General features: G+C 41.9%; 2 protein-coding genes across 2 annotated transcripts; both read right to left on the bottom strand.

Moving 5' to 3' along the window:
- Positions 1-18,436: 18,436 nt before the first annotated feature.
- Positions 18,437-26,316, bottom strand: NPS (neuropeptide S; the record flags this gene model as incomplete). The annotated part of the gene is made up of 3 exons (XM_082269217.1): positions 18,437-19,065; positions 26,114-26,189; positions 26,279-26,316. 3 exons carry the CDS (start codon positions 26,314-26,316, stop codon positions 18,886-18,888), a joined length of 294 nt encoding a protein of 97 aa, XP_082125343.1. The 3' UTR covers positions 18,437-18,885.
- Positions 26,317-39,916: 13,600 nt separating this feature from the next.
- On the bottom strand, positions 39,917-41,857 carry LOC309564220 (uncharacterized protein; the record flags this gene model as incomplete). Its single annotated transcript, XM_082268847.1, has 2 exons — positions 39,917-40,711; positions 41,528-41,857. 2 exons carry the CDS (start codon positions 41,855-41,857, stop codon positions 39,917-39,919), a joined length of 1,125 nt encoding a protein of 374 aa, XP_082124973.1.
- Positions 41,858-72,089: the final 30,232 nt, after the last annotated feature.

Below are 72,089 nucleotides of genomic sequence, written 5' to 3'. Positions count from 1 at the left end.
GTCCTTTGATGGCCATAGAACATAGTTTCTCGGGTATATGAGAGTGACATCAGGTCTGATTGAGACAAGTCGCACCGTACCCGCACAAACTGTGGCACAGAGCAGGACTGGGTGGGTGGAGCACAGACGTGTGCCTTGTTGTCTATGTACATCCTGACACCCGACAGGGTCTTCAGGGTCATTCAGTCATATCTTGACGAGTTCACACATTTTTATGTGAGTTTTAACTTTTTGCATCATCACTAATAACGTTTATTGTGCGCTGTTATCCCTGTGAGCCCCTTTTTTTCTTTTGTTGCAACCATTCTGAGACGGTTCCTTCCATCTCCCTTTGCATGTTCTCCATATTAACGTCCATACTAAAGCTTGTTAACACAAGTCTAACGCCCATTCTAATGCTATAGGAGCATTTGTTAAGCATTAGAAATTTAGTCAAGTGTGAACAAGTCCTTAATCCGGTCCCTTTGAGCATTCTGTTGTGATTTATTAACATTGATTGCTCAAGCCCTATAGAAACGGGGAGACTCCCCCCCTAAATGCAGTTGGGTGTATCTGATGCTTTTAACTATAAAATGTTTCAATAAGTCCTTTAAAATGAGATTAACTTTTTGTACTTGGCACTCCTCCATACAGATTCAAGAATCCACCATCTGGTGAGTACTTCCTTGTGTCGCTATCAGAAAAATAGCATCCTAGAACCCAAACAGTGTCTACTCCTGCTAGACTTCAATCACAGGTTTGCTTTACGGTAGATCCATCAGAACCAATGTTTACTACTATTAATCCAGTGCTGTCATACACACATCACACACTCTGTAGCTGCAGGCACCAAGTCCGCCATCAAGTTCCGCCGCAGTCCAGAAATTCCTGCACTGAAAACCACAGTTTGTTATTTCATGCATCAATGTACTGCACACAGTCAGGGCTGGATTAACATAGGGGCTATTGGAGCTGCAGCACCAGGCCCCTACCATAATATAGGCCCTGGCTGGCCAGATTCTGTCACCGCTATTTTCTGTCACTTGTAAGCAGCCCAGCTGCACAGCACTCAGGGTGGACACAGAGAGACAGCTGCCGGGGTACGGATGTGTTATGGACATCAGAGAAGTTTGCAGGGCTGATTGGGCGGGAGGTTTGGGAGCTCTGATCCCTCCCAGAGACGTTTTTGACTGCCTGTTATTGGTAGAGGAGAAACATGAGGCTTTACTCTTGTCTGAGTTTTGGTATAGCTGATCTATGATTGGCTGAGCTGAGGGCAGTCTGTCACTCTGCTGCTCTTTCCCCTCCCTCTGAGTCCTCCCCCCTCCTCCCGGCAGACAGCTTGAGTGGAACGTCGGTCTCTCCTCCACATGCAGTAAGTAAATCATGGCAGCTACTGTGTGGGGCTGGGGCTATGTCATGGCTTTGTGACAGGAAGAACAGGGGTGAGTTTCACAGTAACAGGCTGTTTTATATCAGAACGTGCATTCAGGCAGGGAAGAAGTTACCAAATGTAACTTTATGGGAGGGGAGAGAGAGAACTTTGTCTGTGGGAGTTTACAGTACCAAATCCATCATATAACTGTAGTGGATCCTCATGGACTCAGGTGCTGATAACCAATGAGTGCTGCTGCTGGATCCTGTCTAGTCTCCAATTATCTACTATAGCTCACACTACAGTCACAGGGGCACACAGGACAGATAGTCTGCTGCATTCAGAAGAAGCTAAACAACACCTCTGCACACAACACTGTACTATAGCTGTGTATGGACTGGCTGATTAGTGGGGGTCCATTTGTATCCAGTCCCAGAAGCCCTTAGTTCCGGCACAATGCTCCAAAGGTCCAGCAAGGTATGCCGTATCTTCAGAGCGCATGTGCCAGTGACACAACTGGCTGCATCCAGGGTAAATTCTTCCAAAACAGTGCACATTTTAAGAGATACTTATTTTCCCTACAAGTAAGCCTTATTATACTTATCTATTGGGCTGCCTCAGAGGGGAGAGGGGGGGGGGGGGCGAGTACCTCTGGATTACACAGAGCAAGAATCTCCCGCTTACCCTATGGCTGCTGTCATATGAAGTCCCGCATCCTGGACCTGCTCCTCCAATAGACAGCACACTGCTGAAGTCTATCATAGGAGCCGGTCCAGGAGGCAGAATTTCATATGACAGCAGCAACGCCGGGTAAGCAGGAGATCCCCGCTCTGTGTAATCCGGCAGCTCTCCTCTCTCTAATCTCCATGCACTGATCAGGCTGCATTGATGGGCACTGGTGAGCCTGCATTGATGGGCACTAATGAGGCTGCATTGATGGGCACTGATGAACCTGATCTGATTGGCACTGCTGAGGCTGCATTGGTGGGCACTGGTGAGGCTGCATTGATGAGCACTGGTGGACCTCTCTCAGCACTCCCCAGCTCCCCTATTAGTGTCCTCCAGTGCTGCTTGCAAAAAGACTGTGGAGGTGGAGCTTCTGGCTGCTAATGATCCTGCTGGGAGGATGCCTGCAGAAGTTCGTTCTGCGGGATATGTTGAGGGAGGTGAGTTGATGGGTTATGCAAGATGTTGAGACTTGTGTGCAGGGGCTTGAGGAAGGGGTTTGAGATAGGGGGAGGGTCAGTGACAGCAGCGTAGGAGCCCAGTACTAGTGCTGTACAGCTAACTTCAATTGTTCCATGCTTGGCACTGCCAAATGGCCTCTGCAGTGCTGGACCAATAAATTAGGACTCATTCACACCATATACTTTTATACCATCTGCACCCTTCTTCTGCACATACTACCCACCGCCATACACTCCTAGCCCCTCTCCAAAATGTACCACCCACAGTCATATACTCCACAACCCTCTTCCAAACATACCACCCACAGTCATACACTCCACACCCCTCTCCTACACATACCACCAACCGCCATACTATCCACACCCCTCTCCTACTTGTACCAACCACAGCCATACACTCGACACCCCTCTCATACATGTACCACCCACCACCATATACTCCACACCCCTCTGCTACACGTACCACCCACAGCCATTCACTCCACACCCCTCTCCTACACGTTCCACCCACCGCCATACATTCCACACCCCTCTCCTACATGTACCACCCACCGCTATACACTCCACACCCCTCTCCTACATGTACCACCCACCGCTATACACTCCACACCCCTCTCCTACATGTACCACCCACCGCTATACACTCCACACCCCTCTCCTACATGTACCACCCACCGCCATACATTCCACACCCCTCTCCTACATGTACCACCCACCGCTATACACTCCACACCCCTCTCCTACATGTACCACCCACAGCCATACACTCCACACCCCTCTCCTACATGTACCACCCACCACCATACACTCCACACCCCTCTCCTACACGTACCACCCACAGCCATACACTCCACACCCCTCTCCTACATGTACCACCCACCGCCATACACTCCACACCCCTCTCCTACATGTACCACCCACAGCCATACACTCCACACCCCTCTCCTGCATGTACCACCCACCACCATACACTCCACACCCCTCTCCTACATGTACCACCCACAGCCATACACTCCTCACCCCTCTCCTACATGTACCACCCACCACCATACACTCCACACCCCTCTCCTACACGTACCACCCACAGCCATACACTCCACACCTCTCTTCTACATGTACCACCCACCGCCATACACTCCACACCCCTCTCCTACATGTGCCACTCACCACGTACACCCTGCACCCCTCTCCTACATGTACCAGAAAGCAACGGGCCAACAGGAAGTGATCTCCCCTGGCATGACCAGTCCTGCATTCCAAATGCACCACCTGGGCCTGTAGTGGGATTAATAACGGGCACTGCGGGCCATCCTAAGGGAAGCCAGGTATTTAGCTTCTGTAATGTTGTGTTAGGTCTGCACAGCTGCGCCCTTCAACCTCACCTCAGGGCGTGCCACTCACGCCCATGTAGGGCTCTTATGGAAGCCTGGGACTTCCATAGCATTGGGCCTGTTCAGCTGCACCCTTTCACCTCAGAGCGCACGCTGATGCACAGCCCTTAAAGCCCACCAAAATCCTCAGCACCAGGCCCATAATTCTCTTAATCCAGCCCTGCACACAGTTACAGTGTCTGTATTCTTAATTATTGCTCCTATCAGTGATGGCAAAGAAACACGGAGCTGGAGCCTCTTTCCTTTCTCCATATTAAGTCTGCTTTTGTGTCAAAGCAAGGAGCTAGAGAGTTCACTGTAGGGGGAAAGACAAAATGTGCCAGTATCATACTGTCTCCATGGGAGCAATAACTGATACAGTATGTCATTCTATATCTCATGCTTGTTGGAGGAGTGAAACCTTCTTCATTCCAGAACTAATATTACCAGACGAGGACAACAAGTAACTCTCTTTTTTTCTGTACACAGTGAAATAACACTTCGCTGGTCACAAGGATGCTTTTAATGAGGAGAGTTAGAAAAGGTAATGGGGTTGATTTACTAAAGGCAAATAGACTGTGCACTCTGCCAGTGCAGTTGCTCCAAAGCTTAGTAAATGAGGTAAAGCTTCACTTTACAAAGAATACCCAATCACAGGAAAGGGAAAAAAAAAAAGAAATTTTTGCTTGCTCATGATTGGATGATGGAAGTCAGCTGAACTTCTGCTCATTTACTAAGCTCTGGAGTAAAAAGTGTGGCGTGCATTTATATTTTATATTTAGCCCCCCCCCCCCCCCCGCTCCTGAGTCAATACTTTGTAGAACCACCTTACGCTGCAATTAGAGCAGCAAGTCTTTGTGGGTTTGTCTCTATCAGCTTTGCGCATCTAGAGAGTGACATTTTGGCTCATTCTTCTTTGCAAGCTCTGTCAGATTGGATGGAGACCATCTGTGAACAGCAATTTTAAAGTCTTGCCACAGATTCTCAATTGGATTTAAGTCTAGACCATTCTAACACAGGAATATACTTTGATCTAAACCATTCTATTGTAGCTCTGGCTGTATGTTTAGGGTCGTGGTCCTGCTGGAAGGCGAACCTCCACCACAGTCTTTTTCAGACTCTAACAGGTTTTCTTTTAAGATTGCCCTGTATTTGGCTCCATCCATTTTCTCATCAACTCTGACCAGCTTCCCTGTCCCTGCTGAAGAAAAGCATCCCCACAACGTGTTGCTGCCACCACAATCTTTCACGGTGTGGATGGTGTGTTCAGGTTGACGTGCAGTGTTAGTTTTCCGCCACACATAGTATTTTGCTTTTACGCCAAAAAGTTCAATTTTGGTCTCATTTAACCAGAGCACCTTCTTCCACATGTTTGCTGTGCTCCCCACATGGCTTCTCGCAAACTGTAAACTAGACTTCTTTTGGCTTTCTTTCAACAATTGCTTTCTTCCTGCCACTCTTCCATAGAGGCCAGATTTGTGGTGTGCATGCCTAATAGTTGTCCTTTCGACAGATTCTCCCTCCTGAGCTGTGGATTTCTACAGCTCCTCCAGAGTTACCATGGTCCTCTTGGCTGCTTTCTGATTAATGCTTTTCTTGCCTAGCCTATCAGACTAGGTGGACAGCCATGTCTTGGTAGGTTTGCAGTTGTGCCACACTCTTTCCATTTTCAGGTGATGGATTGAACAGTGCTCCATGTGATGTTCACTTTTATTCAGATATTCACCATAGCGCGAGTATATATTTTTATTTTATTTTCTTCTGTACATATAGCCTGATCAAAATACTGACAGACTATGAGATTATAAAATTATTAGCTCAATAAAGATAAAATAGATATTTTTACACTGTAATGTGTGCACATCAAAGCAAAAAAAAAAAAAAAAAAAAAAGGCCAGCTTTAACATTCACCCAAAAATAGCCCTTCCTCCCTATTGATGGCCTCCACCTCAGTAATGTGTTCTGCAGGGACGTAGGGGCTGGAAAAAAATAGTGCTAGTGCTTAACAGGGGCTAGGAATCCAATGCTCCTTTGAGAGTGTATGATGAAGAGAGTTTTAAAGGCACAATAGCTTCTGAAAACCATGAAGATCAGCGTATCTTTTATTTACAGGATAGTAGTAGTTATTCACATTCAATTGGTCTTGTTCTGTAATGTTGAAGACATTTTGTAACTTATCCAAGCCACTTCTTAAATTCTAACCTTGGATAAGCTACAATATGTCCTCCCTATTACAGAACAAGTCCAGTTGAATGTGACTAACTACTACTAAATCTGCCATGACCTGGATAGTGAGAACACAGATATATTTACAGGGTACATTTTTTAATTTTAGCAAAATGGAAAGGGCAAGTTAAGGAAAGCTATATGCTATATTTTGTTGGATCAGTAACATTATCAGTATAAACGTTACCCTATTTATTATTGGGTAATTCAGAGAGAAAGTAGAAAGCCTTTACATACTCCCTCTGCTTGCTGGCGGAAGTCACCCTTCCTCAATTTATTGGTGCTAGTATCAGAACTTTGCATTAAACCTCTGAAATCCATTGGTTTTCACTGCAAGCTGTCTTGTGCAGAAGTCGTCCAGCATCGGAAGCCCACTGTACACAATAAATTTCAGAGGGTGGCCAAACAAAAGTGAAGTTAATCTGAGTGGTAATCGCCCTGGAGATGTGCAGCTTTTCTGCTTAAATGGCTAATCAGTGGGGGGTCCAAAGAGGGCACCCATGTGAAGAAACAGGGTAGTAGAGTTTTTTCCTCTTTGCTTCTCTTTAGAATACCTCTAAAATATTCTGTAACTGGTTTCACATAGAGTTAAGAAATGTGATATTAAATTAATTTGGGTCTCCTCACAACATACACTTGTAGTTTTGACAAGTGTGGAAGTGAGGACAGGATTTGAATTACATAGTACTGTTCACGCTGTCCTAACAATCTGATTGCCTTCACCAAGCTGTCTGACCAGTATCACTGTTGTGATATGTTTGGAATTATCAAAATGCCTTATTGTGGAATCCAATTGTGCTCTTGATGACGTTAAAAAACATTTTGAACAGTGGAATTTTTCAGATCTCCAGGCTAGGGTAGGAAACGCATGACTCCACATACTGTATGTGCATGCAGTGAGTAAAAATTCTATGGTTATGCAGCGTGTAATTGTTATACTTTATATTAATTTGTAATCTGTTGTAAGGGCACGTCAGAAAATTTTAGTCTGAAAACTTGGTATTGCATAAACAGCAATAGGTCAGGATCTTTGAGGCAGAGCCATCAGGTGAAAAAGCTATAGCCACACAGTGTGGTCAGGTAACATAATAATTGGCAGCTCAGAAGGTGATCAGGGGTTACAACCTGGGCATTGTTACAAAAAATCTGTCTAAACTCTAAATTGCTCAATGTTTTGGGCACAGTTCTTTGAGCTGATGAAAAACAATGTTTGCCCAAAACATTGTGTAACTTTGGTCCTGTGATGACAAAATTAATAAAATATTCCAAGAATGGCTGTGCCGTGCTTCCAGGGTTTTTGAAGTGATATTCTAAAACCAGTAGCTGCCCAATCATTGAAACCTTCAACATATATGTGCTTGCCTAATATGGTTGCAGTATTCCTGCATCGGGTGTTTAAGTTTATTCAACCAGACAGACTGGCTACCTCCAGCCTCCACCTTGGACACCAGCAGCATGTGGGGTGTCATGAAAAGATGTAACTAGCTAGTGCGGATATACATAGACTGGCTCTCCAAAAACAAGTTTTAGCAGCTAGACTGGTATTGATTTGGTTTTATGGATGATCCACACTCTGTTCACTTTTCCCTGTCTGTTTAAGCCCAGTAAATGGAGCACCAGCCCACCACAACCGCATGCTTGAATTGTGTGAACAAGCGCCGCCTTGCTGGATAACCAGGGGAAGATCTTGGAAAGAAAAAACAGATGCAGCCAGCATGTCTAAATTTTGACAAATTAGGTCTTAATCTAGTTATCTCTTCTCGGGACAAATTAATTTAAGTAAAATTCCTGTATAGAGTTTATTGTACTCCCAAAAGGCTCCATCTTATTTATCCGGATAGGGACCCCACATGCCTGAAGGTTACGTCCAGGATAATTTCTCTGCATGTTCTGGGATTACCCCAAAATTGAAATATATTGGTCAGCAATAAATCTTAGGTTGCAGCTGTCCCTGCCTTTATCGTCAGAGTATTAGGGATTCATGACGATGCCCAACATTTCCATCACTCCAAGTTGCTGATTCCCTATCTTCTGTATTATGCCAAAAAGGAGATTCTCATGCAATGGGCTTCACCAACCCCCCCCCCCCCCCCTTTGGCTTTATCCTCTTGGGAAGCAGTGATAGATGCTGCCTATGTCTAAGATTACGACAAGGTTTGGTCCCCATGGACTTCCACTTGAACGCTAATTGCTGGATCGGTATTATTGTATGCTGGGGCATGTTGATCAGGGTATTGGGATGGATGGCCTGGTCCTTATTCCTGCTTTTTTGTTTTCTTCTTCTTCCCTCCTCCCCTCCCCCTTTATCCTGGTCCCTGGTCTGCCCCACTTTGTGCCTTTCTTCCTACTATACCTTGCCTTCGCCTCCTGAGATATAATATTGACTGTTTCATCCTTCATGTTATCTATAACTTGGGTATGAGTATTGTTTCTCTCTCACAAATTCATTTTCTTTTCTTTGTCTTATCTGCCGTAAGATTTATCTGGCATTATCCCATGTCATTATATATGTCTTGATGTTGTCCTGTTTTCAATTTCAATGAAGCACTTCTGTTTTGTTAAAAAACAAAAAATGTTTGATAAATTTTAGTTCTTGGGTTTATATTGTTTTAATTATATGAAATCAGGTCACATGTGGAGGTGTCAGAATTTTGATCCAGCTAGTCTCATTTCCATTGCACAAGTCTTTTCTAACCACTGGAATCTGGATGAGCTGGATATAGTAATTCCTTAGGAGACTGCTCTCCTGCACCCCATCATTCCCCGTTTTTCAGAATTGTGCAGCAGCATTTACTTTATCACAGGAAGGTGGGTCCTGGCTCTGGAAATCTGGGTTGTACTCTCTAGTAACTTTGCATTACAGCAAGAACATTGCATCATACTACTAGCAAGACATCAAATTTGTAACATGACATCATTGAGGTAAAATGGCATAACTTTGGTAACATAATGCCAAAGCCAAGCTTGTCGGAGCAATTATAATACATTTGTTAATCCTTCATTGTAATGAAAGGAAGGGTAGATGAAATAAATATATGTGTGTGTAACAACGTCGTGCGTTAAGTAGAAACCACGGCTTGTCTGAGTTAATTGATTGTAGCTACAAGCCCAGCATCTCTAAAATGAATGTAATTTCCCCGGCTGCCTGTAAAAATTAATCAATATATCCCAAGAGATTACTTCCTGGCTAAATTGCTTCAAAGAAATTAGACCAACCATTGTGTACAAATAGAGCTGCTTTTACCCTTTGCAATTTCACTGCGATTTTTTTTTTTTTTTTTCATCTTTTATTTTAATTTTTCATTCCATTTCATGTAATTGGAGCCCGTGAGTACATATTTGGCCCTGCTGATTTTATTTAGATGCTAATTTAATTAGGACTCTATAAACATAGAGAATAACTTTGTGATGATAATGATGCATGAGCAGTCTGCGTGTCTTCAGCTTTTTTCTATACGTTGCCTAGGAATGTTTATGATGAAACCAGATCATGTTTGGTATTGATGGCTGTTGTCACTATGCATATTAACTAGGCTGAAGTTGCCATGATCTCACATTAAGCAGTCACCGACACACAACACCGTACTAAATGCTCATTATATAAAGTCAGAAGAGCGTTCACTTTATGTTCATATGAATTTTATGTAATTTAGTGCTACCAGAATCATCAGATTTTTTAGAGTGCTTCTGAGCAAGAATTCTACATAATTCTGTAATGTGCATTGTCCTTGTTGAGAACCACAGAGGATGTTGCTTATTTGCTTAAGAACACTCAGTCTTTTTTTTTCTGGGATATTCATAATGTAGGGATACAGGCATCATAGTACTCGTTTACACCAGCAGCATTCGACTGTCTTAATCAATGTAGTCAAAATACAAGTATAAGGCAAATAGCCATATTTCCTAAGGTTTCTATTCTGTGCTAGGTTGTTGTGCCTTCAAAATAAATAAAAATGGGCAGGTTGCATTTCTGCACGGCACATGGTATTACATATATACATAAATGTCATGCAGCGCTTGACAGAAGTCTGTAAAACAGAATACAGAAAAAAGTCCTTGAGAGAAAGTCAGAACAGAGAGAGCATCCCTGCACCAGCCTCGGTGTGACAGATGGAACCACACACCACCACAGTGGTCAAGCGATTCCCCTTACTGGAAGGAGTGGATCCTTATATTATAGAGAGGTCAAACTCGCTGGATAAACATCAGATGGGACACTCAATCTAGAGGAGCGGTACCACTTCATATAGGAGACTCCCAACAGGGATTAAAAAGCCAGTGCCCTAATGACCACCTTGTAGACCTCCACTTGCCAGCAGTCAAGCACACATCTAGTCCCGATACTAATGCGATTTACCTCGTAAGAGTATAAAAGGTACCATAGTGCAGTATGTACTAAAAATCAATGGTAGCTTTATTATAAAAGAAATACACACTGAAGTGTAATACAATCAATAAGCGCTTTGTGTATACAATCATAAAAACCGTGGCATCCGGCGTACTTGTGTCATGTGTAGGGTCCCGTCTTACGTGTTTCGTCATGAAGTGACATAGTCAGAGGCATGCCAAGCACGCATTAAATAACATAAAACTGCAAGCGACAATACCAGAGGTAAGTGCAGCAACAGATGCGTTCCAAGGACTGGAAGAGGCGCTCCATGCACCTCTCGGAATCACGATTGTTCATGATGTCATTAACTTAATAATAATTGGTGATCACGTGGTCAGAGGAAGAAGAGAAAATCAAAAAATGAAAAAAAGTAAAGATGACTAATAATAACCTTTTACTTATTCAAAGCCTCATAAAGAGAAAATCCTTATGGAGCCATCTTGTGGATGCAACATAAACTACTTCTACCTATACAATACAAGTTGAATAATGAAATCAAAATTAAAATTAAATAATGACATCAAAATAAAACAATAAAAATCTAAATTGAAATACCCTACTAAAAAATACTCTTGGTGGAAAAAAAGCAAAATGTTAAAGACTGTGAAAAAAAAAAAAATAGAAAAACCTCATAAATCTATAATTACATTAGCTGTTATTCAGGAAATGTATGTCCCATTCTTTATTTTATGGTTTATGGAATAACATTAATTTTATTCACTATCGGCATATGCCCTGGTTTTGGTATTTATGGAAAATTATGTATTTTACTTTTGTTGGTCTGGTTTGGAAATTATTTTAAGCTGAAGTAACGTGACAACCTGGGTACTACCCCTTCAAAAATGGCTTAATTTTAATATAAGTAGTCCAGATTCATTATTGTTAGTGGTCCAAATTTTCTATTGGAACCATTAAACCTGGAAGGACCACGTAGAGTATGCAGATATCAATACTGACACATCCAATATGGCTGCGGGTCATGTGCAGCAGGTTGACAGGTTACTGTACAGCAATATGGCACTGCTCCAGATGATGTCAGAGAGACGAAACGCGTAGGGCGGAGCCAAGCGTCATTCCGCAACTTCTGGTTTGTATCCGTGAAGCGCATAGCGTCCTGAGCTTCCTGGACTGTCTTTTATGCAAGTGATTTAACATTTTTATGTGAGTGCACTATTGACTTTTAAATTATATATTGTATACTATGGATTTACACTATGGGGACTGTCTCTTCTATGTTCCATTAACCATCTGTGGAAGCACACCGGCGTACCTTGGATATGAGGGGGAGCAATTGGGAAATCGTGAAGGCGTTTACAAGCCAGACACTTATACAAAGTGGGATACCCATGCACAAGGGGATAGATATCTGGTGAGTGTGATTCAAGGTGGGGGACACGAGTGAAGACACTGGGGCTCACTGCACGCCGTGGGTTTAACCCGAGTATAGCAGTACTGCTGCTCGTTTCACTGAAGGCACTACAAAGAGCAGCAAGATCACGGCAAGAGTGTAATTAAAGGACACTGCACACTTTTATGAAACAGTTTTTTATGCACAAGCTGTTTTTTTTTTATTTATATACAAGCACTTTTGCACTTTGTTAGTGAATTGCACTAGCATTGTTTTGCACAGGCTGTTTATACATATATGTTTATTGTTTACATGTTTTTTGAACATCAAGAGCAGTTTTTGCACATGGTTTATTTGCACATATAATACATGGTCTAATTTTCAATTTATTTAGTTTAGACAGAGTGTGGTGACACATGTATTCATTTACAGCAATTAGACTGGTAGTTGTTTATAGCAGCCATAGCCTGAAGACAATAAAGAGCAGTGCCAACACCCACTTTCATGTTGCATTTTTTTTTCCATTCTACATTGAGCCTGAATGGAACATAGGACTTGCGCTCATAAATCCAGCAGGTTTCCATCCTAGAAATCTCCCACCGGATAAAGCTCCCAATGAGGAGTAAACCTGTCTATGGTAAGAAAAAGGGTGCCCTCAGGATTTTTTGCATGATACTGGGCATAGTGCCTAGAGACACTATGCCCAGTAAAGCCCTTCTTGATGTTGGCTATGTGTTCCATCATTCTGAAAGTACGGCCTACATATTGTAGGCCGCAAGGGAGGGAGAATAAGATAGACCATATTAACAGATGAGCAAGATATAAAGGATTTGATATCCTGGCCATGGCCGTGACCTGCGATTGAAACCCGCACACCCATCTCTTTTGTAATATATTCAATAGGCATACTTCACATTTGCAGCATGGAAATAACCCTTCAAATCATGGAAGAAAGATGTTCTGTTAGGGATATCTACCACATTGGGAACAACTTGCAGCATTAATGGTTTTATACCTTGATAGATTATCTGCGGTGAATCAGGTATGCTAGGGCCCAGAAATCTATCATTCTTCAAGACCTTACAATGTTTGGAATTTTTTTTTTCAATGCCATATTACTGATGTGAAAAGGACATAATGAAAGAATAACTAAAGTCCTCAGCACTAGCACTCCTATTAGTGCTGTTACCACTGGCACAATGGCACTAATAAGAATGCTGGTGCTAAGGACTTTATCAAAAAATATTGTGCCATAAGGATCTCCTCTTTATAAGGTCTTGAATGAGGAAGAGGTTATCATTAGTTATCTTTTATTTTTATTTTTTTCATTTTTTGCTTTTCTCTTCTTCCTCTGACCACGTGATCACCAATTTTATTAGGTTAATAACATCATGAACGATTTTTCTTTCTGATGTCTTTGGTGATCGTAATTCCGTGAGGTGCGCGATGCGCCTCTTCCGGCCCTTGGAACGCATCTGTGACTGCACATAACTTCCAGTATCGTCACTTCTCATTTTATGTTATTTAATGTGTGTTTGCGAGTGCTCGCTTCTGACAGCATTGCTTCATGATGAAACACGTAAGATAGGACCCTGTGCATGAAGCAAGCACACCGGTTGCAGCGTTTTTTATTATTGTATACACAAAGAGCTTATTGATTTTACTGAATGCGAGTGTGCATTTTTTTTTTTTTTTATAAAAAATCTATCATTGAGTTTAGTACATACTGCACTATGGTACCTTTTTACTCTTATGAGGGGGAATTGCATTAGTATCAGAATTTGATGTGAGCTTGACTGCTAGCGACCCTAGGGCAATGGCTTTTTAATCCCTGTTGGAGTCTCCCATGTGAAGTGGTACCGCTCCTATGGATTGAGTGTTCCATCTGATGTTTATTCAGCGAGTTTTACCTCTTTATAATATGAGTGTCCACTTCAGGTAAGAGGAGCCGTTTGATCACTGTGGTGGTGTGTGGTTCCATCTGTCACACCGAGGCTAGGCCTGGGATACTCTCTCTTCCGGCTTTCTCCCAAGGACTTTTTTCTATATCCTGTTTTAGAGTTTTATATCAAGTGCTGCATGATATATATGGTTTATTTGTAAACACCAAACGTGATTATTAGTGTGGATAGTTCCTATGTTTTTGATTGTGCTACATGGTATTGCATGCCAGTGCTATGGTGTGAATGAGCCTTTATAGGATTTGGTAAATAGGGAAGTCAACTGCATAAAATATGCCAGAATGAAAAACAGAACCATTCAATAGATAGCCTGCCCCCTAGGTGACTTTATTGCAAGTGTTATAGTGTCATTAAACCCACAACAGTAAAATCAGTCTGTATATGCAGTAGATCATGCTTGTTATACTCAATGTGGACCCTAAGGAGTTAATCCTCTGCATTGTGTAAAATGGCTTCTGTCATTTCTGATCCCCTCCTTCTTTTACTGTACCTAATAAGTCTCCTGATACTAGAGAGTCTTGGGGGCACTCTGCACATGCTCCATTTGGTGTGTATTGCTAGAGAGTTTTTTTTTTTTTTGGAGGGTGCATGTGATCAGCAAAGGGCCAATTGGCACTGTATAGACAGAAAGTCAGGGGTCATGCAGCCTCATAAGACAGCCAGAGAAGAAAAACTCCTCCTACCAGCTTTAACCAGTGCTCTGCTGGACACTGATAGAAGTCAGAAGACTGCTATATACTACTGATGAGAAAAGGTATTTAGCAGTTTATACTTATTAAAATAATTGCATTTCCATTTTCTGTGTACTGTGGGGATACCAGATATAGTGAATGCAGGTTCCTGGGTTTAGTAATACCATGTCCACAATAGCTCATTCCCATTTGTCATGGATGCTAGGCTTCTTAGATTTCTCAGAGACACTGATGCTGATGTCACTTCCCCTATGTGGGCAGTTCTGCTGATCTGCCCTTGTGTCTCTGAGTGCCCAGTTCTGCCCACTTGCTCATGTGGTTTGCTGAGTATCCAGTTAAGGCCAACTGCAATTGTTCTTTTCCACAGTAAATATATGGGGATCCCGCGCTATGGAAATATAGGGAATGAAGGGGCTGCAGCCTCCCTGTAACATAGCCAAGGCTATATCTAATTCGTGTGTGTGTGTGTGGGGTAGGGAATTGGCGCAGCCCAATGGGGATGTACAATGGTGTACTATAAATTATTCCAATCAAATGAGAGGTATGATGCTGGAGTGTATAGAATATAAATGCATAAATAAAAATATAAGTAAAACCACCAATAGCAATCACATTAAATATATAAAAAAAAAATAAATATATATATATATATATATATATATATATATGTATATAAAATCAATAAAGTGCTGAAGTGTAATACAGTGTAGTGCTATTGTGTCAAAGAATATATGATATCTGTATCAGCTTTTATAAATACATATATAAAATCATCAATATTAATCACAATATAATTAGATAAAAAAATATATATAAGGTGCTGGGTGATATAAAGTGCAGTACAGTGTTGTGATATTGGTGCCAAAATATTTATGATTGTTTTCTCAGCATTTGTAAATAAACCAAGTGACAATAGTGAATCTTATTAAACAATATATATATATATATATATATATGTGCTGTTTACCGCTTTTACAGTGCAAAAGGGAAGGTGAAGGAGGTGTGCAGTGTTCACCCAGTGTGAACACTGATAAGTGAAAAATTGGTGTGTATTTGATAACAATGTACCAAATAAAGGGTGGGGGAGGGGCTTTGTGTAAAAAATTAACAGTGCCCCTAAACTGACTATTTAGGAAGTATTATTTATTAAAGGTAGCAGCAAACAAGAAAGTCTGTATGTAAAGGTGTTCAATCTTCAGTGATAGTGTTCAGGTTTCTTCGTGCACTAGAAGGAGTGCTAAAATTAATGGGTGTAATAGATTTGCACTCACCAGAGTGCCCAACCCTACACAGGGGTATTAGGCAGGGTATTTTGTAGCTGTATACCTCAGCATAAGGATAAAGGGTTCCTAGGGGTCCTCTACTTCCTTGTAGCTCTGTGTAAAAGGGAGAGGGAACGGACCATACTGTTCTCCGGTATTCAGTTGTCCTTAGATAATGCTCCGGTGGTTCAGTGTGTAAAAATAGACAAGGGGGACAAAATAGTGTAACCCCGTTTTGTAAAGTTTATTTTAATTACATAGGGAAAGGTACACACATTTCCAATATAGGAATATAGCATATAGATTGTCTCCCACTCGGGGGAAAAAGTAACACAGGATCAGCGTCCTCGTGTATAGTGTTCCGGAACGCTATGCGTTCCACGGCCAGTCCGGATCGGGAAGTGACGTAACTACGCCGTACGCGTTTTGTCAGAGACGTCCTCAGCAGCCTTTAATAAATAATACTTCCTAAATAATCCGTTTAGGTGCACTATTAATTTTTTGCACAAAGCCCCTCCCCCACCCTTTATTTGGTACATTGTTATCAAATACACACCAATTGTTCACTTATCAGTGTTCACACTGGGTGAACACTGCACACCTCCTTCACCTTCCCTTTTGCACTGTAAAAGCGGTAAACAGCATATATATATATATATATATATATATATTGTTTATAAGATTCACTATTGTCACTTGCTTTATTTACAAATGCTGAGAAAACAATCATAAATATTTTGGCACCAATATCACAACACTGTACTGCACTTTATATCACCCAGCACCTTATATATATTTTTTTATCTAATTATATTGTGATTAATATTGATGATTTTATATATGTATTTATAAAAAAGCCGATACAGATTTCATATATTCTTTGACACAATAGCACTACACTGTATTACACTTCAGCACTTTATTGATTTTATATACAGTGATACCTCGGTTCACGAACGCTTCTGTTCACGAACAACTCGGTTCATGAACAGAAAAGTTTATAAAAATATGCTCCGGTTCACGAACTCCGCTTCGGTTCACGAACAGGAGCCGTGGCCATTTTAATGCTATTTCCAGGCTGTCACATGGTCGTGACTTCCTGTAGGAAGATGATGGAGAGAAGAAGAGACACAGAAAGGAGTACTGTGAAGACACTTTTTGCTTTTTGGTGTGCTTTTTAGCACATACAGTACTGTACTATACTGTACAATACTGTACAGTACTTCTGTACAATACTGTACTTACTGTATTGTATTTCACAGCCTCCCACCTGCCTTCCTCCATGCCAGAAGTCATCTCAAGCAAGGTTAGTGTTCTCTCTTTATTCATTACTATACTGTACTAATGTGTATTGTAATTTGTTTCATATTTTTGTGCTTCAAAAACAAAACAAAAAAAGGTCAGAATGGATTAACTGGATTTACTTTGAACCCTATGGGAAAATGTGCCTCGGTTCACAACCAATTCGGTTCGCGACCAGAGTCAGTTCACGAAATAAGTTCATGAACCGAGGTATCACTGTATATATATTTTTTTTATATATTTAATGTGATTGCTATTGGTGGTTTTACTTATATTTTTATTTATGCATTTATATTCTATACACTCCAGCATCATACCTCTTATTTGATTTGAATAATTTATAGTACACCATTGTATATCCCCATTGGGCAGCGCCAGTTCCATCCCAAGTACCAAGTTCTGCCCACGTGCCTATGTGCCTTCCTGAGTGCCCAGTTCTGCCCACCTGCCACTGTGTCCTGGAGTGATCAGTTCTGCCTACTTGCCCCTTCGTCTCTAAGTACACCAATTTCCTCCCACCTGTCTTTGTGTCTTCCTGAGTGCCCAGTTTTGCACACTTACCCTTGTGTCTTCATAAGTGCCCATTTCTGCCCACATGCCTACATGCCTTCCCGAGTGCCCAGTCCTGCCTACCTGCCTTTGGGTCTTCCCGAGTGCCCAGTTCTTCCCATCTGCCCCTGTATATTGGAGTGGTTAGTTCTGCCAACATGCCCCTGTGTCTCCCAGTGTGCCTAGTTCTTCCCACCTTCCACCACGCCTTTCTGAGTGCCCAGTTCTTCCATCTGCCCTTGTGCCTTCCTGAGTGTCCAGTTCTTCCCACCTTCCCCTGTATTGAAGTGCCCAGTTCCGCCCCCTCTGTCTTCCAGAGTGCCCAGTTCTGCCCATCTACTCCTGTGTATTCCTGTCTTATTACTTTTTTTTGTCAATGAACCCAATGGAAACCAAAACTTCCATATTTCATAGATATGACCTGTTTTAAACATGCATGGATACATTTATTTGAATACCCGTATATAGTTTCTCAAAAATACATATACTGTGTGTATAGTCCCAATCCAAAATAGAAAGCTGAACTGATGGTAGAGGGATGAAGCTGACGATGGACTTATGGGGAATGGGAGATGATGGTGGAAGAGTGATGGGAGATGGGAACTGATGGTAGTGGAGAGTGGGGAGCTAATGGTGGTGGCGGGATGGGAGCTGCTTGCGTAGGTGTGGTGAGGAAGAGGAACCAATGCTGCAGGGATGATGGGGAATGGCAGTTGATGCTGCAGGGTTGGAGGAGGATGGCAGTTGATGGTGCAGATAGTGGATGAGGACCGATGGTGGAAGGCGGGTTGGGTATGGTAGCTAATTGTGCAATAGTGATGCAGGATGGGAACTGTTGATGACTGGTGGGAGGTGAGAGCTGACCTAAATGAAAAAAGGGGTGGGCAAGTTTCTTTCCTTTTTCTCCAAAACTGCAGTTGTTCTATAAACCATTTTGTGATCAAACACAGAATATATCATTTTCAAGTTAATGCTCTCTGGAGTTCTGAGATCGCAGGTAATTTTGACATTTCGTTTAACAACACTTACTATGACATTTGATGAACGCAGGAGGGAGAACATTTCACTGCTCACAATTCTTGGGACAGATGGATGTGACAATAGCTTTACATTACAATCCAGTGTTTACTTCTACTGTAGTATTAAAAGTATAATTTTGGATTTTGCAGAATAGGTCCACTTTCAGTTCATCTATAAAAGGAATTCTTCCAGTGTGTGAAATGGGCCTTTGTGAGAACACTTTGTTAGGATTTTGCCCTTCTGAAGGAATTTTTTTTAAATCCCGATCCAACGCCATTCCGGAAGGACCTTTTTATAGAAGGCTTCTCCAATAGAGGCTTCAGAAAGGCGAGCTCCTCCCTTCGGTCGAATTCAACCAAGCAACTGTTGAGCAGGATGAGACAGTGGTCCGTTTTCCCAGAGGACTGGAGAAGGAGATAAGCATTGTACAAAATTGAGGAACCATACTCTATAAATTATGCACAAGCTGAAGGCAACAGGTGTAAACATTTGCCCCAGACTGTGACTGTAATACACACTTTCATTGACTCAGTCATCTTACATCACTTCACAGTAATATCTTATTTAATAAAAAGTTGTAAAGCATTGTGGCCGTTTAACCTCTCAGAAGTCAGGGATTACTAATATTGCACTAATTCGCTGGCACTTGGTCGATTACAGCTGACCGCATGATTGAGAAAAGCGAGTTTTGTAAAATACTAACCTTAAAGTAAAATACACACCCTAACAACAAACTTTTTTTTCGCTCCTGTTTGGTCTGTTAAATATACAGGCGGTACCCGGGTTACGAACACAATAGGGCAGTGGCGTAGCGCGGGGGGTGCAGGGGGGGCCAGCCGCACCGGGTGCAACATCTGGGGGGGCGCATCCGCAGTGTCACTCTGTCTGTCTGACATACACAGTTCACACACTGTCTGCGGCTGCCTCCATCTTTAGACTGGAAGATGTCCAGCACGGCCGCTCTATGGCTGAAAATGGCAGGTCGGGGCTGGACTGTGCCTCACCTGTCCATTGGTGTAGGGTGGGGTGGCGTTGCAAGCCAAGCCCCGCCTATGCTGCCTCTCCTCACTGCTCAGTCAGTTTAGCAGCGAGTGAGTCAGCAGCCTGGCGCTGTCACAGAGTGGGTTTTTTTTTTTTTTTAAATCACCTGATTAGAGCCAGGGGCTCTAATAGGCTTCAAAAAAGGGTGGACCCAGGGCGCCCTGAGCCCACCCATTGTGTGACAATAGCAAATGAAAATTCACTATTGTCACATGGATCCTCCTCCTGGCCAATCCTTCCTTATTGGCCGAAAGGCGAACGCATGCCATTGGCCGAGGAGGAGGCGGGAGGACTCGAGGAGACGCGGGGAACTGAGGAGAAGCGGCCACTGCAGGTAAGTCTCTGTATTGAAGGGGGCAGGCTGGTCTCTCTGCATTGAAAGGGGGTACAATGATCTCTCTGCATTGAAGGGGGGCACGCTTGTCTCTCTGCATATATAGGGGGCATGCTGGTCATTCTGCATTGAAAGGGGGCACGATGGTCTCTCTGCATTGAAAGGGGGCACGCTGGTCATTCTGCATTGAAAGGGGGCACGCTGGTCATTCTGCATTGAAAGGGGGCATGCTGGTCACTCTGCATTGAAAGGGGGCACACTGGTCTCTCTGCATTGGAAGGGGGCACGCTGGTCACTCTGCATTGAAAGGGGGCACGCTGGTCTCTTTGCATTGAATGGGGGCACACTTGTCACTCTGCATTGAAAGGGGGCACGCTGGTCATTCTGCATTGAAAGGGGGCACGCTGGTCTCTCTGCCTTGAAAGGGGGCACGCTGGTCACTTCAAACTTGTATTTAGATGCATTTTACTTTAATTACATCAGTATTTTCATAACAAACAATACACATGCTTAGGGGGTAAGGGTTTCTTTAACTAATCTAGTGGAAGAGACTCGAGTGCTAAAATCCCACGGGTTAGGGGGCGCAAATTACTTGCCTTGCCCCGGGTGCTGACAACCCACGCTACGCCACTGCAATAGGGACTGTAGATTTGTTCTTAAGTCGAATTTGTTTGTAAGTCGGAACATGTACTTTTTTAAGTGTAACTCCAGCCCAAAAAATTCATAAGGATACAGACAGCAGTACAAACCTCATTGTGGCTCTAACCCCACATCATACAGTACTGTACTAGCCAAAACTAAAAGGCTAAAAGAGACCCAGAAGGATAGTTACATTCAACAAAGCTAGAAGTACAAGTACAATACAGTGGTCCTGCTCCCAATACAGAGTAATGTAATCTCACCAGTTTCCAGACAGTTCCACCAGCTTCTGCCTGTGCAGTGGGATGCTTCTGGGCAGTGTGGGGCAATCAGTACATGTAGTACATGCAGCGTGCATTGTGGCCGGCACTAAGATGGATGCTATCCAGCACAAGAGCGAGAAGAAGCCGGAAGAAGCCAGCAGTGACGTCACGCGTGCGCCGCCACCGTTCGTAAGTAGGAGTCGTTCGTCACGCCCCCGTTCGTAAGTAGGAGTCGTTCGCAACTCGGATGTTCGTAAGTCGGGGACTGCCTGTACCAATGTAAGTGAACAGATTCCCTGCTAAATTGGAGTAGAACAGAACAGATGTCTCTTTTGTGACATTTCTGTCCATTTAGTTTTTTCTTCCATATTGTAGTGGAGAAAAAAAATAGAGCTTAGCAAACCCATGTTGAGTCTATTGGCAGGCAGATGTAAACAGATGTGCATTTGTTTAAACCATTTTACCTCCAAGTTATCGTTTTTAGGTCTGAAAAAAAAACAGAAAAGAACACACACCTTTTCCTTCTTTTTTTTGGACCTAGATGGATTTAGGGATAATTGGATTGTAAACTGATGCACATTCATTTATATCCACCTGTCTGTAGTGTAACATTGAGCTTCTGCTCAGATCCGCCTGAAAAATTGACAGGGGAATTTGACCAAACTCCTAAGCTGGTCATACATGGATCAAAATTTGGCTGGTTTCGCAGGAACTGGAAGAATTTTGATCCATGTATGGCCGTTCCCGTTCAAAAAGAGTTGATCTAGTGATTGATTCCTCCCAAATGGGACTTTCTGTATATTTTCACTCAATTAGTGTATTCTCCCATCTACCTCAAATGTGTGGATATGGGAACCGACTCAATTTTTTTTTTTTTGATGAGCCAGCTGCCTGATAAAAAAAAAAAAACATCTATATAGCCATTAGCCAGCTTAACTCTCTATTTTGTGGAAAATCAGAGAGGGATGTATGCAGTATTTTAACAACAGAAAACTGGGCTGGACTAACACCATTTATTGCAATTTCTTTAAAATAAACACCACTGAGTTGTACGTCCACAACAGATAATTAGAAATACTTTTCTGGTAGAGAAGTATTTTTCTATACATGCTGGGTCTTTTGAGGGATATGTTTAGGCTGCCCATAGATTAAGATCCCCAGTTTTTAGCCGGATTGGGCAGCAACCTTTTATATATGGGTTAACAGATAACTGTACGCTAAAGGCTCTTGAGGCAAACATTGTTTAGAGAGAACAGACCCACAATGTTTTCAAAGCATTTGCAATCAATCAATATGTGCCACCAATGGAGACAAGCAAGAAAAAGTGAGGTGAAGTGTTTAGAGGACTATCTGACTAGATGTCTATTTTATCTGAGGGATGAAACCAGTTTCTACAAATAAAAAAACAACTTAAACAGGTATAGTAACATACATGCCACAGCCAATATTACTATTTCTACGTATTCATTTGTTAGAATATAGAAAATGCAGCAAGAGGTAAGAGACTGTTGAGGCTGCTTAATGGCTAAAACAGGAGAGAAGAGACAAGTAGCCAGTGTTGTCACTCTTCCCTGATGGATTATTCATCATATAGAATTATCATATCGTCAAACTATCCAGCTGCCAAAAAAAGTATTTTATTTTTATTATGTTCTTTTGGGAGCTAAAGAAAATCTCACCATTGGCAGTCAATATGTGATTCACCCCCAAAGAACCCAACCAAACCTAAAATAAAAGTTTTAAGTGGAATTTTATAAGTTGGTTGGATGGACATATGTTATTCTTACTTTCCATCATCTATCTGTATCAACAGTACTGTCTTTTAATACACTTACTCCGACCATAATTTTCAGGTAAGAAAAGATTGAATGTAATAATCATGAAACGCATGCATGTGCAATAAAGGTCAATATGCTAAAATATCACATACAAATGGGTATTTCACTAAGCTAGACTTTTCTGAATGAATGCAAAGTGCTTTCTGTTTGGATGAGGTGGAGAGACTGTGCAATGATGTCACACTCAGTGTGGAGTCCAGAAGCAAGTGGAGATCATTGTAGTGGTGTTGCTTACTTAAGTGATTTCCAGCTTCCAGTTGCAGTGGCCTGGTATAGTATATGCATTGTTACATTGGTCCAAGCCAGAACAATGTAAATATTTATAAAATATCCATGAATTCTTCTTTGAGTTCTCTTTGGATTGTGCTGCACACTACAAAGAAGTATTCATGCAAATAAGCACAAACTTTTTGGTTCCAGCTGTGAGGGTCATTTATGTTTGGATCTATATATCAGCCACTTAGCCCTTTACCAGTAACTGTTTTATATACACTATATTACCAAAAGTATTGGGACGCCTGCCTTTACACCCACATGAACTTTGATGGCATGATAGTCTTGGTCCGTAGGGTTTAATATGTAGTTGCCCCAACCTTTGCAGCTATAACAGCTTCAACTCTTCTGGAAAGGCTGTCCACAAGGTTTAGGAGTGTGTCTATGGGAATGTTTGACCATTATTCCAGAAACGCATTTGTGAGGTCAGGCACTGATGTTGGAGGGAAGATCTGGCTTGCAGTCTGCTCTCTAATTCATCACAAAGGTGTTCATCGCAAAGGGTGGGCGAATTCCACATTGAACCCAACAGACTAAGACTAGGGTGCCATTAAAGTTCATGTGGGTGTAAAGGCAGGCATCCCAATACTTTTGGTAATATAGTGTATGTTTAGGTCAGATGTAAGTATTTTTATATTTAGATTATAAGGTGGGAAAGAGTAGGTATCCCCACACTTAAATGGCAATCATAGTTTTTTTTTTTTTTTAAGGTGTGTAAATCACATATTAGTGTTGGCTTGCTTTAGTATGATAGAAGGTTTAAATAGCAGTTCAGGAAAATCGCTACTTTTGTACTCATTGCTGAATAAATGATCTGCTGGTCAGAGAGTGTGCTGCTTGTCTCTCTAGAACAGTGTTTCTCAACTCCTGTCCTCAGGGCACACTAACAGGCCAGGTTTGCAAGAAAACTGAAATACATCACAGGTGATATCATTTGCTGCTCAGTGATTGCAGTATTCTAGTCTGCATCTCCCCAAGATAATACTTAAAATCTGGCCTGATAGTGTGCCCTGAAGACTGGCGTTGAGAAACACTGCTCTAGAACATTGATGAGCCTCCTTGCAGTAAATAGTGACCTCACACATTCTCTCTCTAATAGCATGATACGCCTTCTCTGCCTTTGTACCTTCTCAACCCACATACAAGGGCCAGTTTCTTCACTTGAGCCTCCCACCCAGTCAGACCAAAGCCTGGATTATCAGAGAAGCTCCCCAAGACACAGTGGTCATATACCATAATAAAGAGGTCCTGTAACCTTGTTAGTGGTCTACATTCCGTAATACTAAAAATATATAATTGAAAATATAAAGCAATGTACCCCATGCTGTAAATTAAAATTATATGATTCGTCAGTGAGGAGTTTAATGACTGTATCCTGTATGGGGTATAATGTGTGTATAATGTATAATGGGGTATAATGTGTATGGGATATAATGTATGGGGTATAATGTGCCCAGTGTAATAATTAAGATCCAAGAAATCTCAGGCAACTCCTTGCAAAAAAATGCTTTGACTGGAGTCGTGATGTAAAATTCTTAGTAATATATTGAATATATTTTTTCCTTATAAACTTGTGCAAGTTCCACAAGCATTGTTTTGTTTTTTTTATTCCTAATCTAAATGTGTTCATTGGACCTGGAACTCGTTTGATTGGTTACATGCAAGTTTTTTTCTATTTTTATTTCCACTAAAAAAAAATAAATGAAAACTTAGAACCTTTCGACCTTTAGATTTAAGTGGAAATGGCATAATAAGATTTTCAAAGAATAGGATGTCAAAGAAGAAAAATAAGAAAAATAAGAAGACAGGCATGCTCAAAGGGATAAAAAAAAAAAATTGTATAAATGTTCACGTGGTAAAAAATGTCTAGATTGCTAGCGACAGGAGCTGCCCTAGTCACTCAATACGTGGGTGAATAATAATGATTCTGTATCTTATTTAAATATATGTTGATATATTGGTATATGTGGTTGTGAATCCAAAATTCACAGCGTTTTTCAAAGTCTTCCGATGGTTAGTCTAAATTCCATCTCCCTAATCAGTCAAACCCCATCTAATTTTGTCTGCCACAACCCATCACTGTCCAGCTTAAACAGGTGATATATACAAATTGTGAGAAATAAATGCAATAAGTCAATTTTTAGCCTGATTTGCTACAAAAAATTGCTACAAAAAGCTTATGTGTTTGTCTTTTATTATTGAGTTCAGCATCTTAATATGTTGCTAGGAAACATACACTGATTACATGGCAGCAGATATAAGAAGATGCCTAAATACTAGAATTCTGAAAACAAAAAAAAAAACTAATGAAAATAGGTAAATAATAATCCATATGCTGGCCTCCAGTAGAGAATGTAAAGACACAATGTTCCATGTTTATCTCAAATGCTTCCCAAGCTTATTTCCTAAGAAAACAATGTATAATAATCCTAAATCCCATGCTCTTTGTGATATCATGTTCGCTTAAATCTCTGCAAATTCCCATTTCAACAAAGACCAGTTATTTGCACCTTTCTGGCAAATCTGATATTCTAAATCAAGTGGACAATGAATTATGTTTGTCATTATTTTCATTACCTATTGTTTCCATTATGCTTGTGCAGGCTCCTGAAGTACCCATTGTTTCCAGCTGGAAATGTTGATTTGTAGAAGTGAGAAAACTGTAGACACAAGAAACCCTGTGACTACATAATATGCCATGGTCACCTCCAGATTTGTGTAAACTGCTGTATCCGCAGACATCCCCTCAATAAGTACAAACCCTTGACCACAATAGGTACTTTAGGAGCCTGCATGCAAGTGTATTTATTATGCATTATATTATAATAGCTATACACAGTTTGAATATTCTCAGAGAAAGGTGGTTTCTGATCTTATCTGCCAGTGTCAATAATGGATCCTTGCATCAAAATGTTTTCAATTTGTGAGTCAACATTCACATTTTAGCTGTTATTCAGCTGCATACATTTGCTTTGTTCACCACCTGGGTGTCTATACAATATATTTAGATACATATATCTATATATATACACAGCACATTTTACAGTACCTGTTTGACACTTACCAGAGTCAGCCCAGGCCGATACCATAGATGCATTGTAGATATCCAGAAGATGAGCACAAAATGGAATTTGGATATACTGTGACCCAAAGAACATACAAAGGAATTAATATACCTCCCGCAATCAGTTTTAAAAGCCATACATCACATTAATTTTAAATTTCTTACCTGCTCGGCTGTCTTCCTTCCATAGTGAAAACGGGCATTTAAATCATCTAAATATCCTCACACTAAGGGAGCGTTTTATATTCTCTGCCTGGGTCATGGTAGCACACTGTAGCATGTCTCATTGATGACGAGATGGCCTTTAATGAATGTTAAAATGCATAAATGTGACCAAATTCATAACTTTTCTTAAGAATAGGAAAACTTGACTTGGATCAACTTGTGGCCTTTCAGGAACGGACACATGTCAAGCTGCCATTGCAGAGATAGTTCAACAAAGACCCAAGTACTGGAGATGAACTGATATTTTCCTGCTAAACCTAACGTGGCAAAGTACAACTCAACACGTCAAGTTTGTAAATGTCAGCTGAGTAACTAGTATCGTCACTACTTTCCATGCATACCTCTGGCATCCCTGACATGGGCTTGCCTTAATATTTTGCAGTTCTGGACTTGATTTTTGAGAAATCATAGTCCGATAAACTTGGTTCCTGCTTAGGCAATATTGAAAACATAAACCAAGTTGGAATGAATAATTTCTTAGACACTAACATAGCTGTCTTTTTTTTTATTTAACTGTTTAACCACTTCCCAACTGCTCACTGTGCTGCTACTGTGGCACAGTGGCTCGTTATCGTCTGGCGACGTAGGTCTACGTCACCAGACATTCCCCTCTCTCGGCGTCACGCGCGCGCCGCCGGAAGGTCGCTCCCGCTGTTTTCAGTCACAGTGGGAGTCGGGCCAGGGGAGGAGCGGCGGCGATCGCCGCTGCTCTTCCCCGATCATCGGGGAATCGAGTTTGGAGATCCGCCCGCTTGTGTAAACAGAGCGGGCGGATCTCCTAAGTGACAGGCAGGGTCAGATTGCAGGGTTCAGCATAGCTGAACCCTCGATCTGTCCTTGTGTCACTCAGTCACCTCCCCCCCCCCACACGTCAGTAAGCACCAGGCATACATTAACCCCTCCCTCTCCAATAAAATTAACCCCTTCCCTGCCAGTATCATTTTTACAGTAACAGTGCATATATATAGCACTGATTACTGCAGTAATGTCACTGGTACCCCCAAAAGTGTCAAAAATGTCAGTCAAGGGTCCGATCTGTCCGCCGCAATGTCACAGTCCCGCAAAAAAAAAACGCAGATCGCCGCCATTACGCGTTAAAAAAAAAAACACCAAAAATGACAGAAATATTTCCCTTTGTTAGTAAACGCAATAACTTTTGCGCAAACCAATCAAAATACGCTTATTGTGATTTTTTTTTACCAAACATAGGTATCAGAAAACAAATTGGCCAAAAATGTAAAAAAAATTTGATTTTTACATTTTTTTGGGGGGGGAATTTCATATAAAAAATTTTTAAAAATATTATTCTTTCTTCAAAATAAACGCTCTTTTTTTGTTTATAGCGCAAAAAGTAAAAATCGCACAGGTGATCAAATGCCACCAAAAGAAAGCTCTGTTTGTGGGAAAAAAAGGACGTAAATTTCGTTTGGGTACGGCGTTGCACGACCGCGCAATTGTCAGTTAAATTTGCACAGCGCGGAATCGCAAAAAGTGGCCCTGACGTAAGACAGCAAAATCCTCCAGTGGTAAAGTGGTTAAAGAAACAATAATGTAAAGTAGCAACCATAATTTGCCTGCAAGTGTGTGTTTGTAATCATCCATATGTAGTGGGTGCCTCGCGTCTTCCGCACCATGCCAAGCTGACCGAGGCTCTAACTGAAGGAGAGGAGCCTGTCAGTATCCGCGGGGGATTTCTCCCCCCCCCCCCCTTCTCCTCATAAGACACTGACTCTGTGTTGTTCTGCTCCTTCCCACTGCATCCTCATTGGCAGGAAGAAGGGAGCCACTCAGCAGAAATGTGCAAAGCATTCTGGGGCATGTAGTCCTCACCTGCAATGGCTCCATAAACACTTATGTTAGGACAGACCTACACATCCCATGGTTCTCTGAAAGGAGGAGGAGAAAAAGCATCAATTTTGGCTGGCAGGAGAGTCAGTTCCCTACGAGAAGAGACTGGATGCAAGTTAGAGGGAGAGCTGCTATCTTCCCAGTTGACTTACCGCTGTGCTTCAAATGACCAGCCTGAATAAAGGAGGATCCCGGGTGCATGTCTAGATGCACCTGCATCGGCTGAGTGGATCGTTCCAGGGTGAGGTGACCAGTTGGGTCACCTGAAGAGATTGTCTGTTCCTGAACATTCGCTGGGGATATCACTCCAGGATTGGTGAGAGGACACCTGCCTAAATCTCTCTTAAGACAAAGCACTGAACCACTGCCTTTATTTCTGCATCGCTCTACCAGGAGAATCTGTGGTACTGATACAATCTCCTCAACAGTAATAGTGCTGCTTGATTTAATTGAAGATCCCTCACACAATTCAAGCTCTTCTATTTATCAAGTCTTCTCTGGATGTTCTCTGTTCCTTCACCAAAGAAGGACATCAAGTGTACCATCTTAAAGTTATTTAACCTCAAAAGGGCCCTGTCTATATTTGGGACTTTAGTTACTACAGGCGTGGGTTAATTCATTGCACTGAATAGTTTACTGTGTTCAGGCTGATTGTTTGGGACTGTGATGCTGGGGTGAAGAAGGGACAGTACTGACTGAGGAATAGGGTCATTCCTCTGCCCTCCTCCTGCCTGGACCCATATAGCCCACTTTAAGTGAGATTGACAATTGTCTCTGTGGGTTGCTATTTACTATTTAAATCTGTTATGCTTAACCCCCTTAGCAGGATACCCGAGCGTGACTCGGAGTGGATTTTCTATGCTACTATCGGTATCCCCGAGTCACGCTCGGGGTGGATGTGCAGAGCCTGCAGCGGTGTCCCTTACCTTCTCCTGGCGATCCAGCGATGATCTCCCATTGCTGTGATCGCCAGCCGAGATCCCCGCCGCTCGTCCGTCGGTCTGATGACTTCCTAGTTCAGTTCCCTGCAGCAGCAATGGTGCATGGGAGCAGGACTGGGAGGGAAATTCAAATGTTGATGTTGCACAAAACAAAAACACATAACATTTATATTATTTATATATATATATATATATATATATAGTGTGTGTGTGTGTGTGTGTGTGTATATATATATATATATATATATATATATATATATATATATATATATACACACATATATATATATATATATATATATATATTATATAACGCATGAATTATAATCTAATCAATAATATAATTTTATTATATAATATATTAAATATTATATTATATATTATATAATAAAATTATATTATTGATTATATTATAATTCATGCGTTTGTGTTTCAAATTTATCACATCTGGGATGTCTACTAGAGTCTTGTTTTGGTCAGGTTTAAGTCAGTAATTACTAAGAATTGTAGGCCTATAATACATAACGCCAAATTTCCATGCAAAAAATTGTACCGCTTTTGGTACAGAATTCCTGACCTAATCATACCGCCAGGGAGGTTAAGTGAGTTTTCCTCTGCTCTTGGGGTTGTTCACTTAAAGGAGTTCTCCGAGAGCAGACTGAGTTGATTGGAGGATCCTTTGATAACATTTACCTCCTTGTTTTATATTCGCATCTTCATAACGCCTTTTTTTCTCCTCTTTAAGGGAGTTTTAGTAAAAGTAATTTTTGTGTTTACTACAACCTGTGTCCATTTTTCTTCTGTTGTTACACTCACATTTTACCAGGAGTGCCAGTGGGGTTGAGTCTGTTCTGGAGGTTGAAAAGGCAGAGTGATGTACCAACAATATTCAAGCGACTCCTGGTGGGGGTTGCGCTACACATACATTTTCAGTGAGCCCCAATTCTTGGTTCTATAGGGCTCAAATTGTCTGACATGCACCTAAGCCCCATCATTCAACAATCTAATACTTACCTACAGACATTTTTGTGTTGGACTATTAAATAGGTTGTTTGGTTGGGACTTAGGTCTAGGCCTCAACTTATCCAAGGTAGTCCTAAGCCCTACCATTTACCAATCCAGTACTAAAGCCTCTAATGACCATTAAAACTTTGATGCTGGTCTAATAAATGGGATTTAACACCAGTGAGAAGGTCTAAGTCAGACAAGTCAAGGCATACACTATTTAGACACTAAGGATGGGGTCTCTAAAAATGTTTTGGATGATTTTAACAGTACATACAAACCCTTTTTAGTGGGTATTTCTATTTGTTAAAATAATTGTTTCAATTAATCAGTATGGAGAGTTTTTAAATCCGATATAAACAGTTTTTGTATTTTAGTTCTTACAAAATTCCCAAATCACAATTTGGGGATATTGGTAATATGTAAAGGGATACATTAATGTGGGCAATATACTAATATGTATTTAGATAGAGTTTTAATATATCAAAGCTTAACTGCAGGCTGCCTTTAAATGTACCCATCTAGTGGTGCCCCCTTCAAACTGCATGAGGTAAATGCTTGTTTTACTTGGGGAATAATAAGTACAAATACTGTATATACTGAGACATGGGACATGTTTAAATCTAGTGGTAGATGGGTTTTTAAGTAAGTTCACGTCAGCCAGGAACTACTGTATATATAAAGGGCTGGTAGCCCACTTTTATTGACAGGAAAATGGAAAGTCCATAAAACATAAGGTTTCCCACACAGGGGCTCTTCTCCAGCACAAGATACAAATGAAAAATGCAAGCCCATCTGGCTCTTAAGCAATCACTCAGCTTTAATCACAGTATCTCTGCTCTTTATGCTGGTCACCCATCCGCAGGTTCTTCAGTGCAGACGGTTCTTCACTCCAACGCGCTGCTCTCTGGCTCTGGAAGAGGGCTCCTCCTTGGGTGTAGAGCCTTGAAGTATTCCAAAGCCTCTATTATAAGGTCTGTGTGCACCCGAGAACGCACCCTGCTGGTCCTCCACAAAACCCAGACACTGGGTTGGAGATTCCATCCTGCCCAAGATACTATTGGAACCCAACCCAGGAATACCAAAATCTGGAGAAAGCTGCAAAAGCAGTTTTCTCCACTCAGCAAACGTGTAAATCCTGTGTCCTGCACTCAGCAAATGTGTAAATCCTGTGTACTTTTCTTGACCAATTCCACAGTGACAGAACTTCATCACAATACATATCTTATTCTTCGCTCCAGCAGCCTTATTTCTCTTTGTGTGACCGGTCCCCTAAAGCGGCTTAATTTCGCCGCCAAGCTCCCTGATGTCATTGCATACAATGCAGGATGGCCTTGTCCCACCCACAACCTAGAATGTTAGACAGTAGTGATGTCGCGAACCTAAAATTCGCCGTTCGCGAACGGCGAACGCGAACATCGGCAAATGTTCGCGAACCGGCGAACCGCCATAGACTTCAATAGGCAGGCGAATTTTAAAACACACAGGGACTCTTTCTGGCCACAATAGTGATGGAAAAGTTGTTTCAAGGGGACTAACACCTGGACTGTGGCATGCCGGAGAGGGATCACGCAAAAAAAAGTTCTTAAAAATTATAATTTTTTGATAGAGAGCCAATTATTGGAAAAATTAAAAAAAAATAAAAATAAAAAATTTCTTTGGATTTAGCATCTGGGGGGTCTAAAAAGTGTACCTGTGAAGTTTCAGCTCTGTAGCATGTCCAGAACCCCTAAAAAACAGCATTTTTCTTATATTTTCAGGAATATGGCTTCTCTGCGGCTGGCTTTTTCTCTTGCAGGCATTTAGCGGGCATTTTTTTAGGCAGGCATGTCATTTTTTGTATTTAGTGTCTGGGGGGTCTAAAAAGTGTACCTGTCAAGTTTCAGCTCTGTAGCATGTCCAGAACCCCTAAAAAACAGCATTTTTCTTATATTTTCAGTAATACGGCTTCTCTGCGGCTGTCTTTTTCTCTTGCAGGCATTTATCGGGCATTTTTTTAGGCAGGCATGTCATTTTTTGTATTTAGTGTCTGGGGGGTCTAAAAAGTGTACCTGTCAAGTTTCAGCTCTGTAGCATGTCCAGAACCCCTAAAAACAGCATTTTTCTTATATTTTCAGTAATACGGCTTCTCTGCGGCTGTCTTTTTCTCTTGCAGGCATTTATCGGGCATTTTTTTAGGCAGGCATGTCATTTTTTGTATTTAGTGTCTGGGGGGTCTAAAAAGTGTACCTGTCAAGTTTCAGCTCTGTAGCATGTCCAGAACCCCTAAAAAACAGCATTTTTCTTATATTTTCAGTAATACGGCTTCTCTGCGGCTGTCTTTTTCTCTTGCAGGCATTTATCGGGCATTTTTTTAGGCAGGCATGTCATTTTTTGTATTTAGTGTCTGGGGGGTCTAAAAAGTGTACCTGTCAAGTTTCAGCTCTGTAGCATGTCCAGAACCCCTAAAAAACAGCATTTTTCTTATATTTTCAGTAATACGGCTTCTCTGTGGCTGTCTTTTTCTCTTGCAGGCATTTATCGGGCATTTTTTTAGGCAGGCATGTCATTTTTTGTATTTAGTGTCTGGGGGGTCTAAAAAGTGTACCTGTCAAGTTTCAGCTCTGTAGCATGTCCAGAACCCCTAAAAAACAGCATTTTTCTTATATTTTCAGGAATACGGCTTCTCTGCGGCTGTCTTTTTCTCTTGCAGGCATTTATCGGGCATTTTTTTAGGCAGGCATGTCATTTTTTGTATTTAGTGTCTGGGGGGTCTAAAAAGTGTACCTGTCAAGTTTCAGCTCTGTAGCATGTCCAGAACCCCTAAAAAACAGCATTTTTCTTATATTTTCAGGAATACGGCTTCTCTGCGGCTGTCTTTTTCTCTTGCAGGCATTTATCGGGCATTTTTTTAGGCAGGCATGTCATTTTTTGTATTTAGTGTCTGGGGGGTCTAAAAAGTGTACCTGTCAAGTTTCAGCTCTGTAGCATGTCCAGAACCCCTAAAAAAAAGCATTTTTCTTATATTTTCAGGAATACGGCTTCTCTGCGGCTGGCTTTTTCTCTTGCAGGCATATATATCAGTGGTGGGTGGGCAGTGGCACAGTACACTCTCTGTGGACCTGGCAGCAGTCACTGGCACCCAGGCAACTGCAATTTAAAAAATATATATATATTTTTTTTACTTTGCAAGCTGCTGTGCCACTTTATATATCAGTGGTGGGTGGGCAGTGGCACAGTAAACTCTCTGTGGACCTGACAGCAGTCACTGGCACCCAGGCAACTGCAATTTAAAAAATATATATATATTTTTTTACTTTGCAAGCTGCTGTGCCACTTTATATATCAGTGGTGGGTGGGCAGTGGCACAGTACACTCTCTGTGGACCTGACAGCAGTCACTGGAACCCAGGCAACTGCAATTTAAAAAAATATATATTTTTTTTTACTTTGCAAGCTGCTGTGCCACCTTATATATCAGTGGTGGGTGGGCAGTGGCACAGTACACTCTCTGTGGACCTGACAGCAGTCACTGGCACCCAGGCAACTGCAATTTAAAAAAAATATATTTTATTTTACTTTGCAAGCTGCTGTGCCACCTTATATATCAGTGGTGGGTGGGCAGTGGCACAGTACACTCTCTGTGGACCTGACAGCAGTCACTGGCACCCAGGCAACTGCAATTTAAAAAAATATATATTTTTTTTTTACTTTGCAAGCTGCTGTGCCACCTTATATATCAGTGGTGGGTGGGCAGTGGCACAGTACACTCTCTGTGGACCTGACAGCAGTCACTGGCACCCAGGCAACTGCAATTTAAAAAATATATATATTTTTTTTTACTTTGCAAGCTGCTGTGCCACCTTATATATCAGTGGTGGGTGGGCAGTGGCACAGTACACTCTCTGTGGACCTGACAGCAGTCACTGGCACCCAGGCAACTGCAATTTAAAAAAATATATATATTTTTTTTACTTTGCAAGCTGCTGTGCCACCTTATATATCAGTGGTGGGTGGGCACACAGTGGCACTGCAGTGGGCACAGTACACTCTGTGGACCTGACAGTCACTGGCAGCCCAGGCAACTGCAATAATAAAAAATATTTTTTTTTTCAATTTATTGCAACAAGATGCTGTGCCAACGTATATATATCAGTGGTGGGCAGTGCACTGCAGTGGGTACAGTGCACTCTGTGGACCTGACACAGCACTCACTGCAATTATGACAGAGGAAAAAAAAATATTTTTTAAAATGCCAGGTACTGTGCCTGTGCCACCCAAAATGAGTGTGGTGTGCACACAGTACAGTCTGTGGTAGGTCTGTGGCCTCTCACACACAGCGGGCAGGCAACTGCAGTGTACAATAGATATATATATATATATATATATATATATATATAAAGAAAAAAATCTATTACCTTACCAGCCCTTAAAAGGGCTTTTGGGGACACTATATATATATATATATGTATATATATAAATAAAAAAATCCTCAATTACCAGCCCTTAAAAGGGCTTTTGGGGACACTAGATAGATATAGATATATATATATATATGAAGAAACAACTCAATTACCAGCCCTTAAAAGGGCTTTTGGGGACGCTAGGTATATATATATATATATATATATATATATATATATATATATGAAAAAAAAAAAAAAAACACAAATACCAGCCCTTAGAAGGGCTTTTTGGGGTGCTGATATTACAGCAGTAGTGGACCAAGAACACTGCAAGACCAGGAACACTGACTAACTGTCCCTAGCTTAACAGCAGCAGCAGCAGCAGCAGCAGCTCTCCCTACTCTCACTACACACACTGCTTCAGAATGATCTAAGATGGATGCTGCCCTTGCTTATTTATAGGAGGTGGGAGGGTGTGGGAGGGAGGTACGCTGATTGGCTGGAAATGTGTCTGCTGACTGTAAAGTTCAGGGTCAAAGTTTGCCTCAATGATGTCTTATGGGGGGCGGACCGAACATCGCATATGTTCGCCGGCAGCGGCGAACGCGAACATGCTAAGTTCGCCGGGAACTGTTCGCCGGCGAACAGTTCTATACATCTCTATTAGACAGCAGAAGAGAGCTTTATATGCACATGGACTGTTGACTGCACATAGAAATACTGATTTATATTTATTTGATCACTGCACCAGATTTATTTATGCACTTGGAATTATTAATCATGATTGTATACGTATTTTTTTAATTTTACATATCCTTTTCATCTTTGGTTATCTATGGGTATTTGATGATTTTATGATAATTATGCATTGATATATCACAACACTATTTATTTACTTACTAGTTGATTTTTGATGTTTGGTTACACATATATCAATACTGATTCATTTGTGAGAATATTGGCAATATTCGTGAATTAACGAACCATAATTGCGATTCAGTCGGCTGGTGCGACTATCTAGCTTGTTTCATCTCATATTGTGTTGTTTTAGGAAAGGAAGCCATAATTCCACTGGGAACAGAGATTTTAGATTACAATTTTACGATTAGCGTCAAGGAATTGGATCGCATCATATACGTTGTATAATATCTCCTTTGATTATAGGTTGACCCTATGGGAATTGTTTACAAGTCGGATATATTTTCCTATCTTCGTATATCTTTGACGTATATAGAAATTTTTTAAGGAATCGGAGTTGGATTTTATATGCTTTTTGTTTTACCTGCTGACCTTTTATCTGCTTATAGAGTATTTATTTGGTCTTTCTTAACATTTGTATATATTTATGGTGAGACCTGTTTTTATCATATTTCGAGAGGTCTTGCTGCGACTGTGACATTGGTTGGCTCGGTCTGAGTTTCTTCTGAGATCTCTTCTATTGTGCGCCGACTCACTGTGTTCTTGAGAAGAGAGCTTTGCCTGCATGAGAAGTGAAGAATAGGCTATGAAGTGAAATCATGTTTTGGACAAATTAAAACGTGAATTACCAAGGGTTAATAATCTTATAGTGGATTTCAATTGGTTTTTATAATAAAAAAAATGAGAATATTTGAAATAAAATGAAAACCTAAAGGTTTTTTTTAATTAGGTACAATGGAAAAAATATGAAATACTATATATTAGTGGTCAGTAACAGGAAGAGCGCCTGAACGTTGGGGGCTATTGCGAAGAATGCTGCATTGCTGACTATTGAAAGGGGTTTTCTTCCTTCCTGCCAATAACCAATTGGTATCCCTGCTTGTCTAAAGGGGTGGGGTTTTTTTTGGTTTATTTTTTTACATATTGAACTGTATGTACACCCTAAAGCAGGCCATAGACGATACGAATATCGTCCGAAAATCGTAAATGCCAGTGTTATCGAACGATTTTCTTATCGTTAGTGTGGTATGTAAACTATGCGTTTTTCGTACGACAGCAAAAATTCACATATCCAACATGTTGGGTTTTTCCGCGAAATTTGTCCAATTTTCGTATCATTAGTGGTTTAGTCGTTCGATTCCACAGAACAACACACAACTGCGCATGTTTCCGAAAAGAATGACCCGGAAGGTAAATAAAAAGAATATCAACACGGACGACTGTTCTGCCGAAAAACCGCAATACATCAAATATTATATGTTCAAGCAAACTCTGCTAAGAGGCCAATATGTGTGCATGAAAAGTGTAAACACAAAAGTATGTGTATTGCAAAATGACTTTTAACACCTTTTTTCAATAAACGGACCCACTGCATTGTTGTACAGCTGCAGAATAAATGGTACAGCAAGTTTTCTTTCTGCAGGATGTATATGTTCCAATATTGTTTGTCATTAATAACATATGGTTATCCTAATTGTCATTTTAACAGTAGATTATTTTGATGAGAATGTCATTGTCTATACTACCATAAAGATCAATAGCTGTGTATACAGTTGATATCACATAATGCATGAAATAAAGACACTTGAAACCAATTTCAAAATAACCATCAATTTATTGATGAACAATAAACAAAAAGCGTAGTTGCGCATGTCCAGCACACAAACATTTCCCTATTTAGGATCTTAAAAGCTTGTACATATGTACATGAATATAGTTAGTAAATATGTACATACAGCCAAAATTTAACAGTGCAAAAGTACATAAACAGTCACATAGTGCAATTTTATTTTTAATAAAGTGCAAGTCAGAGCAAGGGCCCTTTCACACAATCCAATGAGATTCGCCTGTCATGTTGTCAGGCGGAACTCATTGGAATGTTCCATGCATCCCCATAGGGCAGCGAATGTCAGTGGAAACATGTCCACTGACATCCGCTGCTATCCGACCCGATCAAAGCCTGACGGATGGAAATTATCATTTACATCTGTCAGGCGGATCGGATGGATATGATGAAAATGGACTGGTGGTCCCCAAAAGAGAACGGTGGGGTTCTGACAGCTCTGTCTCTGCACAAAGAGCAGAGAAAGAGCTGTCAGACACCTGCTCATAGGGGATTTGGGCGTGGACGCCCCTTTCAGCAGAATGGAGTACGTGGGTGCATGCGGACAGTGTGAATGGGCCCCTACTTTATAACAACCATTTTTATTTTTTAAAGTGCCATAACGAAACATGGTCTTAAAAAAAAATTTTTGTTTCCAGAGTATTTAAACCTTTGCTAATTGGTCTATCACATCAGAAATCCTGCCTTGAAACGATTTCATTTTATTGCAAACTTTCTCAATATCTGAATTGATTTGCATTAAATCAGCAATCATGCGGTTTGCAGATGCAGAAGTGAATGAAGAACTGCCAGCAGTAGACATTGTAAAGCCTATAAGAAAACATGAAAAATCATAAAAATCACAGTCTAAACGTTATAATGAGCATACGTTTATGTGACATTTGGTTATGTACCTGAACTGGTGGCAATGCTGCTCCAATCACTGCCTTCAACTGGTGTGAGACATATCAGTGTTGTGTCAGTCGTCATCTCAGACTCTGCACTTGTCTGCTGTTCATTTCCCGCCTCTGCATGGGCCTTTCTAGAATGTCCTTTGAAAATTAATAAATACATGTATTTAACTTCAAATACTATACATATATTTAAATGCAATCACACTATGCATATTATTTCTGTATAGAAGACAAAAATACACTATAGATATGCATAGAAAATCACAATGATGCAAGCTGTGTAGTATGCACTCTCTGCATGCACATGTCACATGGCATATACAGAACATACACTCACACAGAAAAACCCAAGAACATCATACATTCTTGTTAAAAAGTTTATACTTACTTTTTTGAAGAATTTTCTTGATTTTCCTTAGCTGATGGGATTCTCTGGATTTTAAGTCAGACCAGCGTTTTCTCACTTGATCTTTAGTGCGTTCAACACCATGGTTTTTCTGTAGGACACGTAGAACTTTCTCCAGAATTTGATCTTTTCTCACATTTTTTTTAGGGTAGACTTGCTTCCGACAGTCATAATCCTTCTTTTGAAGAATGTTCACCATGTCCACCATCTCCTCCAAAGACATGTTGGTGGCTTTCTTCTTCCTGGGGCTTGTCACAATGGTTGTCTGGTGACCTTCTTCCACCTCCACGATTTCCTGCTCCTCATCTGTCCCAGATCTTTCGCTCTGAGAAGCTGCCATGTCTTGTCCCTCTGCCATGATTTCTCCCACAAGCCCCCGAAAGAAAGAAGAGGCGGGGCCTGTACATGGTATATAACGCACGTGCGCATTGCACGAATATGCAGCGACTTTTCGGGACGTAGGAAAGTCTATTCGTGCAGAGAACGCTGAACACACATCCCTGAGGTAAGTTCAAAATGCTGACTCTCCATTGCATATTTCACTTTTTCTACGGAAATACTGTGTTATAATGTAAATATATGCTATTTTATTACTGATAGAAGTCCTTTTGCAGTATAGGAGCTGTTCAAAAAGGCTAAAAATTAGACCTCACTCCTGTCCAAATTTATCTCAGTCACGATTCATGGCACATGGCTCATCCATTATATGAACAGGCTGCATGAAACTTGCATATCGTGTTAGTTCTATTGTCTTAAGTATTATTTATTCTTCTTATTTAGTCATTATTAATTTGCAAAATCATTATGTGTTATATTTTACACATGTATAACAAGGCTTTGCAAGGTAACTTAGTAAAATATATATATATTTTTTTTTTTTTTTTTAAAGGAAAATGCCTCTCACATTCACATCTACTGAGTTCCTTCCCCAATTCATTGATAAATACAGAGAATTTTCGTGCTTATGGGATGTGAAATCCAGGGATTATTCTAATAGATATAAGCGTGATGAGGCCATCAAAGAACTAAAGGAGCTATGTAAAGAGGTTTGCAAAGATCCAAATGACCTATATGTAAAGCACAAGATTGCTAACTTGCGGACTGTTTTTAAAAAGGAGTATAAAAAAATACAAGCATCCAAGAAATCTGGAGCAGGGGCTGATGATGTCTATGTCCCACGTTTGTGGTACTTCAAAGACCTGATGTTTCTTGCTGACACAGATGATCCAAGAGAGTCCCATTGCACTCTGCCACCAAGTGCAGCATCAGACTCCAGTTTGATATCTGACCCAGAAGCAGAGGAAATGTCACAGACACAGACACAGACTCAGACACAGGTATATCCAAATTATCGTTTAATTCACAATATTTTTTCTTTGGGGGGGGGGGTTGGAGGGCCCAATGAAACAACTATAGGGTCAGGGGTCCTTCTGCCTCATGGGCCAGTCATAGTAGAATGTAACAAAAACTAGAATAAAGAATACTCATATATTGTATATGATTTATTAAGCTGTCTTTATTTAGAGCAAGTCATTTCTTACAAAATATAATACATATGATTATATGCGATCCTGCCATGCAACTGCACCACTACCCATAAAATAATCTGTGTAATGAATGCGATTTTGACGTGCATTTGCAGTTGGTAGCCTAGGCCTTGCAGGAGCTAAATTTACCATGCCACTGCTGTCATTTCGCCAATCACCTGGCACAATTGTGCCACTGGTAAGATCTTCAATATCAACTGCAGTTGATGGCATATATGACACAGTTGTGCTTCTTAAATAATTGTGTAACATACAGCAGCACTCCACTATTATGTCAATTTTTTCAACTGTAACATTAATGGCGGTGTGGAAAATGCGGAATCTGCTGGCCATGATCCCAAATGCATTTTCTACCACCCTTCTCGCCCTAGACAATCTATAATTAAAGATTTTCTGGGGAGCAGTTAAATTGCGCAAGGGATAGGGTTTCAACAGGTGTTCATGTAAGGCAAATGCATCGTCCCCAATGAACACAAAATTAAGGCCCTCAACTGTCTCACTGGAAGATGGAAGATGCAACATTCCTTCTTTTAATCGATGCATAAATGGACTGCGCTCTATCACACCTCCATCCGAGTTTCTTCCATTTTTCCCTATATCCAAGTACATAAATTCATATTTGGCATTCACAATTGCCATTAGAATTATGCTGAAGAACCCTTTATAGTTGTAAAAATAGGATCCTGAATGTGCTGGTGGTGTAATTCTCACATGTTTCCCATCAATTGCGCCACCACAATTGGGGAAATTCCACATGTCCTGGAATTCTTTGGCAACTTCTTTCCATTCTTCAGATTTAGAAGGAAACTGTTGGCAAGATAGAAAAAAATTAAAACATGTTTTAATGATAATTAGTGATCATATTTTCTTCATAATTTTTTTGGTTTCTATAGGATACACCAAGCCCAGTATCAGAGCAGCCAGGAACATCAACTCAGAGAACTCAAAGAGGAAAGAAGAGAAATCTTGACTACGATACTGCCAGTTTGCTGAAGGATGCATCATCTATCATGAAGCAGAAAGATGATGAATGTGATGCTGTGGGTCATCTGGTTGCACACAAATTACGGAGAATGTCCATGGAGCAACGAGACATTTGTGAAGCTTTAATGCATAAAATGATTGCCATTGGACTAAAGGGCAATCTTACACCTAACACAGATATAATAGGGTATCAGGGATGTACATCTCCTCCACCTGTAACATCTGCTCCACCTGTAACATCTGCTCCACCTGTAACATCTGGCCAATATTGGCACCCAAATATGTCTCAATCACAGGGAAACCCAAGCTGGTCAGTGCGTCCTGAACCACCTCAAGGTTCTTGGTTTCATGGCCCCCAATACACAAATCTGTAAAAAAAAATTCTAGATATGTTGCTCAATATTATTGCATTTCTTTGGTGTATTTGTTCCTTTTTTATTGGTTATTGTTTAAGAATTATATATTTTCATAATAATGTTTTGGAAATGGGTATGTATTGATTTAAGAAAATACAAACTTTTTCAGACAACCGTGTACAGGAAGTTACATATTTTTTTAATAAAATTGATGTACTCACAAAATTTGACTTATGTTTGCAGTAATATTCTTACTAATTTAAGTTGTAATTTTTATAATTACCTTTAAATACTGTGGCTGGAGCACCTTCACTATGGCCTGACACGTCTCAGGTATGATTCTTCCCAAGGATTGGGCAGAGATTCCAGTGGTGAACTTCAGGTCTTCATAAGACCTGCCTGTTGCCAAAAAACGCAGGGTTGCCATGAGCCTCTCCTCTGCACTAATAGATTTTCTCATGCAGGTGTCCTGTTTGGTGATATGTGGCTGCACAAGAGCTAATAGCATGTCAAAGGACTGCTGGGTCATCCGCAAATAATTACGGTAATCCTCAGGATTATTTTCTCTGAGGTTTGTTAGCAGGTTTACATGTGAAAATTGCTCTCGTTGCATGAGCCAGTCTTTGGCCCACACTCTGCTCTTCCTTCTATTTTTCTTCTTTTTCTTCTCCTCCTCCAAAGCAATCAATGCAATAACCATTGCTGCCATTTTCTGATTCCTATTATACCTCTTGAATGGCATTTTATTGCTGAGAATAGTCGTATGCTGTGGCGAATGATTGCTCTGTTCGCAAATGACACGATCCGACTTTTAACTGTAGGGGGAGTGCCCAGTGGAGGTGTGGTTAAAAGGTCAAGACAACATTGCATCACTTCCTATACTTGCAGAAGGAAGAAGTGTTTTGTCGTACGATTTTCGAATCACATTGATGGTACACTCGACGATGTGCACGACTGGCGCTTGCGTTTATCGAACGACAAATCGTACGAAATTCGAAACGTGTATGGCCTGCTTAAGCCAGTCCACGCTGCTCTCTGCGAACCACTGCAGTTGTCAATGTAAAGTTAATGACACCCCCAAATCGGTTCACCGAACGCAGTGTGAACTGTGAAATCAGACGGGTATTGGATCACATAGGTCTGAACACCCATGCGATCGGATTCCAGTGAGGACCAAAAAAAGGGTCCTGCACCATTTTGCTCCCAATGCAATGTGATTTTAGCCATACAAACTGTATTATTGAATTTGCATCGCACAGACATCACATGGGATGTGCACAGCAATGCGGTGCGAATCACATGTGATGTATGGCATTGCATGAGTGTGAAGCCTTAAACTGTTTTGCAGCCTGTTTGGCATTATGCCTCACTGCAAACCGTTTTCTTAAGCAAATCAATTTTTTGTGAATTTGTCACAAAGTTGCAAGAGCATTGTTAACTTGGTACATAAGCTCTTTCAGTTGTTCATTGGCCTGCTTGATAGACCTACTAAGCAACCCAATAGTCAACTGAAGGAGTGCACGTTGCAGGCTAACAACAATGCTGCTAACTGAGTCTGGGTAGGCCTGAGCCAGGAAGTTCTAATACAGCCAGGATATCCAGATAACAAACTTTGCAAACAATGAATAAGCTGAAGAAAACTGTATACAGGGAAGAATGATACAGATTCACAGTGAAAAAAAATATTTTGGGTTTACATACACTTTAAAAATATAGAAAACCTAATAATATATTCATACTTTATAACAAATTGCAAAACAATTTCCAGAGTATTCATAAAGAATTGAACGTGTGAGTGCTGAATAGCATATGGAAGAGGGCTCTACATAAGGTGAGAGTCATTTTGGAAGTCTTCAGTGGGAAAACCTCACTTGAAGAGTGGAGGCTGTGTTTGGTATAATACCTTAAAATTGGAAGGACTGAAGTTCTAATGAAAGCCATATTTCTATGCAAACTGACCTGTAGAGAGGATGAAGGTTCTGAGTCCTTACGTACAACTATAGTATCTCTGTGTTGTAAACACAGAGTTGGCATTGCTTTACTTGGTTTAATAATAATAAAATAAAACTGACATAAATAACAGTAAAAAAAAAAAAAAAAAAAAAATATATATATATATATATATATATATATATATATATATATATATATATATATATATATATGTAATATTTTTATTTTTAATGACAGCATACGTTTTTCTGCTTCAAGAATTAGACAAGTGTCATCTTCACCCCGCATACCTCTGTGGGTGGATAATAAGGATTCCTGTCTTGGATTATACTTCCCACACCATGATAAAATGACAGCGTTTAAGCTTTGATGCATCTCGCTGCCATTTCCCCAGGTACAGCATAGTCTGCTAAAGGAGCACTAAGCAGTTTGCTATAACAAATCCCATGTGAAATTTAGTGATAATATCACATTGCTTGTCATTTTTCAGATCACTAAATAGTGTGACATCTCTGGAGAGGTCTCAGCCTGTTCTCCTCTGTACTCACATGTCACCAGAGTTTGATGGGGCCTGTCTACTGTCATTGACTTTTCCGGAGAAGAGCCGTATTATCTGTAGGAGTGTGCGTAAGTTCATTCTGTGGGTAAGTCTCTGTAATTTATATGTTTTTCGTTAATGTGTAAGTCTAAGACATTTTAGGTAAAGTGACTTTAAAGATATTTTCTACAGTACCTGTATTGTATCCAGTCGTCTTTTGACATTTTAAGGTGAAAGAGTCCACATGTTTGAAAAGATTAGCATCGATCCCCAATTTGCATAACCCCATCCCGTCTAATAGTTGCATTGTTCTTGCATGTGAGCTGGTGGGTAACTCACACAAAGCAGCATCTTAGCTTCTGGACAGCAGAAAGGCCTCCTGGATATTTATTAGTGACCAGCAGACTGGTTCTCCTGAACTGAGAATTGACCCAGGTCAGGCAAATCAGAGCAAATTAATGTTTGCTGAAAATTTAGATTTGACATAAACGGAATTTTACCCATAACCACTTGATAAAAATAATGTTCTTTTGGCAAGAAACATACATTCCACATTAAAAATGATGCTACCAAAATTAGCATGTGCTGTAAATTGCCTCCAGCTTTGTTCCTATTTTTTCTTGCTAGAAGCTGACATTTTGCTGAAGCCCAGAGCCCCTGAACAGCAATAAATCTTTAGGCTGTCAGCAGATCGGCCTCTACAAATTTAGCACAGTGCCTAAAAATAGAGAGCAACTGAGCATGTGCAGAGTGGGTTGGTTGAGATGGTATATTACTGGATTTTAAACAGTATAAGCGCTTATTTTTAATGTTTTACATAGTTATACCTGCAAAAGGGGCCAGCCTGAAGTGATCTAGCAGGACTTAATTTTCTGACTAAAGTTCCACTTTTAGTAAGTGAACTAGTAAAGGGGCCTTTAGACTACTGAACAGTTCTATTCAAGATCCCAAGCTTTCAGAGGCCTCTAGTCCAGTGGTTCTCAAATCCGGTCCTCGGGACCCACTAACAGGCCAGATTTTAAGTATTACCTTGGGGGATGCAGACTAGAATACTGCAATCACTGAGAAGCAAATGAGATCACCTGTGATGTAATTTAGTTATCTTGCAAACCTGGCCTGTTGGTGGGTCCCGAGGACCGGATTTGAGAACCACTGTTCTAGTCAATGTGTGATTGAAATTCAGTGTGGTTCCTTGTTTTGCTGATTGGCTAAGTATACATTGGTTTGTATAGGGTGTGATTCCTCAATCCCTGTAGTCTCCTTGCCCTAGTAATACTTCCATATTAGGGCAATGTCCTCACAAAGGTTAGTTGATACGTCCTCACAACCAATACTTATCTCTGTTAGTCATTACAAGCAGGACACAATTGGTTCCTTTATCAATTATTAACCAGAGATCAAAGAATGAGGGGCAAGGAGCCTGCTCCGTGATATTAGTAAACGAGCAAAGGGACCCTATAACTGTAGGCTGAGCATGCTCCATCTTTCCCTAGGTAGAGTATGTAATACTTTTTAATTAGGGCAATGTCATTGCAGGAGTTAGACTATATTCCTTTACCACCCAAAATGCCCTTAGAAGTCATTACAAGCAGAACCTATTGGATCCCAGTCATTTGCTAACCACAGGTCAAAGAGTGAGGGCATGGAGCCCACACTTTGACATTATTAAACCAGCAAAGGGACCCAATGCTTTACACTGGCCCTGTAGGGCCCTAAGCTATTAAGAGTAAGTAATACTTTAAAATAATGGTGATGTCATTGCAGGAGTTAAATAATACTTACACACAACGCAAAATGCCTTCTGCCAGTTATTACAAGTATGACTTATTTGGAGCCTTATTATTTGCTGACCAGAGTTCAAGGAATGAGTGAGTGAGCAGGGAGCCTGCTCCAGGAGAATAAACAAGCAAAGGGGCCCTAATTTTACATGCTGGGCAGATTGCAAACTTTGGCTCTTGCTCTAGATTGATAGTGGATCAGATTTGCCAATAAACGCTAATCACCCAACTTGTGCTAAAAAAAAAAACAAATCAGCTGTGATTAACTTACACAGAGGTACAGAGTGGACAGCTGAGAGGCCATAAAAGATAAGCATTTGCTTTGTAATACTTCTACTTATAGATTTGTAATGTCGATGCGGTTTAAGTTTACTGTTAGCTTTGTAACATTTGCGATTCAATTTTCTTTTTAGCAATACATTATAAGCTGGAATTTTGCCTTTAAAGGTCCATTAAACATGCATTCCAAGTTAGTCAATGTAAAAGAGTTTTAGTACCATTTACATGTTAATATCTAAAGCGATATTTATTACAAAATATAATTTTGGTGTAAGGGCCTGCATTCCATTATATCTGCCTGAATGTATTGCATTACTAGCTTTAAAGAGACATTGTCATCTGCCCATTAAGGCTAAAGTGAAATTGCCTCCAGATACCCTACCCCATCAAGAAAGTATACTCGGCTATTCGAGTTCTTTCATCACAGAAGTCTACTCTAAGAAAGCTCAGGTGTCAGGCGGTGTTGGCGCTTACCCAGGTGGATGACGTCATTGACTCCCCCTACTTGACCATGCTTGGGCCTGTGATTGGCTGCTAAGGCTTGGGCACTGTCACATGAGGTGATCCCATGCTTCGTATACCTTTAAGTCCCAAACAATATCTGGTTGTATGCCCTGATGTGACCTATGTGCATTGGATTACACTAAACGCTCTCTGTATAGAACCTTATTTTTGTTCTCTGTGGAAACCAGCAGAAATAGATTTTGGAAAAAAAAAATTACAACCCCCGACAGAATAGAGAGGCAGCAAGCGAGAGTGTATAACTAAGTATGTTTTACTGGAAGTGTGGACTATTCACTGTCACTATATCCTGAATGGTCAAAGCGCACCGGGGTTGATTTACTAAAGGCAAATAGGCTCCTCACTTTGCAAGAGATTTTTTGCTTTGCAATGTGTCCTTATCTTAGTGAATGTTGTAAAAATCCACTTTGCAAAAATACCCAATTATGTGCAAGGAAAACCAAAAATTTGGGTTTTTGCTTGCACGTGATTTGATGATGGAAGTCTGCAGCTTCACCTTATTCACTAAGCTAAGGGAAAGTTTCCTGGCAAAGTAAACAGCCTTTTTTCCTTAAGTAAATTAACTCCAGTGTCTTAAACCACTATCACGCATTACTATCTGAATGTACAACATTTAGAAGTATATAGTGCCTCCTTATCTGGATACAAATGGACTGCTGAGGTAGGACCTTCTATTATGTAGTTTTGTAAATCTAAAGGAGATTGTTCTTTCAACTATTCTGTACCGTTCTTGTTCCAAAAATGGCCCCTCATTAGTCTAAATATTTTACATTTATTTCTCATTGAAGAAAAAACAAATTTAAAGCAACAGTACATAAATAATAAAATGTAGAGAAAAAATGAGATAAACTATTACATTAGTAAGCTAAATAAATAGTGACAATATAAAAATATGGAAAGGGGGCTTTTAGTGTGTTGGCTATACCATTCAATCCAAAAATTACACTCAAATCTAAAAAATTCATTTTATTTATCAAAACAGTAAAAAACACGCCTCTTACCAAAAAAGGTATAGTGGCTATACAACAGTGTAAACATACAATAAATAACAATTCCATGAAATGCAAGGAAATGGCAAGTCACCCCCCTTGTTAACAAGTTGAAGAAGCTTAGATTATTTCCACAAATGTGCTGTGTGTGCACTGTACCACTGTGCACGTGGGAAGAAAGAACTACTCGTGACGTATTTCGTCTGTAAGGCTTCCTCAGGGGAGTATAGATAAGAGAGGGTTCAGTCGGGTGACTGCAATCAAAAAGAAAATAAAAAACATACTCGTACATTTCATATTATAGCACATCATTTCATCAAATACTTTAACTTCATATTGAGACATAAATGTGAACTTATCAGCTTTATTAGCAGTCCATATGTTATGTTCAAAGTTTCCCTAACAAAGAAGAAAGAGGTTACCCTCATGAAAGGAGTTCTGTATGTTCACCTTGGTCTAAACTGATATGTCAAAATCTGGGTAAGGGATCACAAATGAAGAAGTTCAAAATGTCAGAGGGTGGGTCCACCAAAATGGAGTTAGGGACAGGAAAAGGGGGGGCTGATTGCCCCAGATGGGAGTTCAACCCAGGCACAAGGGGAGGGCTAGATCTGTGGCTTCAGATGTCTCACAACATTAACATCAGAGAGATTAATGAAAAAGGGAATAGACATAACGTATTTGTGGGGAGCTACCCCCCCCCCCATGCAAAACTGGAGTAGGCTGTAATATACCCCACACATCTATATTGTGACCCAAAACTATCTGCATAGCACTAAAATAAATACCTCCAATTCCAAGCTGCAGGTAAAAGCCGCCCAGCATACCAGAAATAAAGGTTGAGGGGCAATGTGACAGTGCGTGTGTTGTCTGCTGCAATACTAATACCAACCTAAATTCAGTATTAAGTTCTTGTGCTGATATCAGTTCAATAGGAAGCAATTCCACCACTTTTTTTGAACAGTAAAAATAGAAAAAGAATAAAAATGAATTCATTTAATGCTGATCCTGTGTAAACATACAGAATCATCAGCACCATGGTTAACACCACACGCTTTGAACGTTGCCAGAAAATCCAGCCCATGAAAGGCTCCTGTACAGAGTATAATAAATACACCCCACTGTCTGAATTGCAGAGATTGAAGATTACACCTGCCCATGTATATATTACCCATAAGGATGCATATTCAGCCACATCTTTAAATTTTCTGATTTGGGAAACAGGGACACATTTTAGCACTAACTTAATTTGACAGAAGGTGTCGTCTTCCCACAAAACCCAAGTAAAGCCCCGTACACACGTACTGATCGTCGGCCGAACGATCGGCCGTCTTTTGTCCAGGGCTGTCGTGTCTGTTGAAAACTGCAAAAGACTGCACACAAATTTTGTCGGCCAACAACAGCAGAAGTGATGTCATGTGATGGTTAACTTTCCTTGTCTTTTTTCTTTTCTGAGCATGCCCAGTCTTGCTAATCTGCTGTCTGTTGGCCGAAATCTGTACTGACTGGCGAACAATCGGCCGTTCTGGTGACGGACAACAAAAATTTTAAAGTCTGCACGACAGATTCTGTTCGGCCGAAAATGCGCTGTCGGAAGCATCATACAAACAAGCCGACAATCGGCCGATCGGTCGTCGGCCGAATATTTACGGCCGACAATCGGTACGTGTGTACGGGGCTTTAGTCCTCCATTAATTCAGGCAACACAGACCATACATTTTGTTTGCAGAAAAGACTTTCTTTAATGTAGACATCTACAACAGTCAACATCAGCAAAAAGGGATGCTACAAATAAACACACTGGTGTCAGTATAAAAGAAAATTAGCTGAGCCGCCTAAAACAACTCCATTCCATCATGTTTCTGAGTAAGTTCTACAACCATTTAGATTGCATTTAATGACAATGGGTAAAGGTTTCTCTCTTTTAAACCTAAATGGTAGCCATATAATGAGGTTGCACTATAATTTGTCATCCCCATTTTAATCTTTTACTTGGCAAGGCTACAGTGTGGTAATACTGCGGATGAAAGATGTGAGCATGTCAGCAACCCTATATGGGCTGCTACACAGAGTGGTCATAGACTTTCTGCTGCTGGCCTGCCTGTCTTGTCAACGGTAAACCGCTAGTGTTTTCAGATGCAAATCATTGGAACTTACATTTCACAATATTTCTAGGCACCAGAATATTAAGCATAAGATTATATTTATTCACTTGAGTGAGAGGTATGATGAGTTTTGCATTACATGAATTATCATTAACTCCTTTGAAGGCAGTGATTTGATGGAAATCAAGCTGGAAAATCAAGCTGGAAAATCAAGATGGAAATTCGCCGACCCCAGGAAAGAATCCACTAAACCGAACATAGAGGCATGCCACATTGACGTCTTTGAGTGCTGAATCCTGAACATATTTTCTGGCCCTTTTCAGGGCCAGTTTTAAAGCTTTTGCAATTTGCAAGCTATGGCATAGGTAGCAGGGCACTGCCATAGGAGAGATTTACCAATGAAAGCAGAAAGAGGATCTTTTATTGTGGCTTAAAGGGAAACAGTACACATCACAAATTCTTTATATATCATGCTTGGAGGATTCCTTAAAATTGCATGTGAACTTGTGCACCAGTACCAGTGCAAAAGTTATTTTCTTTTTTTTTTTTTTTTCTTAAAGGGAAGGTACACATTGTTAACAAAAATGTCAAAAATGTATACTGTCCCTTTAAGAAAAAACTGCATTGGGTTCCCCTCAAAATCCAAGCCAAACCTGTCTGGCTTGCCAGTACATGAGAAGGCAGTGAGCATACACATCCTCACCCCTTTTCCTTTTTACCATAGCAGGCAACATGCCCTAAACATTGGGAAGAATACCTTGAGGGTTAAGTGAAAAACCTCCCCCTTCCTTATGCGAATGGTTCGCTAGGGTCTGCAGCATGGACTTGTTGGAAGCCCCATTTAGACAGCCCTTCTGTAAATAAGGGATACATAGTTTATGCTGTTAATCATTCACAACAAAAAAAAATTGAACAGTAAATAAAAACACAGTTGCCATGGAAAAAGTAATTTTATTTTAAAATAAATGAATAAATAAACAGTGTCCTCAGATGCAAATCCAATGCCCATTATGTCCTCTATACAAGAGAAATGGCCGCACACCAAGCGATGGCACGCGATGAAAGGCTTTACAAGGATGCAAGGTACAGCAAAATGGATGGTAGCCATGTTTCACACGACTCACAGCGTGCTTGTTAACTGCAACAGAGGATCCAATTTAAATATGTGAGCTACAGGTGTGTCCACTCACTTAATTGGAAAGTCTGTTGCTTCCATTCTGCTACATCAAACAATCAGATAAAGGCAACATAGCATTTGACAATACATATAGCAGGCACATATTTGTATTTAACATATACCCGTAAATGAGTACAATGTGATATCAAACCAATATTGCACAGACATGAAAGCAAAAAATCAACAATCACATTGTGGCAAAAAGGATTTTTCTTTCCCCACACACTAGATTGGAAGCAGATTGATTGTTACGATCATCCTCCCATAGTAAGTAATAAAATAAAACCGGCGCTCAATCACTCCCAATATAATAAATCACAGGAATAAATAGTAATAACTCTAAAACCAAGCAAAGCAACTGCAAAAAACAATGCACAATAGTAAACAATAAATGTGATACCAATAATGTGCAGATAATCACAATTAATAGGTAGACCCTAAAAAAATATTTTAGGAAGTGAAATGATATCACAAAGTGATAAAGTGCATAGTGAAATGTGTATAATAACACATACGAGGCGTGATCAAAAAGTGAAGGGGTTCACTGAAGGGAAAAGTGATGAGAATCAATAAATGAATAAATAAATAAAGTGTGCCGTGCTTCAAGGAACAATCAAATCCACTATGGAGCAGGGAAAAAGGACTAATCCCACTAAAAAGTGATGTAGTGCACAATATAAATGATCACAGTGGTAAAAGAAGTGACAATAAATAGTCAAAATAAAACCCACAATATAATTGGGTAAAATGAAAAAATATGTGCAAAAAATGACAAAATGAATAAAGGTAAAAAATGTAGAAAAGAGTTCATCAGTTCATATAGAACATCAAAGTTCATAAAGAAAGTGCTGGTGAGGAAATAATTCCAGAAGTGCGGTAAACCAATTTACACTGTGGTGGTGAGCTAAAAATCCTTAAATGAGTGAAGTGGCCGCTCACCTCCAAAACACTGAAAATGAGCGTTTGTACCAAAGGTAACAAGATCTCCACTGTAGAAATAGGGGTCCAATGATGGTTCCTTTAGAGCAGGCTCCTCTGGTCCTTATTGGAAAGCCAGCATCAACATCAAAGGGTGGAATCCTAAGTAAGGTTTGGAGCTCAAACCCACAATGAAAGGAGGCACTTCATGGTGTAGTACGTTAAATAAAAGCATTTATTGGATATAAGTAAAGTAATGCACTCACATTTTATGTAAGGTAAAAACAGCATATAAGTAGCGTGGCAGCAGCAAGGAAGTGAAAACCAGGGACTTCCGGTCTCGGCCGAAGACTGGAAGTGACGTCAGACGCTTCTCCCGACGCGTTGCGTCACAGCAAGAACGTGACTTTCTCAAGGGAGTAAGGATTGCTTCTAAAAATAGTGTGCAAGAGTTGGGTGTCTATACAGATAGCTTAGTCTATTTGATTTTCTAGCCTTTTGTCCTTTTTTCTCCTTTTTTGGAGTTGTTTTTCTCCATTAAGTGATTTTATCACATCTAACTATGGTTTTACCAGTATTAATATTAGAATTTGATACATATATGTTGGTTTCGTTTTAAACATGATTATTTAATGTGCTATTTGGACACTTTCGTTTGATTCACCAAATATTTTCACGATTAGAGATTTATACTTTTGTATTAGAATGATTATACTTTATATTTTATCATCACACTTCACTTTATTTTTATAGTTTATATTAAATTCACTTTTTTTCTTTCTAATTAATGGTTATATTATTCTTTTTCTTGTAATCGTATATTCACAGGATGCAATTTTTTCATTTTTTACACATGCACATATATTTACTTTGTTATACACATACATTTTTTCAGACAAATTCCTTTTGCCACAATAAGTGATTGTTGATTTTTTGCTTTGATGTCTGTGCAATATTGGTTTGATATCATATTGTACTCATTTACGGGTATATATTAAATACAAATATGTGCCTGCTATATGTATTGTCAAATGCTATGTTGGCGTTTTTCTGATTGTTTGATGTAGCAGAATGGAAGCAACAGACTTTCCATTTAAGTGAGTGGACACACCTGTAGCTCACATATTTAAATTGGCTCCTCTGTTGCAGTTGTTGTAGTGAACAAGCATGCTGTGAGTCGTAGAAAACATGGCTACCATCCATTTTGCTGTACCTTGCATCCTTGTTTAATAAAGCCTTTCATTGTGAGCCATTGCTTGGTGTGCCGCCATTTCTCTTGTATCCTGTTTGTGGTGGCGATCCGAGGTCCTGCACCCATGGCTGGCTGTGAAGCTCCAACTGCCTGAGTGGTGTGCATCTCTTTCTCTGCATTATGTCCTCTAGCAATGAATATTGAAGAATAAAGAACCAACGATACTGCTCCATCACGACTCCTGTCACAAATGCAGTCCCTGGCCAGCTGCTGAATGTAAAAAGAACCGGCTGGGGATGCTGGGTGATGTCTTTGACCAAATATGGTCTGCTTAAAGCTGTCATTAACTGGAGGTAATGATACCTCAACTAAATGAATGACTTCCAGCTGCATGAGCCAATGAGCCAGAGATTTGTGTGGGTGGGCGAACTGACCAAATCTTTGACATTTTGTTCATCCATTCAACAAACTGAATAGGCTGGGTTTGGGACAAACTCATGTTCAGTGCAAACCTGAAGCTCATCTCTCTCTTACAAGGAACATGTTGATTGGAGGAGAAAGCAGAGAGATGACTTTGTCAGTCTGCTGTTGTTGTCCAATCAGCAGGCTGGGTGTGGAGAGATGATACTACCCAGTGCCAGATTTTGAAAAGGACAAAAGGCAGAACTGTGCTAGGCTCCCCTCAATACAAAAATGATATAAAACAATAAAATAAATAAAATGTATAATAAAAAAAATACCTTTTATTAAATATATCTTGGGAAGTAATATTTTGCTAGCCATCATCTGCAAAAGTTTTTACTCTGGACCAGTATATTGTATTGTTTTTAAAAACGAATTTTGGTGGCTCAAGCTAACCACACACAGAGCACTTTAACTGCGTGTGTTTATGCACACTGGACCTCAGAGTGACCATGGGGTCAATTCACTAAGCGTTAAATAACAACGAATAATATGCAGTAAAATACCACATGCAGTAACAACGTGCAAGTGTTCAATTCACTAGGAATTTTGAGTTTAATACCAAATGCGGTATTTGTTCAATTTAGTGGTAGTAATTTAACCGCATTAAGTTAGTTGCTAAGGAGCGGACCAGGAAGCCAGCTGCTGCGTCCTTAACAGCCAATGACTCATAAGCCGTCAGCGAGCTTTCCTGCTCACAGTTGATTATAAAAAAAAAAAGCTGACAATTAACAAGTATATAAAAAAAAAAAAAAAAAGTCAGCCCAGCAGGTCAGGAACCATACCATAACCATACCCAACCATACCAGGCCACATGCTCTCAACATGGGGGGTTCATGGCTTTGGGGCAAGGGGGGCTATGCACCCCACCCCAAAGCACCTTGTCATGGTTGTGGGGGTCATGGTTGTGGGGGTCTGTGGGCAGGGGGCTAATCGGAATCTGGAAGCCCCATTTAAGAAGGGGGCCCCCAGATCCTGGCCCCCCTCCTGTTACCCCTACCCTTTCACCAAAAAATGTCACAAGGTAATAAAAACACAGACAGTTTTGACAATTCCTTTATTAAAAAAAAAAATAGTGTCCCCCGATGTAAATCCACCATCAATCACGCCGTCCACTGGACCCGAACAAGAAAAAATAACAAAGATGCTCCTGCCGTTGGTGAAGTCTGGCTGCCTACTGCAGGCTACGCCGTCTGACATTTCTTATATAGGTAAGGGGCTGGACCACCTGGCTACATCACCTGGTGGCCCCACTCCCTTATGACACCACGGTCTGGTGCATGCTGGGTTGGTGACACAACAAGGGGGTGGGGCCACCAGGTAACGTAGCCAGGTGGCCCTGCCCCTTACCTGTATAAGAAATGTCAGATAGCAGATCCTGCAGTAGGCAGCCAGCCTTTACTGACGGCGGGAGAGTCTTTGTTATTTTTTCTTTTTCAAGTCTGACAGGTGGCATGATTGACAGTGGATTTACATTGGGGGAAACATTTTTTTTTTTTAATAAAAGAATTGTCAAAAACTGTCTGTGTGTTTTTGTTACCTTGTGACATTTTTTGGTGAATGGGTAGGGGTATGATGTACCTGATACTCATTCACATAGGGGTGCGGTTAGGATCTGGGGGACTCCTTCTTAGCCTGCTGGCCGAACACCCCCACAACCACTGGCCATGATTGTGGGGAAGAGCCTCCCCTACCCAAAAGCACCCACCCATGGGCACATGGCCTGGTATGGGTCAGGGGGGGGGGGGCGCTCGCTCGTCACCCCCCCCTTTCCTGACCTGCCGGGCTGCATGCCCGGAAAAGGGTCTGGTATGAATTTGGGGGGGGGGGCACGCCATTTTTTTTTCATACTTTTAAATTGTCAGCTTTTTTAATTACAATCCACTGTGAGCGGGGAAGCCCGCTGGCAGCTGATGAGTCCTCTGTTGTTAAGGACGTGGCAGCTGGCTTTCTGGCCCACTGCTTAGCAACCAGGCTGTTTTTTTGACAAGCACTGCATGTGATACAGCCAGCTAAACACTGGTGGAAATTATCGCATGCTTTTTTAATGCTCTGTTCTGTTTGTGAATTGGACTTAAGAGATTTTTATGTGGTTTTTACAGGCACATTTTCTTTCGGTAAGTACCGCATAACCATTATTTTCTTTCTGTAAATTGGACTTAGCTTACTGCATGCAATAATTTATGCAAATGAGTAACATGATACCTATATCGTATGCGGTAAACGTTAGTGAATCAACCCCATTGTGTCGTGCATTTTAAAAATATGTGAAAATAATGTAAACCAACTCTGTGTATAAGGGGCCCCTCTGAACCTGAAAGGCGCTGTAAAGTCAGAAGATTTTTTATATTTATGCATTAAGATAAAAAACCTACTGTGTGCAGCAGCCGCCCTCAGCCCCCGTAATGCTTACCTGAGCCCCCTCCCAATCCAGTGATGTCCATGGCTGTCTCAGTTTTCTGGGACCCCCCTCCTCATTGGCTAAGACCCAGCAGCGGCACCATTGGCTCCCGCTGCTGTCAATCAGTCAGTTAGCCAATGACGAGAGAGAGAGGGTGGGGTCGAACCGCAGCCCAGTGTCTGAATAGATAAACAAAGCTGGGCCTTGGCTCAAGTGCTCCCGTAGCAAACTGCTTTCTGTGGGGGCACTCAACAGGAGGGAGAGGCCAGGGGAGCTGAAGAGGGACCTGAGAAGAGGAGGATCCAGGCTGCTCTGTGCAAATCCACTGAGAGCAGGCAAGTATAACATGCTTGTTATTTTTATTTGAAAAAAAAAAAAATAAGACTTTTCAATCACTTGAAGTGCCCTGCCTCCCCCAAGGTCTAAATCTATCTCTGATATGCCATCTATATCCGTAACAAAGAAAGTGGTGTCATCCACCTAACAGTGCTGTGTGATCGAGTCATATAAACTCCAGCAGTGGATGGACAGAAATGTGAATACCTTGTCAGACACTTTGCATGATAAAAACATACCAATATTGCTCCCTGATGAAAATGTACAGGCATTACAACTATTTAGTGCTAGTTTTCAGTGGCTGCATTCTATGGTCCCCTTTCCTTTCTTCCATGATCACTCTTCATTATTTTTGACAGTCTGGCATTTAATTGTCATCATTTCATTTTTAGCACACCAGGCTAGAGACAATCTCAGATGATAATGTGAGTCATGTTTTGTGCAAGTGCAATGATTAACTCAGGACCAATGCAAACGAGAAGTCACTGTTGGACGTCACGCACAGGAGAGTAATGTTCATTGACACGGGGTGTCACGAGTGATCGCTGACATTTTCGGTTCTAATAACATACAATAGTCTGAAAGTTGGCTTGATTTTTGTTCCAAAACCGCCTCTCATGCTTATGTCTAAGGAAATCATCAAAATGCCAGGAATCCGATGAGAGAATTTTATCTTTCATCTTTAAATTTAATCTCATTTTTGTTCTTTTACAATTGTATATTACCTAATACATTATTTCAGCTCCATCCTTAATATTATGCTATTGCTTTATTTGGCAGGAGGACCTCTTTTATTTTTTTCTGTGTCATTCTCCCTTCTTTTGTTAGCCATAGGACTTGGCGTACACTTCCCAGTCCAACAAGTTCTGACAGAGTCAGCAGAGATGCTGCAGGCATGCAAGTGCTGCCATTTCAAATCGAACTGTAGTGCAGAAAGTACACAGGCCTGCCATGGGAGAGAGCGGGAGGGAAGGAGGACCATGGAACGTCTGATAAGGAAATAGAACCAGTCAGATTTTATTATAAAAGTAAATAAGGACCACTTATGTGTTTATACATGTTTACCATATCCCCCTTAATCTCCTCTTCTCAAGAGAGAATTAATTCAGTTCCTCTAATCTTTTCTCCTAGCTGAGCTCCTCCATGCCTTTTATCAGTTTGATTGCCCTTCTCTGCACTTTCTCCAGTTCTCTGATATCCTTTATGTGACTGGTGCCAAAAACTGAACTGCATATTCCAGATGGGGTCTTACTAATGATTTGAACAGGGGCAAAATTAATGCTCTCTGCCTGGAGTCCATGCCTCTTTTAATACAATAAACCTAATTTGCCCCATAGTCCCCCCTTTACACAGTGCATTGAGGTTGGCTTGGAAGTTGGAGACATCCTGTAAGGATGGTAAGCAGAACATTATTTTAGAATAGCTGGTATGGTTGACAAAGATAGGAACTTAGGAAAGTAGAGATTTCTGCCAGAGCGGTAGGAAGGCTAATCTCCGGTAATTAGAGATCTCCATAATAGTGGTTGAAAGGCCGAACTAAAAACCCAAGTAAGTAGAAATTTTCACTAGAGTGGTGGGGTGAATCTGGGATATCCTGTAAGAAAATACCTTCAGCAGCGTGGTAAGCGATTGGATCTGGGAAGTCGGGTAAATAGAGATTTCTAGCAGAGTGGTAAAGGGTAGGGTTGGGAGCTCTGATTAGTAGATATCTTCACCGGAGTGGTAGGGGGTGGCGCTGGGAAGTCAGGTAAGCAGAGATCTTTATCAGTGGAAAATGCTTTGCAACATTTAACCAAAACTAAAATATCAGATCCTTTTACCATCCCAGAATGGTCACTTACTGAAAATAACAAATTGTCTTCCTCCTTTAGACAGCATAAATTTGGAGCCTGTGGGAAACTGAAAAGCAATGACAGCTTTGTAATAAATAACAATTCCCAGCAACATTTATATCTTGTGATTCATGAAAAGATCATTTCTGATAAAATGTAATATCTTTTGTGCTCCTTTCTTTTTATTTTGAACTCTGCTGATGTCCTGCCCTCACAAGTCAAAGCTATTATATTGGCTGAAAAAACAAATGACATTCATCACAAAGGACACTTTTACAAAGCAAATAATTGTGAGTCATGGAACCTTTAGCATACCAGCTCCCTTGAGGGCCTTAATAAAATATTCGCTAAAATCTCTGCAAATCCTTAGATAAGATAATTTCCCAAAGATGGAACAACATGATCAAAGGTGTTCCTGCCTTCACTACTAAAGGCAACACTGAAATGCCAACCTAGATTGCCAGCACTCATTTAAAGGGTCGACTCTAGATTGGCCCTTCACTTCTGGCTCTTCCTTCGACTGTGATGTGGGCCAATGGATTAAGATACAGAAGTACAGTAATTTGTTTTTTATTTGTTGAAGCAAAACCTTCTCTGGCACTGTAAACTTTCAGAGTGGGATGGACATGTTGTTGGTGCAGATAAGAAGTTAATTGTTGGGGGGGTAAAATGAGAGCTCCTCTTTAGAGCACAAGTCTCCAAACTTTTCAAAGGGCCAGGTAACTGCCCTTCAAGCTTTAGGGGGGCCGGACTGGGGCCAGTGGAAGTAGAAAATGCCTTGGCATCAGTGGGAGTAAACAATGCCAAAGTGGTTAGTTGGATTAAAAAATTGCATCATTGGGGTCAGTGGGAGGATTAGTGCCCCATAATTGGTGTTGGTGTGAGAATTAGTTCCCCATCTCTGGTGTCAGTGAGAGGAATAGTACCCCATTGTTGGTGTCAGTGGGAGGATTCGTGCCCCATCTTTGGTGGCAGTGGAATGAATAGTGCCACAAGAGCCAGATAAAAGCAAGCAAAGAGCCACATTTGGCCTGCCGACCGTAGTTTGCAGACCCCAACTTTAGAGGGTAAATAATAAGGAAAGGGTTAATTGTTAAAGCAATAATTAATGGTTAAGGGTTGGTGGTGGAGGTAGTTAATCGGTCCTCTTTAGGGGTTACATTAGGCATTGGGTTGAGGGGAGCTAAGGAAAAGGTTTAGGATTATGCTCATCAGAAGCATAAAAGGGGGGAGGGAGGGAGGGGACCATTATAGGCTGTGACTAGGCAGGTCTAGGCAGTTGGGTGACCAAACTCGCTACAGCAAATCTATGTCCCCTCTATATATTTCAAAGCTCCATTATAGATAAGGTGCACCTTAACCACTTGCTGACCAGGCCTTTTACTGACATTTTTCGTTTACAAGTAAAAATCTGTAATTTTTTTGCTGGAAAATTACTTTGAACCCCTAATCATTATATCTATATATTTTTTTTAGCAGAGACCCTAGAGAATAAAATGGCAGTTGTTGCAATTTTATATGTCACATGGTTTTTGTGCAGTGGTTTTTCAAATGCACATTTTTGAAAAAATACACTTTAATGAATTAAAAATAAATCAAAACAAAATATATTCCCCAATTTTTTTGTAAAATTTGCAAGATGATGTTACCTAACATGTCACGCTTTAAAATTGCAGGCTTGTTGAATGGTTGAATGAAATCCAAGCTAGGGTACTTAAAATCACCATTGGCAAAGTTTAAACGTTTCTACAGATTACCTGTTTACAGTTACAGAGCATGAGCAGAGTTTGAGCATGATCTACAATACGTATCCGTACACCACTCCGCGCGAGCATGTGGGAACAGCGGCACTTTAAAAAAAGTTTTTAAGTTTTTATTTTATTACTTTTTTTAGTTTTTCTACTGTCCCTTTTGATCACTTTTATCGCTATCACAAGGAATGTAAACATCCCTTATGATAACAATACAGCATGACGGATCATAATTATGGAGAGATCTGGGATCTAAAAGACCTCAAATCTCTTCTCTATCCTAAAGCCCCTATTCACATCAGATCGACGTTTCATATAATTTGACAGGTCAAATCACATGACAAGTCACACCCTATTGTCGGCATTGGCAGTGTTCAAAACTGGTGCAACGCCAACATTGCGGTGCCGCATCGATTTTAAAAAGTAGTTCCTGCACTACTTTTGGCGATTTCGGGTGTGACTTGCATAGGCATCTGTGCATGAAGCGGCATATATGTCTGTCAAGTTGCACCTTAAATCACACTGATATGCAGCTTTTTGAAATCGTGACATTTCAGATGAAGTCGCACAATTTCAAAGCCACATTCAATGTGAACGAGGGCTAAAAGAAAAAAAAAATGTGATCTTCCCCTTTTAAAAAAATGGCCTTGTTAACATAAGACCAGGAACAGAAGTGACATCATGACGTTGCTCCAGTCCTCCTAGGCCATAGATATGAGCGGAGGCTATATTTTCTTCGCTCATCCCTGTGCCCAGCTGCTGCCAGCGCCAGATTGGTTCCCAAAGTTACAGATAGCCCAGGAACCACCGAAGAGCGGCGGGAGGGGGACAACAACCCCTAGAGTCACTTCTAAAAGTGATCCAGCGGTGAATGCGCCATTTTATCAGAAAGACTGCCGCCTCAAGGAAAAAATGATAATGGGGTTATGGCATCTAGCTGCAGCCATAACCTTGATATTACTATCAAAGTAATTACATATTTTCCCAACTAGACGGTCGGCAAGTGCGAACCTTTGCTTTGCCAATTTAGGGCAAAGTAAAGGGGTTTGCCAAAATCTTCCATCAGCTTTGATTTTCCTTTGCTTACTAGGTATAGAAAAGCATGCGACTTACATGGAGTGTCCTTAGTCCTGTGCAAGCAGGGCCGCTGTTAGAAATCATGGGGCCCCCTACAGCCTACCTGATGGGGGCCCCCTTTGATCCCACCCTTGGCCCTGCCCTCTGCCCCACCCCTGGCCCCTCCCTTGACTCCGCCTGTTCAGTTTGTGTTCACATGCACCATACAATGGACAAGGGTGGAATTGTGATGGCTCTATGGGTGACCATTTGTAAATCTGCTCTGGAAGAAAAAGAAAAAGATGCAGTCCTTTTCCATAATTTTTTCTGTCCTGAACGGACATAGACGTAGGTGTAGACCTAAATAGTGCTTTCAATTAGGGTCAACATGAAAAACTGACAGGCGGCCCTAACTGGAAAGCTTGGAACATTCTTAACCTCTTCACGCCTGGGAGCTTTCCGATCATGTGTATTTTAGTAAGGCCTTTTTGTTTATTTGGCAGACATTGACTATAAAGCTTTCAGGGCCCCTGATGGGGCCGGGCCCGATACAACAGGGCCGGTTGTACTGCCCAATCAGCGGCCCTGTATGCAAGCAACAACTTTTATACTGCCAGCTAATGAATGAAGCTGCATGGGAGTGATGAAAGATGATAATATGCTTCGGTGGAGGTTTGCATTAAAGTGAATCTGTTGCTTTGCTCATGCAGAGAAAAATGAAGCATGGAATTATTTGAATTACTTTCTATGACTTGTTTTAAAAGCTAGTGAGAAAGTCACCAAGATCAGGGACTCACTAGGTAGTAAAAAGGCGATCAGGGTGATAAATCCAAATTTGAAACTTATAAAGCTGAACTCCAAGAAAACTTCTTAATACGTGGATGAAGTACATACATAAGAACTGTTTTGCCTTCCAAAAAGATATGTATTTTTCTCATCATTCCTGAGATTTACACGGTTTTGCCACATAGCACATTCCTGCCTGGCAGAAAATGGGATCAGATCTTTCTCTGATGCAGTTTCACTTTCACTTACAAGTATGCTCTCCATAAGCTGGCCATACTTTATATATATTTTTTGCGTAATTTTAATTTAGATTTACCAGAACAAAATAATATGAGGTCAAATGTAAACACTCTATATTTGTATGCAATCAGGCAAGTCTTGCAGCCCATTCAGACTGGCGCGATCCGACTTTGTTTGGCGACCTGTGAAGTCGCGGTGCACAGCGTGCACCGCGACTTCGGCGCGACTTGCACGGACTTCATATAATTGAAGTCAATGCAAGTCGGCTCCAGGTCGCCCCAAAGTAGTACAGGACCCTTTTTCTAAGTCGGAGAGACTTGTGTCGCTCCTATTAGAACGGGTCCTGTGCTAATCAATGGCGAGCGACCGAGCGCGACTTGTCAGGCTGACAAGTCGCCTGACAAGTCACGCTAGTCTGAATGGACCCTTCCACTACATAGTTTAAAGTGATTACAATGTCTTGTTTTTTATTTAGTTAAAAATAACAAACATGTCATACTTACCTGCTCTGTGTAATTGTTTTGCACATAGCAGCCCAGATCCTCCTCTTCTCGGGTCCCCCTACGGCTGTCCTGGCCCCTCCTTGCTGTTCGGTGCCCCCACAGCAAGCAGCTTGCTATGGGGGTACCCGAGCCGAGTCACAGCTCTTTGTCTCCATTCAGCCCGGCCTCACCCCTTTTCTCTTTTTATTGGCTGACTGATTTTGATTGACAGCAGCGGGAGCTAATGGTGCCGCTGTCTCAGCCAATGAGAAGGGGAGTCCCAGGCAGCCTGCAACATCGCTGGATCTAGATAGGGCTCAGGTAAGTATAGAATGCATTAAGTTAAAAAAAAAAACCTTCTGCCTCTACAACCACTTTAAGGTAAATACAAAGGAAATTGAATAAGAAAATTGTATAGTCAGCTTTAGACTTAGTTCACCTATATGCGGTTTCCCTGTGGCTGCGTTTGCTCATGCACAGCAGCCTATCCATTTACATTGACTGCTATATCCACTGAAAATCCAGGGAGAAGGTCCTTTCCACCTTTCCAGAAAACACGGGTGCAGGAAACTGGTAAGTGCAGTGCGGTTCCCAGTACGGAATACCACGCTGCAGTTTCCAGTGCCATTAGGATTAATAGTACCCCCATGCATCTTCTAAGTGGCAGTGCGTTTTTCTCTGCATGTGGGTGCGGGAACAGGTGTAGTCCTGCAGTGGAAACCACCCGCACAAGTGTGAACCTAGCCTTACCCTATATCTACAGTAGACCTTAAAAGATGAATCAACGCACTCATCCTCTTATTTTATTGCCACTTTCCAGATTCAGACTGGGAATAAAATTCAGCCCTGGAAATTATTTCGTACCAGCCCCATAGCATTATTATACTGGCCTAACAGCATAACGCCATTAGTTTCTTGTTCATAAAAGGGAAAACCATGCATTTTAAAGCACATTTGAAGAGGGTATTATATATAGATAATACAGATATGAAAGCGCATATGTCTTTTTATATATATATATATATATATATATATATATATATATATATAAGCAAATTCCGGTTAAAAATGGTAAAAATGCGGAAATGGTACAGGAGGTGGTCAAAGGCTGTGTGGGCATAGTACAGGAGATGTCAGAGGCTGCGGACATGGTGCAGGAGATACAGGGGCTGCGGGCATGGGGCAGGAGATGCAGGGGCTGTGGGCATTGTACAGGAGATGCAGGGGCTGTGGGTATGGTACAGGAGATGCAGGGACTGCAGACATGGTACAGGAGATGCAGGGGCTGCGGACATGGTACAAGAGATGTAAGGGCTGCAGACATGGTACAGGAGATGCAGGGGCTGCAGACATGGTGCAGGAGATGCAGGGGCTGTGGGTATGGTACAGGAGATGCAGGGACTGCAGACATGGTACAGGAGATGCAGGGGCTGCGGACATGGTACAAGAGATGTAAGGGCTGCAGACATGGTACAGGAGATGCAGGGGCTGCAGACATGGTGCAGGAGATCCAGGGGCTGTGGACATGGTGCAGGAGATCCAGGGGCTGTAGACATGGTACAGGAGATGCAGGGGCTGCGGACATGGTGCAGGAGATGCAGAGGCTGAGGGCATGGTTCAGGAGATGCAGGGGCTGCAGACATGGTGCAGCAAATGCAGAGGCTGCGGGCATGGTGCAGGAGATGCAGGGGCTGCAGGCATGGTGCAGGAGATACAGGGGCTTCAGGAATGGTGCAGGAGATGCAGGGGTTGTGGACATGGTGCAGGAGATGCAGGGGCTGCGGGCATGGTGCAGGAGATTCAGGGGCTGCGGGCATGGTGCAAGAGATGCAGGGGCTGCGGGCATGGTGCAAGAGATGCAGGGGCTGCAGGCATGGTGCATGAGATGCAGGGGCTGCGGGCATGGTGCAGGGGCTGCGGACATGGTACAGGAGATGCAGGGGCTGTGGGCATGGGGCAGGGGCTGCGGACATGGTGCAGGAGATGCAGGGAGAGTCTCCTGTACCATGCCTGCAGCACTGCATCTCCTGAGGAGTCTCACTTACCTTTTGGTGAGCCGCCTTACATTTAAAAATGCGCCGCCCGGCGCCAACACGTCATGTGCCGTCTGCCCGGGAATAGCCGAATGTGTACGCAGTGTGCATGTCGGGCCAGCCCCAGGGCAGGGGGGACTTGCTGGCCTTCCATTAGCATACTCGCTGCACTGCAACACACCTACATGGCTGCTTGTGCTGCTTCTCCCTCCCTCCTCCCTGAGATCTCATATACAGAGGATATAAAGAGGCTGATACCAAGTCAGATTCAGGTATTTATATTCCATGCTTTAAAAAAATATATTTAAGGATGTATAAATGATTACAGAGCTCCATTCATTTGTGTCTATTTACCTGGAATCTAACTTAACCACTTGCTGACTATATAACTTACATGCAGGTGCATGTAAGTCATCACTAGAGGAAGCATGCGGCTGCCATAGAGAGCAGAGCTGATGCTTGCTGTATTGCTCTTCTCACGGGCAGAGTACATTTGGTATCACCTGTGACAGGAGCTGGCGCTATACAGGAAGCATCGGCTCTGCTTCCTCTAGTGCTGGCTTCATTCTTCACACTGATCTTGGTGGATGGCGGGTTGGGAACCCACAACATGGGCTTACCTACCCACCCACTATGCCAGAGCAGGAGGTGGTGCTGGGATCCTGTTGGGGGGCACATGAGGGGGCACAGTACTCCAGCTGTTATAATTCACAGCAGGAACTGAACTGCGGGTACCACGGACTTGATGTACGCTGGCACCCGCCGATCATTAGGCAGAGAGCCAAAATGGCGATCTGTCTATTTAAACGAGGCAGATCGCCATTATGTCAGTAGGGAAGGCATTAATCAGTGATGGGCACTGATTGGCAGCCTTGATGGGCAATGATTAGAAGTACTGATGGGCACTAATAGATGGCACTGATTGGCACTGATTAGCAGCACTGGAGGGCACTGATTAGCAGCACTGGTGGGCACTAAAGGGACCGATGTCCCGCTAACAGAAGTTCATGCTGACAGCGTGAGGAAAAAAAAGCAGATGATTGGTTTTTGTTTACTTTCATAATCAGCTGTCACTGGCTGAAAGCTGATCACGTGGTAAAAAGCCCACTGTGATTGGCCCTTTAGCCCGATCAGTGGTAAGCCGAGTCCCAAGAGGGTGCGCAGACAGTGCGAAAACGGGAGGACATCCATTTACGCCCTCCTGGCATTTAAAGCCCGCGCTGTAGTCATCTTTCGGCTATAGTGTGGGAGCCAAATGCTTAAAGGATAAAATAAAAAAATGTCAATTAAAAAAAAGAATATAGCACAACCATATTTAACGTAACCACTTCTGGACCGGAAGGATTTGCCTCCTTAATGAACAGGCCATTTTTTGCGATTCGGCACTGCGTTACTTTAACGGACAATTGCGCGGTTGTGCGATGCTCTACCCAAATAAAATTGATGTCCTTTTCTTTCCCACAAATAGAGCTTTCTTTTGGTATTATTTGATCAGCTGTGCGTTTTTTTTTTTTTTTTTTTTCAAAAACATATTTTTTACATTCTGCTATTTAACATTCCCAAAATAAAATATTTAAAAATCAGAACTTTTTATCCTTTTAGGCCAATTTGTATTCTGCTACATATTTTTTGTAAAAAAATCGCAATAAGCTTATTTTGATTGGTTTGCACAAAAGTTATGCTGTCTACAAACTAGGAGAAATATTTATGTCATTTTTATTTATTTATTATTTTTACTAGTAATGGTGGCGATCAGCGATTTTTAGCGGGACTGTGACATTGCAGCAGACAGATCAGACCCCTAACTGACATTTTTGACACTTTTCAGGGGGACCAGTGACATTACGACATTAATCAGTGCTAAAAGTATGCACTGTTATTGTAATAATGACAATGGCAGGGAAGAGGTTAACACAGTGTTGTATCAAAGGGTTAAGTGTGAGCCTAGGGGAGTGTTTTCTAACTGTATGGAGGAGGGACTTGTTAAATGACCACAGAGACCTGTGATCCTATATAGAACGATCACAGAGAACCTGTGATACTTCTATATGTGTTTACAACAGCTGACCGTCGTTCTCTCTCACCGGGGAGCGATCGCGGGTGCCCGGAGGTAATTGTGGCCACTGGCCCCGTGGATCGGCATCCCCGCTGCCTAGTGGGGGTGGGAGCGTGCCGCTGGCGGTGCGCGCTTGCCCCCAGTACCGCTCCCGTGAACCAAAGTACCTATAGGTCGATTCACGCAGCCGAGCCAGCCTGCTGCAGTATATATGTGGCGGGCAGTCGGCAAGTGGTTAAAATAGAAAAATAGGCAAAACTTTTTTTTTTCCATTTTGTATAGAGTAAGGGAGGGTTATAACCCCTGTCAGATTTTTTTTTTTCTTGCCATCTGTGTCCCATTTCTGAGATTTCCCTTCATTTCCTGTCCCATAGCCAAACAAAAAGTGAGAGGAAATCCCTTGGGGCCCCCCAGGTCACCAGAACTAGTTTTCCCATTGTACTTTTCTGGGAATAGTGGTAAACAGGACAAATAGAAAGTGGTAATCTCCTTAAAGGGACACAGACAGCCTTAAAAAAAGACAGGTGTGGAGGCGCATGCGCCCAGCTGAAGATGGTGGCGGTGTAATCCTTCCGCTCCGCTCCCCGCTGGCCTGCTGAAGCCCTCCAGCGATCCCGCCCACAATCCACGAGCACCGGACCGGACTCCTGACCCCTCCGGGACCCGACACCAGGCACCGGGTAAGCCGGATCTGCTCCTGGGACAGTTTACAGAGCCTCTTAGCGCCGTGGCCCGCATGGCCAAGATGGCGGCGGCAGCCCCGACATATGCCCAGAGGCTGCTACAGCAGGGCTCCATGCCAGCACTCTCAGCCTCACTGCAGCAGGGACCGGCTGCGAGGTGGATTGTGGGCGGGACCGAGGTGGACAAGGGGGGCTCTCAGGCTTCTTCACTCTCCCCGGAGAGGGACATCTTCTCCTCCCAATCTGACCTGGACAGGGCCTTATGCGACATAGCATTGAGCCAGGGGAGTTTGGGAGACAGTTTTCCCCCATTGTCGGTGCACAGCCTGCAGCGCCTCATCCACAAGTGGAATATTCAGGAGACCCTATTTTATTGGCTAAATTCTCTACTTTATTGGAACAAGGCCTTGAAAAAGCTAGTCTACGCATCACTTCTGACCTGAAACAGGAATTCCAGGCGTTGGGCTCCCGCATGGGGTCTATTGAATCTGCCCTGGAAGACACAGTGGCTAGAACTAACCAGAACACAGAATGTATTGAAACTTTACACAACAGTATAGATGAGGCACTGAACAAAATTGATGATCTGGAAAACCGATCCCGTCGGTATAACTTTAGGGTTCGGGGTATTCCAGAGTCATTTAGTGATGCTGAAGCTATAGCCAAGGAGCTTATTGTGGATCTCATCCCTGATATTGCCCCCCAGAAGCTGGAATTGGATAGGGCGCATAGGGCCCTGAGGGCACCGCGTGAGGATGGTCTCCCACGTGATATAATTGTGAAACCCCACTATTACAAGGTTAAAGAACAAATCATGTCCAGAGCTAGGGACATCTCTGATTTACAACTCCGAGACCACAAAATCAAGATCTTCTCTGACATATCGCCAACCATACAGAAACGCAGGAACATGAAACCGCTGCTACAACCACTTATAGCTAAAAATATCAAGTATTATTGGGCGTTTCCTTTTTGGACTGAACTTCACTTATCGCAACAAGAAACACTCTTTTGCCACGTTTCCTTAGAGGGAAGCCCTCCTGAAGCGACTGGGCCTGGTTTCCATGGATCCAGATGGACCCCCCTCTACCCCTCAACCTAAATCTTCTGCTGCCAGATCCTCGCAAAGTCCTTTGCCTCAAGTGTGGCGGTCTACCAGAAGCCAAGCCAAGATGAAAAGCAAGCCCCCCCGATGGACTGCAACGATCTCTAGGTCTTCGGGGACCTAGTGAAAAAATGTTCTCTTTCCTCAGTCACTGTTTTTTGACTTGATCTCCTTTTTTTGATACCTTTTTTCTGGTGCTCCTTTTTGATTTTTGTTTCCTCGCTTTTTGATCCTTGGGCAGGATCTTACGGGGGTTTTTTTGTTCTGGGAACCCTGACACAACATTGCTAGATGTGGGAGCGGGGGTCCTGGGACCGGAGACCGACTGGCCTTGGGGTGTTCTGTGTTGCTCTGTGCCTGGGTCTCTGGATCCTTGACTCTCACATTTGTTGTTATTACTCTACTGATGAATGTAATATCTTTATGGGTGGGTAAGGGCCAGTGGTAGTGGTCATGTACCTTGTTTGTCTTTGCTTCCCCCTCCCGGAGGGTGAGACAAAGTCAAACCAAATCCTGGGCTTGGCCCAGCGTTACGTTGGTGGTTAACCAGGGTATTTTCCCTGGATGGTTAACAGTTATTTATATTGCTGTTCATTTTCTGTTTAATTCATACAACTTTCTATTTTCAGGTTAGTTCTATTCCTGAAGGAATCCCCATTCTCCCATCCTTTTCTTCTCTTCTTTTGTGCTTCTTCTGGCTCTCTTTGTCTCTTACGTCCTCCCGGTGCTGGGCTTCCGACTACTGCATTGTGGCTGCGACTTGGGGTGTCTCTTCGAATTGCTTTCAGGTTGGGTGAGTACGTTGGTGTAGCTCCCTGTGCACCATGGTTGACACTACCGTTAAGCTTCCTGTTAAATTCGTTACACATAATGTGAAGGGTCTAAACTCTCCAATTAAACGCTGGCAGGCCTTTCAACACTACAAATCCCTACACGCGGATGTGCTTATCTTACAGGAGACGCATTTCCCACCAAACTATAACCCAAGTTTCCTACATCATCATTACCCCACTTTCTATTTAGCTAATGGCCGAGGTAAGACGGATGGGGTGGCAATTTGTTTCTCCAGGCGGGTGTCCTTCACTTTGGAAAAAACGATCAGTGATCCTGGGGGACGATTCCTGCTAGTGGTGGGTTGTTTGGAGGGCTCCCCAGTTTCTCTAATCTCCTATTATGCCCCTAACTCTGGTCAACTTCCCTTCTTTCGCTCTTTTTTGAACACGCTCACCCCCCACTTGGAGGGCCTAGTACTCTATGGGGGGGACTCTAATGTCGCCCTGGACTCCACGTTTGATAAAACATCTAAACCGGCATCTTCTTCTAGACATTATCCTAAGATAGGCTCTAAACTTGCCAAAATGCTGCATTACCATAATATGATTGATCTCTGGCGTGAGTTGAACCCTTCGGGGAAGGACTATACATTTTTCTCGCATGCTCACCAGACCTATTCCAGGATTGATCACCTTTCGATCTACCCTGGGTTGGAGCACCTCTTTCAACACAGTAAAATAGTGGATGTCACTTGGTCAGACCACTCCCTGTTATGGACTTCTTGTGACAACCTGGCTGTCAGAAAGGGACCTGCTCCCTGGAGATTAAATGGATCACTCGTAAGCAATCCTACAGTATGTTTCGAGATTGAACAAAGCATTAAGGATTACTTTGCCTCTAACAAACCTGACGATACCTCTCTGGTTATTAATTGGGAGGCCCATAAGGCCACTATTAGGGGGAATTTACTTCAAATTGCTTCACGATTAAAAAAGAACTCAAACGCTCTTATCAGAGAAAAGGAGGGGGAGTTGTCTGACCTATTGCGCATTCATAAACAAAACACACATTTGGACCTTAGGGATAAGATCGATTCAGTACGGTTGGAACTGAATCTTTGTTTGACTACTAGAGCGGAAAAACATTTGAGGTGGACACAAGCCACCTTTTACACATTGAAAGACAAACCGGGCACAATGCTGGACCGTAAGTTGACTCCCTGTTTGCGTTGGGTGGTTCCCCCAAAGCTTCGAAAGGCGAATGGCACGCTGACCCAAAGCCCTCAGACTATCATGTCACTGTTCCACACATATTACTCTTCTTTATATAATGCACAGGGGAACGCGACGACAGAGTCTATGGATGATTTCTTTCGGGATGTCCACCTCCCCTCCCTCTTGGACTCCCATCGGGAGCTCCTGGAGAGGGAAATCTCTATGGCGGAGGTGTTACAAGTGATTAAACAAGCGAAGCCTTTTAAGACCCCAGGCCCGGACGGCTTCTCCGCCGCCTATTACAAAAAATGTACTGCTCACTTGGCCCCGCATCTTCTTACTTTTTTCCTGGCATTGCGTGGGGTGCGACTCTTGATGCGGACGCTAATAGAGCTAATATCTGTCTCATACCCAAACTGGGCAAGGACCACACAGATGTGACCAATTATAGGCCCATATCCTTGATCAATACTGATCTTAAACTTTTGACGAAAATTTATGCCAACAGGTTCAACACCTTTCTAGCACAATATGTGCACATTGACCAGGTGGGTTTTGTCCCCGGGAGACAAGCTGCGGATCAGATCAGGCGAGCGGGGGATTTGATCTTTGTACTACAATCTAATTGGGATGGGGGTTCCCCCCGTCGGGGTATGTTTTTGTCATTGGACCTTCACAAGGACTTTAATTCTTTGTCCTTTTCTTTTTCGAGTCCCGTCCAGGTGGAACTGTGGCCCGAATTTTGGGGGCTTTGTACTCAAATCCGTTGGCCAATATTGTTGGGCATGGTGGTATTTCGGATCCGTTGAGAATTGCGAGAGGAACTAGACAAGGCTGTCCTCTATCACCACTTCTCTTTGTTATTGCTATAGAGACGTTGGCGATAGCCATAAAATCTGATTCTAACATACACGGTGTGGAGAGCTCTGGTAGGAGTCATAAATGTGGCTTGTTTGCCGATGATTTGTTGCTCTTTGTTACGGATCCTGTTACCACCTTGCCGAACCTGTTTTCTTTGTTATCAAGAATCGAGAGGGTCTCTGGCCTGAAGGTCGATCAACTCAAATCAGAAGCACTGAATATAAACCTCGCTGACGCGACAGTGGCAGCTCTGCAGGCTTCCTTCCCCTTTAAATGGTGCTCGCAGGCGCTTCCCTACTTGGGGGTTAGGCTGACACCTGCTATCACCTCTCTATTTGGTGCGAATTATACACCCCTCTTCGATTCCACGAAGCAGGATTTGAAACACTGGTGGGCGCATGATCTTTCCTGGATGGGCAGAATAGCGGCCGTCAAGATGACGGTTCCTCCATGGGTGCTCTATTTCTTTCTGACTCTCCCGATTCCAATACCGATTGTCTTTTTACAGCAGCTCCAAACTCTTATCTATAAATTTATCTGGCATAAGGGTGGAGGCCGGCTGGCCCGATCCACTATGTACAGATCCAAGTGGAAGGGGGGAATGGGAGTCCCCAACTTTTTGCGATATTATAGGGCAGCCTAGTTGGTGCAACTATATCATGTCTTTTCCAACCATAATAGGCCGCACTGGGTGGACCTGGAGGCACAGGCTTGTCAGCCCCATGCCTTTGGATCTTCTAATGTGGCTCCCTGCTAGGGAACGGAGGGCAGTGCTGTGTCCAACATTGTCCCATTCCTTGTGGCTGTGGGACGTAGCATGTAAAGTGTACCATCTTAGGTCCCCGAACACGCTGGTAGCCCCCCTCTTCAATAATCCCCACTTTGCACCAGGGCTTCAAACTTCTCAATTTCGGTGGTGGATCGACAAAGGCCTTTATAGAATAGGTCATTTTCTAGATCATAGAGGGGTGCGACCTCTTACCTACTTTAGGGAAACACTGAAGATGCTCCCTGGGGAATCCAATTGCCTCCTCCAAATCACCCATTTCCTTCGGACCCTTAAGACTGATCAGACTGACATCACAATTAGAACACTGTACGAAAATAGATGCATGGGTGGGGGTCTGGGTTACGGGGAAGAATCACGGAATTATATGGCCTATTCACTAATCCGGCTACTAAGCCTTCATACCAGCGGGCATGGGAGACTGACTTGGGGGAATCCATCGAAGAGGAGGAGTGGGACAGGTGGTCGACCATGGTGCACAGGGGTATACTTAACACCACTTTGGTGGAAGCAAACTATAAGGTGCTGTCTCGGT

Source organism: Pelophylax lessonae (assembly GCF_965119305.1).
Source record: "Pelophylax lessonae genome assembly, chromosome: 9".
NCBI lineage: Eukaryota > Metazoa > Chordata > Amphibia > Anura > Ranidae > Pelophylax > Pelophylax lessonae.
Note: the sequence above shows the minus strand (reverse complement) of the source record. Positions and strands in the feature narration are given on the sequence as shown.